Source organism: Vicia villosa, linkage group LG4 (assembly GCF_029867415.1).
Source record: "Vicia villosa cultivar HV-30 ecotype Madison, WI linkage group LG4, Vvil1.0, whole genome shotgun sequence".
Taxonomy (NCBI): domain Eukaryota; kingdom Viridiplantae; phylum Streptophyta; class Magnoliopsida; order Fabales; family Fabaceae; genus Vicia; species Vicia villosa.
Window position 1 is genome coordinate 8,681,937 of NC_081183.1, and position 71,889 is coordinate 8,753,825.

Consider the following 71,889-nt stretch of genomic DNA (forward strand, 5'->3'; position numbering starts at 1 on the left):
TTCATTTCATTTCATTCCATTCAAAAATAGACATATGTTTGTGGCATCCAAAAATAATCTTTACAAAATAATCCAAAAAAAAAAAATAGATGAATTATCCAAAATAATATTAATTTATCATTAAAATTAAGGCATTTAATATTTTTTAAGAACTGCACCTTACTCAAATAAAATAGGAGATAGAGGGTCAGACATGGCAATAAAATCCAGACCCACGGGTACCCACCCGAACCCGCCCAGAAGTTGACGGGGAAAACCCGCTTTGACTGGGTTTGGGTTCGGGTTTGGGTTTTCCCCGATTAGAAAACATGGGGATGGGTCGGGTAATGGGGACACTAGTACCCACCCCGAACCCGCCCCGTTTATTTCAATATGTACATTATAATTTATATTATTAAATATGTGGCTAATGTTTTAATAATTTGATTTGTATTTATTATTTTGAATATTTAAAATATATGTATGAAATTTTTTGAGATTGTTTTATTTTGTTATTTATAATGTAATTTGATTTTTGAAAAAGTAAATATTTTTATTAAAAAATTGATTTTACGAAATACATGGTGGCAGGGCGGGGATACCCGAACCCAACCCGAACCCGTTAAGGACGGGTTTGAGTTTTAATTCCCCATCCCCGTTTGGGTTTGAGGCGGGTAACGGGGATTGATTGAGGATTCGGGTTTGGGTTTGGGGGAGATAAAAACCGTCCCCAACCCGCCCCGTTGCCATGCCTATAGAGGGTGTAAAAATCATCAAAATAAGAGTTCAAAATGCATTTAAACCTGAGATAAATTATAAATTAATACTAACTTCGGTCTCATTTATAAAAAAAATTCCTTTTAAATACATTAAATAAATAATGTATTTAGATTTTGAACAATATATTATTCAGATACATTATTTATTCAATATATCTTAAAAAAAGAAAATTTTTTCTTATAAATGAAACCCGAGGGAGTAATAGAGAAAAATAAGAAATTAAGCGAATGTAACCATTGTCACTTTGGGTTTGTACCAGAAAAAAGCACCTTTGGTGCCTCACTGAACTCAACCGCCGATAAAAGAACCCAAACCCATCGGAAAGCCCTACCGGAGTCGGTCGCCGGTCGCCAGAAACGGTAACAATTTCCATTCACGTTTTCCTTTTTCTTCCAACTATCGATTCCATCTCAATTTTTACCCTAAAAATCGCCACATTCCGTTAATTTCAATTTCAATTTCCTCAATTCTAATTTCAGTTCCACTTCCTCAATGGAGAGTTCCGATGAAGAAAACGACGTCGTCACTGGTAATCACGCACCTAAGGAACTTACTCGTTTATCATCTACTGGTGCAAAATTCGTTGATGAAGTACTTAACGGTCCAAATCAACGTTGTTTGGATAATTTCCGAATGGATAAACAAGTGTTCTACAAGCTATGTGATATTCTAGAAACTAAGGGTTTATTGCGTGACACTAATAGGATCAAAATTGAAGAGCAATTAGCTATGTTTATGTTTATTATTGGTCATAATTTGAGAATTAGGGCTGTTCAGGAATTGTTTCATTATTCGGGCGAAACGATTAGTCGGCATTTTAATAATGTTTTGAATGCGGTTATGTCGATTTCGAAGGAGTATTTTCAGCCGCCGAGCTTGGATGTTCATGAATTAATCTCTGAAGATTGTAGATTCTTTCCGTATTTTAAAGTAAGGTTTTGATCAATTTGTTTGATATGCATGTTGTTTGGGATTGATTGTGTCTCACATTGTGTTGGAATTTGAATAAGTAGTTATTGTTCCATGATACGCTGTTTAGTACACATGAGTGCTGTTTAGTACACATGAGTATTGGATAGTAGAAAATAGTGGTTTGTTCAAATTTCGCTTTGCTAGAGTGTTACCGGGTTTCTATATTGCCTCTATTTGACAACCCTTTGTACTAAATATGTATCGTAGAACAATAGGTTTTTGTTAAAATTCCGAATTATTATAGTGCTATCAGAGGCGTCTCAAGTTCTCGGAGGTCATGTATAAGTTAGCCTCAGTTTAACGATGGTAAAATAAAAAGAGACTCTATTTAACTGTGATTTCCCTGTGAGAAATATTTTTTGAGACCCCTTTCTGCCACTGGTTAAGCGTAACTAATTTTGGGCTCTGTGCAGTGAAATTTGAACAAGCAAACTGATATTTTCCGCTATCCAGAATTAACAACACAGCATTGATCTTATTTATTATTCTTTTTATAGGATTGTGTGGGAGCAGTTGATGGTATATATGTACCTGTGACAGTTGGTGTAGATGAACAAGGACCTTTCCGCAATCCAGACGGGTTACTTTCACAAAATGTTCTGGCAGCATGCTCATTTGACCTCAAGTTTTGTTATGTTTTAGCTGGCTGGGAAGGGTCTGCTACAAACTTACAAGTTTTTAATTCAGCAATCACCAGGAGGAATAAATTGCAGGTCCCCGAAGGTAGTAACACTTATAACTTATCTGTATAACCCAATCATGATTTGGGTTGCAATTATATTGGAGTTCTTCCTCTTGACAAATGTTGGGTTACTTGATGTTATGTTCTCTCCACACATGTCCATTAACTTGGTTTGAAAAATGAAATAAATACGTCTGAATCAATTTTTATCACCTATCCTTTATCTGCAGTGACTTGAAGATAGTGACTTGAAGATATTTTAATTCTGTTGTTCTCAACTTTTATTTGGTTGTAGTTGTAATTTGGATTAAACATTTTTTATGACACAGGTAAATACTACCTGGTCGACAACAAGTATCCAAACGTGCCGGGTTTCATTGCTCCATATCCTCGTACTCCCTACCACTCCAAGGATTTTACCAGTGGTTACCACCCACAGGATGCATGTGAGCTGTTCAATCAACGACACTCATTATTACGAAATGTCACCGGCCGAACTTTTGGGGCTTTAAAGGAGCGATTTCCCATATTGATGGCAGCTCCTTCATACCCATTACAGACACAGGTAAAGTTAGTGGTGGCAGCTTGTGCATTACACAATTACATTCGTGGGGAAAAACCAGATGATTGGATTTTTAAGATGTATGATAAAGATGCGTCATTTACAATGGGAGAATCACTACCTCCACCAGAGGTTGAAACACATCCGAAAACAAATGTCGAGACCCAAAACCAGTATCAGGGTCTTAGTTTTAATCCTGATGAAATTGCACTTGCTTCACAGTTAAGGGTTTCTATTACAACTGAAATGTGGAACAAATATATCCAGGATATTCCCCTCATGTAAAATTTGTCCAATTAAGTTTATGTTCTCAGGCTAGGTTTGAATATTTCTGAGGATCTTCCTGATACAGTAGAAGAAAACTGTTGATTTCTACTATGATAGTGTATATTGGAATTTTGTTCATATAACACAAGCATGCTTGTTATCACATCTCATCATATAAACTTTGGTCTTCAACTTTAGGGGCAAATAAATTTTTCATTCCTCCCTAGGAATGAACATGATATTTAATCTTGTTTATTGAAGTAAAATTGTGGAGTCAAATCAATTCAGAGAGCTTATCACCATCACAAAGAGCATGTGGTAGACTATATAATATTCATTGTATGGTTCAGGCCCTGAAAATGTACACAGTTAGTGTATAGTATACTCAACCAATTTGTTCATGGGACCTTGTACAGAATTTGCTGTTATAGATAGCTTGCATATGTGACATAGGAAAACAGGGTACAAAGACAGGTAAATGACTTGGCTTGCAAGGTTAGACATGTTAAGTCATATTTTGGTGTTTGGTACTTTGGGTTCAGTGTTTTTGTGCTGCAACTTTGGATTCAATGTGAATAAGGTCACTGTGTCCCACAAACTTTTTACATAAAACTACTAAAACACAAACATATAATAAATAGGGATTTGCATTAATACTGTTACTAAATAATTTGAAATGACTATTGAAAGTAGTAATTAGAATTAATATAGGCGAAAGTTATATAATACAAATGTTGTGATTTTTTTATTTTAAATACAACATATTTTGTTGTAGACAAATTTTATCTTTGTTTGACAAGAATTAAGATTTTTAGTCTTTCTTTTGTTTTGACTCTAGATATTGCACTCTTATCTCTTGTTTTTTTTCTTCCTACATTCATTTCTCATTTTCCCATTTAATATGATACTTTTTTTACTCATTCAATATGATACTTATAATTCATATTTCACACATCAACATAATTATGGTGTAAACGCTATCAACATTGTGAATGCGTGTTCATTAGTCTCCTAATGTTAAATACTCTTACAAATTTGGACTTACGGATTAACTTCTAGATTACAAAGATTTTAATATAAAATAAGGGAATTATTTCTCCCAATGTGTATGATGCAGAATTCATTATAATTCGAAAATATTCTCATAAATTCAAAAGTATATTTTGAGACACATCCATTCCACACTAAAACACGTTAACTCTAATTGAGACACATCTTTATTTCTTTAAAAATTAGTCTAAAAGTGTATCTCGGGACTAGTCTCTTCAATAATATTGTTCATTTAATAACTCAGTGCATGTGTTTTTCAACTCAATGCCTATTTTGAAAATGTATTTTTCGAAAATATGAAGCTGGAAATTTAATAAAACAATACCTTGCACGTTTGTTTCACTCATTATCAAAAACACCTGTTTTTCTTCAAAGCCTGTAAAAACTTCCTTCTATAATCAACCAATTTTTCTATTTCAAAACAACATTTGTTTGTTTTTTCACATCAAAAAGAAAAAAGAAGCTAAAATTTAAGGTAATGTACAATTTTCTTCCTCATTATTTACATTAATTTGGTTTTCAACCAAAAAATACGAATGTTGTGTCCGAAAATACATTTATGGATTTTTGATGAATGTCATCTAGAATTGTATTTTCGGATTAGTATAGAGTTTAGTTTGGTCATTTTTTAAAAATTTTCTGTTATGATGGGCCTTAGATATGGTGCACTCTGATATTGTCCTACAACCAATTATGTCAATAAATGTCAAACCGGTTGATGTCAAGGTAGATGTTGAAAACTATACAAATAAACAAGAGTTTGTTCGTGATCATTTACTCTAATGGATCCGTACGAAGGTTGGAAAATTGTGGTTCGATATTATAATCGAAAGATCAGATGATGGTTCAGATATAAGACATGCACTCTTGACACTAAGATGTAAAAGAAGTGGAAAGTAAACAAGTCCTACCCAGAAATTGAAATGGATGACACCGAAATAAAGAAATAAGAGTGTCATTTTAAGTTGCGCGGCATGGATGTTTAATGTGATTTATGGTAAACATAATAATGACATGTGTCTCAAGTTAGTCAATCATCCCATTGCATGTCACCTTAAGAACGAAGATAAGGAAATCGTTTCAGACTTGACATTGAATATTGCAACTTTGAAACGGAAAAAAATGTCAAAATATCTCAAATATCAAGCAAGTATACAATATTCGTGTCTGAAACAACAAGGCGATAACAAAGGATAGAACTGAAATGCAATAATTATTGAAGCTTTTGGATGATGACCATTATATGTTTAGGTACAAAGTGTGTGAGGATGGAGAACCCGTTTGAGATATTTTTGGAGTCATCCTCATTTCATAAAGTTATTCAACAAATTACCCACTATACACATTATTGATTCAACATATATGAACAACAAATACACACTTTTACTATTGGAAAGTATTGGTGTTACTTCTACGGAAAAAACTTTTTTCGGTTGAGTTTACATTTTTGGAAAGTGAAAAAAGGACAATGTTACTTGGGCTTTAGAACGTGTTGACACACTTTTTCCAGATTCTCCAACTTCAAAATCTCAAAACGTGTTTTCAAAGGTGATCACATTAGAAAACAATCTCCTACACCACATTTACCAAAAACCAAACACATTGAAGAGATGTCGATTTTTAAGCACAAATACATTGAATGAATTATAAATGTTAAGGATGATGGTAAATGTGGTTATCGAGTTGTTTCAGCTTTGCTCGATAAAGGATAGGAGAATCACACACTTGTCCGCCAATAACTTATCATGGAATTGAAGGCGCATATAGAATCATATACAACACTGTATGAGAAAAAAAGAATATTTTGATGCAATTCATGAATCTCTTATTCCTTATGTTTGTGGTCCGACACTAGAGGAAAAATATATGCGCTTTCCACTTTGGAGTGTCCCACTTCAAAATCGAACTGTTCGCATTATGTGTATCGTGTGACTTTTAAAATCACTATATTTTGCTCAAGCTTAATTGAATCTAGGATGTCATATACCATAGACATCACCAGAGTGGTTAACTCATTCAACAAAAGAAGATGGGGCTTGATTGGATATTTTTTTGAATAGGATGGAAGAATTTACCAAGTTGAGCGAGATTGAAAGAGAATCAAATAAACAAAAGTCAAAGACAAAACCATCCATAGATATAGATTTAGGTGGTGACACATGTTTTGATTCATTTTAGATTTATATGTAATGTTGGATTGATATTAACAATGTAAATTGTATACATTTTGATACATTTTATTATATATTTCAGTTTCCTAAATTTTTTAATGTTTTTTGTGTTTCATAACAGACTCTATATCTATAATAGATTATGTGTGAATAGTTACGACTGAATTTGGAAATACATTTTCAAATGCACCCTAATTTCTTTAAAAAAAATACGAACATGAGTTTATTCAGAAATGCATTTTCGGACTCACCCCATATTCTTAAAAAAAATGCTATTATAGATTTATTCAGAAATATATTTCCGTAGACACCCTGATTTTACAAAACGAAATAAGGTGCATCTGAAAGTACATCTCTAGGATATCCTTTAAGGCAGGATTGAGTTTTTAAGGTCCACATTGATCTAAAACTTGTATAAATATAAGTATAACTATACTTGTTAGCATAAGCGCGCACACACAATACAAAATATCTCAATATGCATATCTCGCTTTTGTCTACTTCAACGGCGAGAAACTCCTTTTTTAATTTAGGTTAACAAAGATCACCCGTCTTGGATCTAAAATCAATACTAGAGAATTTGTACCCAGACAATTGAAGAGTTGTGAAGATTTATTATCGGTCGATCTCAATTGACAACGAAGGGAACATACAATTCAACAAGTTTGAATTAAATACGGACGGAGATTTATTGTTATATGGATTATATTTCATTGTTACGAAACTAAAGTTCGATTGAGGTGAATGTGAAAATTGCGAGATCGATCGAACATATTCTGAAAATGTTAAAATGTTCTCAACCATCACTTAATGATGAAACTTAATGATGAAATGTAAGGTTAGATTTACGTTAAATGAGATATAATTTTAGATTTTTTAAAAAAAGTGAAGAAAAAAAACACTTATTACAGGAAAAAAATAATCTCCTAAAATAATTACAATTTTCACTTGCCCAAAAGTCTTTATAAACTTAAAGATGCACATAGAGAAAAATGAAAAATATCATATCTAAGATAATAATAATAATTGACTAAATGAATGGTCTAATTGTGTGTTGCCAATTGTGACTTTTAGTTGGATGGTAGTGAAAGAAGTTTATCTAAAGTGAGCAATGCATTAAGCGTATATCAACCTTTTAGTTGAGTCATGTAGATAGATATGTACTAATACTATCAGTTGGGATATTACATCATGTGATAGTGCTCCTTTTCAACCTACCTTTGTCTTAAATTGAATATTTTCAACCTGTCTTTGTCGTTTAATTTACTTACATCGTGTAATAGGATTTTTTTTCTTGGTGATGGCTTGTTTAATAATCTCAGACATTAAAGTTTTTATTACTCTTACAAATTAAAGCAATTTTCCCCCTCAGTCAAACAGCTTATTTTTCACTTTTTTTTTTTCTTTTCTCCCACGTGCTCTAACAGTTAACCTTCAGATTTGTTGCAGCTTTCAAAAATCATTAATTTATCATCAATGCTTCCATTAAAATATTATCAACAATAGATCTTATAGGAGTATTTAATAATGCTATATTAGATCTGATTACTAAAAACAGTACAATTTGCTTACATTAATGTTTCAGATTTGAAAGTACTAGTATAGGATTTAAGCAACATATCTTTTTATTTTTATATTTTATATTTATAAATTAACAATAAAAAAATCATTTTTTTAGTTTCACAACATTAAATAATTAAATTTAGTGCATAACATTAATTGTTCACACTCGGCGGTTATCGGTCCGGTCTGGTCAGGATATTTGTTATTCTGAGAACCGGAGCAAAATAGTAATCGGATAAATTCAGACAGGACCGAAACAGATCATTTTTGAACCAAAATTGGACCGAAATACTGACAAAAGGATTCAATAAATATCCAATATAGTACTATCATTTTTGGTATCGAATAAAAAAAATATTCATTCCCAGACCGAGTAACATTTCAGCCGGTCCATTAGTCCGATTCTCGCATCCAGAGGTCCAAAAACACTCCTACTCATGACCTAAGCTGTGTAGCAACAATATTATATAATCATTTCAAACACAGTCCATTCCTTTTTTCATGGATCTCCCAATATTTCTTCTCTCATCCATTCATTCACTCACAAGTCACATACCATGATTGATTAACACATATAAAACCATAAACTCAACACTTTCACATTTCCACTAACTCCTCTCCCCTAAAACCTTCAAAATCCATCTCTCTCACACAACACAACAATGCTAGATCCAGCTAATGATTTGGTTCCACCACCATCTTCACCCTCCATCTCCTCCATTTCCTCATCTGATCTTGACACTGAGGTATCAATATTCATTATCCATTTTCCCTTAATCAACATCATCAATCTCAATTTCCTCTTATTTTTCAACAACCCAATATTCTAGAAAACTAAATTTTCACTCTTTTTACACCATACACTCAAATTTCTCTAAAAAAAACTATTTTTTTAATCAATGAACTTGTCATTTTTTCAACAACCCATGATTTGAAGAATCTAAATTTTCAATCTTTTTTGTTTTATTAGTGTAAAATTTTAATTTTTTTTCATTTGGGTTTGTGAATTTTTTAGTCTACAGGATCATTTTTTCATGATAGAAGCACAACATTGGGGACACTAATGGGAGTGAGTTTTCCGGCGATAACATTCAGAGTCCCGTCGCAGCACCGGGACACACATTCCGACGCCGGAGTTTGCGCCGTTGGAACCATTAGGAATGCGTCTAACAAAAAGAAGAAAAGGACCGCCGCCGCCGCGTCGGTGGCGGCGGAGCGGCGGCGAAAGTGGTGGCAGCTGTGTAGGGACAGTGACGCAAGACCGGCTTCGTTAGGGGATTTTTTGGAGGTGGAGCGGCGGTTTGGCGACGGCGGGTTTTACGAAACGGCGGCGGAGCTTGAGGGAATGGTGGCTGTGGCTGAGCAACCGCAGAGGAACGGCGGGAGAATGCTTTTTGCTGATGGGAGGGTTCTTCCACCGGCGGAAGATGGTGGCAACGGAGAATCGCCGGCGGAGAGTCTTTGTAATAGGTTTCCGGTGTCGCTCGCCGGAATATGCAGCGGCGGCGCTGGATAGGTGTAATTAAGAAATAAGAAATTGATTTTTTTTTGTTTTAATTTTTTTTCTTCCAGAGAGAAAGAGAGTAAAATTTAAAAAATTGTGGATTTATTTAATTTTATTTATTTATTTTTGTTAATTTTTGGAGTTTGTTTGATTGTTACTTAATTGGTAAATTAAGATTCTTTTTGTCTGTGGTTTATGTACAAAAAAGTAAGGTTTGGCTTTTACCTTTTGTTACCTTTTTGTTTTTCCTTTTTATTCTTTTGATGTAACCATATACTCCACTTTTATGATCAAAATGATGATTAATGAAATAGTATAATTATTCTTATGGATTAGCCAAAATAATCTCATGTTAATAAGACTAATCAAAGATTATAGTATAACACTAATGCATCTCAATTCAACATGACAATGATAGGCTTGATGGAAAATCTTAGACACCAATCCATGGCCTAAAATAATGAATGAAACTCAATATTGTCTTCTTGCATTTTTTGGATGCCATTTGTCTTCAATATTCTCATTAATTTTTGTATTTGTTTAGTGCCGACATCTGAATAAGTAAATCTAAAACTAACTAAAAATATAAAAATTTAGAGATGAATTATTGAGCAATTTTATTGTTAGGGAAAAGATATTAGATAGTTTTACACTAATAGACAATCTTAACCTCTCCTTTCTAGTATGTTTTAAAATATATTTATAGACACTCTATTTTATCTTTTCTATTTAATATAAGTTTCAATATCAATTTGATATTGCTTAATCATATGTTGCAATAAGTAGATAGTTTTTATGGTAGATTTTTCATACATAAATTAATAATATTATCTTTATGATAATTGAATAGTTCCAAACTTCTCTAGTTGACCATGATTCATATATTAAAGAGATAAGTAATCCAACATTCACTCTAATCTATCAGAGTCAGGCTGCACGCGGTAATAATTATAGGCAAAAAATTGACATCCCTAGCATATGGGTTAAGACTATAAATATATACATATCAGTAACTCAAAAATCTATTGTTTTACTCATCGCGGGTAGAGTCGTCTCTACCCTCGCATCCTTTTTTTCCTGATAAAGTCTATCCTCATTTTTTAAACAAAGGTTCTTTCTATAAACAAATGGTTTGTCTATCCCGAATCCTCAATTTTAAATCTTTCTTCAATAAAGCTAGTAAATTGAAAATGCCCTAACATAAGAAAATTCGATTTACATCCAATGTTGATTTTCATAGAAACTTTCAAAGTACTATTGAGCTTTAAAGATTTGAGATATCATGACGTTTGGATGAGACATAAGTTCCATCCTTGTGTTTGCAAGTATGACTGAATTGAAAGCATCCATATTTTAAAAACTCACCATCGTTTTTTAACTTGACATTGATAGCTATTTATGAGAACTTTTGATTCCTTGAGACTGCTCTTCTTGGGAGCCCTACCAAAAAAGCAAAAGGAACTAAGAAGATGTTCAAAGCATAACTGGAAATAGATTGAAGAACATATTTGTTAAATCATAATAGCTTTATTATTTCTCTTTTTAGGGCATTGTTAGATTATTATTTTAATTACCCTAACTACCACTATATTTGTGGTTATTAGTTATATTTTAACTTGTATAAATTACCTGTATTAATTTGGATAATGATAAGTTGAATTTTCAATATTATTCACCTTCCATTTTTTTTCTATCTCTGCAATTTTAATGCCTTTTTTCATGTCCAGTGGATAACTCTTGTCATGGTATCAGAGATAACATCTTTGATATTTTCTCTCCTTTCTATAGAGTATTCCACTAATCTCATATTTCACCAGACCACTTACTACTATCACCAAATTTGCCTTTACTTTTTTCTGATATATGCATCATCCTACACATGTCTCAGTACCATTTTTTCATCAAGATTTTTGGCAAACTCCTATCATCTTCCAATATCAACCTTCAATATTCGTTGCCACTCAATTCACATGTATTTTCATCTCACTGGCTTCCCCAGATTCACCTTATATCTTCGTTATTATCAACATGCAATCAAAGATTATTTCTTTATTTGCCAATTTTCTTTTTCTCTCTCTTCATCAACCAAACTCTCTCTTTGTTCCAGAATAAATTACCCTCACCATCATATTCATCTCAATTTTTCCCTTTTTCATTGAATATCACCATCATCATCCACTCATTTACTATTCCAATCAAGCAAAGTCTCTCTCTCTCTCTCTCTCTCTCTCTCTCTCTCTCTCTCTCTCTCTCTCTCTCAATCGTGTTTCTTTTTTCATCATTTCCTTTTCTTCATCCTACCCAAACAATTCTTCATCCCTTCTCCCCAGAAAACACTTTATTCACCCTACCCCAAAAACATGTTCTTCATCCTACCCAAAACAATATTTCTTCATTCCTACCCATAAACACTTTCTTCATCTTATCATAAAAACCTGACTTCAACCTACCCATAAAATCTATTTTCTCAAAACTCTAGGAAAAATTACCACCATCACATTCTTTACTTTACCTAGATAATCTCTCTATCAACCACATTTCTCCATTTTCTTCTCCACCCAAACATCCTTCTTTCTAGCATCTTACATTTTTTCCTCATAATCACAAATATTTTTGAACCTATCACTGAACCAATCATAACCACAATCATCCCTCTTGACACATTTAAGCCTTCACCACTATCTTCAATCTTCAAATCTTTTGACTTTGAAATTTCTTTGGATTTCACCGCCGTCTAGACTTCATCCAAAGTAATGATACCTTCCTTACCATAAAGAAGGACATCCTTAAAGTGCTCAAAGGATATGGGAAATGAACTCAACAAGAGCAAATTCTCGTCCTCATCATCAATCTTAACTTCAATATTTTTAAGATCATCGATAATCTTGTGAAATTTTGTAAGTTGCTCAACTATGGATTTGTTCTTCATCATTCAGAATGAATAGAGTTGTTGTTTCAGATATAACCTATGAGCCAAAGACTTTGTCATATACAATGATTCAAGTTTTGCCCATATAACAACCGCAGTTTGCCCCCTGGAGACTTCTCTTAGAATTTTATCTCCGAGGCACAAGATAATGGCTCTCATGGCCTTATCCAGCATCTCGGTCTTCTGTACCTGTGTAAGCCCTGCAGGTATCAATGATTCATGTAACACCCCTCTAATAACCCGCGGCAAATAAACAATTATTAAATCAGAGTAACATGTAGAGAGGTATCACAATTCACAAAAATAAAATAAAAAGCACACGTCAGTATAAGTCATGCATTCACTGAAACACCTGAGATCATAACTCATTAATCAAATTCATGTTTTACACAGCGGAAATACTTCATTAAGTCAACATTATATCACTAATGTATCAGACTTCAACCAAAACAAATAAATATAGAGTTACAATCAAAACTCCAAAACAAGCGTTCCCAGTGTTACAACTATCAGAGCATGACACCTGACGCTAACTAAAAACACTGACTCATGAGCTAATCCTCACCGAGTCGAACAGCCGCTATCCTCAATCTGAAAATGACAACATGTAAGGGTGAGTCTCGTCATAATTAACAAATGTTATAAGGTTATAAAGCAATAACACGTCACAGTTGCATCATTCACCCAATTGTTTCATAAACAGACATTCAAAACAAGTCAAGCAACAACCAACACATCATCAACATTTACAACATTGGAATACATCCAATCATGTTATAAATTATGCATATGAATGAACTGACACTATGCATGTGGTACCAACATCATCCAATGGGAATAACCCATGACCGATCCAACATCATCCAGATACGGCCCTGCCAGCACAGATTCCACACAATGGGAATCATGCCCTTTACTGATCCAACACACCCTTATGGATACAGTATCGTCAATGAATATGAATGAATGCAACATATATAACATACTTATACCATCATCACCATCATCATCATCAATATCATCATCATCATCAAGTATGTTCATATATATATTAACATCATTCAATCACAATTCTATCATCATCATATAGAAAACATACACGTATTTGCACCAATCATCATCATCAATAAGAAATAGCATACATGTATTCTCATCATTCTAAGATCAATCAATCATCATCATATAGATTATTCTATAAGGTTCGTTTAGCTCAAAACGGCACATTAAACGGACCAACGGTTAAAAAGTTATGCATCTTTGAACTTTTCAAATATCTCACAACAATCAACAGCACGCGGCGCCATCTCAGTTCGCGGCGCGAACTGAGCGTCCCAAAAAAATCCTTGGCTCTCTGCCAAGCTATTCGCGGCGCAAACATCTACACGCGGCGCGAAGCGAGGAAAAAGTTAGGCCTTCGCGGCGCCAACACGGGTACGCGGCGCGACCTGTGCGTATCACAAATTCCTGGCATTCTGTCCAACTGTTCGCGGCGCAACCTATGTACGCGGCGCGAACCGATAATTTCAGAAACCCCAACCTGCAGAAAACATCATTCTACACATTCCAAACTCACCCAATTCATACCAGTACGAACCTAGGGAAATAGAATGCACAAACAACACGAAAAACACCTCATAATACATCAATCACGCATCAATTGAGACCATAACAACATAGATATCATGGATTCAAATATAGGGATCAAACATCATACTATTTGTCTCAATCCCTAAACCTATCATATGACTCAATTGACCCGAATGCTACATCTATTCAGAATTATCAACCCCTAACCCGATAATAGATGATAATCAGACAAGTCCCCCCTTACCTTAGACAAATTTCTTGATTCTTGGTCTCTCCCTCTACCGTTCTCCTTCACGTTCCTCGTTCTTCAGACTTCTGTTCTTTCACGTTCTTTCTTTGTTTTCCCCAAAACCAAACGTTTTATGAAAACAAATGATAAAATTAGTAAAAAGGATTATTAAATCACCCCTCCTTCTTTTACTATTTCCTCATATGGCCCAAATGCCAAAACCATTATTTATTCATTATTTTCACAAAATCCTTAATAATTCTAATTATTAATTCAATATTCCGATTAAATTAATATTAAAATTATACGGGCGTTACAACTCACTCTTCAAAGCATCGATACACTTATCATGAATTAAAATTGTCAACAACCTGAAGTGGTATGCTTGCATCTTAATTTTTCACAACCTGAAGTCGTTGTTATCGGAAAATTTCTCGACCTCCCATCTACTAACCAAGATGTTCACTTGTCAACAATATCTCTTTGTTCCACGGTCACCATACCACTTGTTGTGAATTTTGTTGTTAATTACGAGAAAATTCAATATCAGTTTATGAGGAAAAGAATAGTAGCAACCAAAATAAATGGTCTACAGCAATAATAGTCTGTACACAAATAATATAATAGAATAAGGCAAGAAAAAGACGAAGGTTTGTTTATCTAGTTCGATCAAAAGATCTATTCTGGGGGAGAGACCAACTCTCCAATTCACTATACTCAGAAAGTTGTTACAAGAGATTACATATGAGTTACATGAAAATAGTCTCCGCAGTTCCCAAAGAACAAACCCTATTTTCTACCTCGTTGTTTCTCAACCTCTCCAACTCTCAATATAAGAATCACTCAAACCCAGAGCGTTTAGAAGTATTTCTCATTCCCTTTAGATAACTCCAAAGGTTTCCCAAAAATTGTTGTCTTTCTAAGTTTTCCCTTGGAATTTCCAAAACACTTATTTCTCCCCTTTTCTCTAAAGTTCTAAAATTGTCACATTATAATAATAGAAGAGATACGTATTTATAATAGCCAAAATCGAACAAATGCATAACAAATCCTAAAATATATCTCCTTAATTGTTAGAATAAAAGATATTATTATAATCTTATAATATCTCTCAAATATTATACATATCTTATAATATCTCTTAGACTATTATAAATATATATCTTATAATATCTTTTAGAATATTATAAATATTTTATAATATTTTTTATACTAATTTTTATGATCTTTAAATTAATATAAAATATTCTAACATTAATGAATGGATCAATGAATCAAACTGACAGAGTTCGATACCCGTGAACCGCTTAGACCAAACTACTTTTTGACTTTCTAATTTCTGACAATCTCAAAACATGTTTTCTTTCTCTTCATCAACAAAGGTTTTAAGACATACTTTAACACACACGAATTAAGAATTAAAAAATATAAATATAACTTTATAGAAAAGTAAAATGATATATGATTTTACAAAAATACTCTTCAATAATTATATTGGAAAGATAAATTAAAATAATTGAAAAAAATATAAATAGTAGAGGATATATTAGGTAAAAAGTCATTAATGATGTATTAGAATTGTAAAGTGACTTATAATTTAGAACAAATATTTTTGACAAAGTGACTTAAAATTTGGGACATGATGTATAAATCTGAAAACTATTAAATTAAAGGGAATAAGCAAAATAGAAAAGCACACTTATAAGTGATACTACTCTCGTTCCTGAATATAAGACCCCGTAGATAAACTTACGCTAATTAAGAAGGTTGGTTAGAGTATTAAATTTATGGACTATTTGTACAATTTTACAAAATTATCTTTAAGGAAGATAATTCATTTTCATACATGTGTATTTATTATTAATTGCAGAAAAAATGTCATATAATTAAGGTGTATTCAAAAGAAAAAAAAATAATTAATACACTTTAAACGTTGAAGAGGATCTTATAAAAAGGAGAAGAAAAAAAAAACTCAATAAAATATTATAATTAGGATCTTATCAACAACAAACTTTTATGACCTAATTGGTCTTAATCATATGCTTCATTTGCGCAAAAAGAGAATGAATAGTGAAACAATAATTAGCAAAGGTGATGAAATGATAATTAGAAACAGATTTCTTACTATTGAACACAATCAATGTCCAAGTTAGTAGTTTGCAAATAAAATATTGGAATTGCTTACAATCCAAGTAATATATTACTCTAAGCACTTTCTTGTTTGAGTTTGATTTAGTAGTTAAATCTTTTCAAACTTCATTGTGTCAAATTTGTAGTTTACTTGTTTCTTAAGGAAGAAAAATATCAAATACAAATTTACATATATGTTGCTATATTTAAGTATCTTAAATCCAAAATCAAATGAGATGATGTTAGTTAGAATTTGACCGAGTAATCTCTAGAGTGAGTTCAAATAATATAATTTTTTTATAAAATAATTATTGGTGTCAATGCTATTGATAATAACTTTTTTTTTGTATTGTTCAAGAGAAAACAAACATCATAAAAATATTAATCTATATTTTTTAAACTAAACAATTTTGAAATCTAAAATGTTAGACAAAGTAGTATTAAATAGAAAAATTACTAATTGTAAAAAAGAGCACACATACTATAAATCTTTAAAGTACACACATACTATACAAGCACACACACACTATACAAATTATTTCTAAGGAACTTACATCGCTAACCATTTAGACATACTGTCATAAGCATAAATTTGGATGCAGCAAAAGTATCTAATTAGGTTATACCATTTGTACACATCTTCAGCAATCATTTCTTGATGCAGTTCCTTTACCTCTACCTTAAGAAAGTCCGCTGGTTATGGTGTTCTATGTGATGTTTATCAGACAAATCAAAAGATGCAGAACAATCTCTTATGCAATCATCGATCTTTGACCTCTGCATAAAGTTTATAAACCAAAGTATCTCACTAGGTTTTACCATTTGTACAGACCTCCAGCAATCATTTCTTGATGCAGTTCCTCGACCTCTAACTTAGGAAAGGACATTGGTTATGGTGTCATATGTGATGTTTATCAGACAAATCAAAAGATGCTGAACAATCTTATATGAAATTGTCGCTCTTTAACCTCTGTATAAACCATCAATTAAAGAATAGGCCATGATTATAAACTTAAGAAGTAAATCCTCTTTCCAACATTAGGTTGAATAATGCAGTATCCTAGGCTACATGTTGTATTTTGCAAAAAGCATCTAATAATGTATTGTAAGTAACAACATCAACCGGTGGTCCACCAACATGCATCAATTTGAAAAGCTCCCATGCATCGGAGAGTCTCCCAGATTTACATAAGCCATTAATAAGAGAATTATAAGTTACAGAATCAGGAACCAAATGTTTGCTATGCGTTTCATTCAGGAGGTTCATGGCTTCATCAATCCTCTTACTCTTACAATACCCATTAATCAAGATGTTATAAGTCGAAACATTAGGAGTCAATCCCCTTTTGAACATTAGGTCAAATAAGGCAATTCCCGTGTCAATATCTTGGATTTTGCAAAAAGCATCTATCAAGATATTGTAAGTGATGACATTAGGTAGTGGACCGTCATCATTGATTGTACTAAAAAGTTCCCACGCATAAGAGAATCTTCCAGATTTGCACAAACCATCAATAAGAGAACTGTAAGTTATAATATTAGGAACCATATTTTTGCAATGCATTTCATTGAAGAGACTCACAGCTTCATCAATCCATTTGCACTTGCAATACCCAATAATCAGGATGTTATAACTCCAAACATCATGCAGAATTCCCCATTCAATAACTGTATCAAATAATTTTCTTGCCTCGAGCATATTACCATGTAAGCAATGTCCATTCATTAAAGTGTTGAATGTAACAATGTCTGGTTGCTGACCTCTTTCAATCATCAAATTAAACATACCTTGAGCTTCTATCATCTTTCCTTTTTTACAAATTGCATCAATTAATATATTGAAGGTATAAACATTCGGCTTGATGTTTCTATTAACCATTTCACACATCAATAGATTAACTTCTCCCCATTGACCCGTACTACAAAAACCACGAATTAGAGAAGTGTAAGTTAAAATATCAGGATTTATTCCCAGGACAAGAATCTTCAAATATAAATCCCGAGCCTCAGTTACAAGCCCGACTTTGCATAAATTATCGATGATCATGTTGTAGATTACTACGTTAGGCTTAACCACTTGTTCTTCCATCTTTTGCAGCAACTGAAAGGCATCTACTGTATGTCCTATTTTACACAAACCATTGACCAAGGTCCCATAACTAACTTCATCCAACAAAATTCCTTCTGCTGCCACATTGTCTTGAAAGTCCATTGCTTTCTTAACCTCGCCGTTAATACACAACCCTTTCATGATCGTCGTCAAGGTTATGTTATTGGGTTGATATCCCCTCTTAAAAACTATGCCGAGTACGGAAAAAGCAAAACCCATCTCACCCAAATGGCAGTAACAATTGATCCAAATACTCAAAGTGACTATAGAAGGAGTAACTCCTTTCAACGCCATTTGTTTCAAAAGAGAGATAGCTGTAGGGCAATGTTTCATCTTCACTACAGACCCTAAAATCATGTTGAATTGTACAACAGATGGAAGTGGCTGTATATTAATCAAGCGATTGAATAAGGTAACAGCATCCTCAATGCCATTAAAGGATGATAATATTTTTGCATTTTCTTTTGGGTAATGAGAAAAGAACCTCAGAAATTTGTGGAAGGCATACCTTAACCGTGTTGTAGCAGTACACAACATCACAACCTTCTCCCCTAAGTTGAAGAAGATTGCATTTCTTGGATAATTCCATTCAACACTTCTTCTCAAAACACTATCTCACAATCTTCTTTTTTCAGACTACTTTTCTCATTTCATTGTATTGAAACAACCAGATAAACAATCTGCACATAAAACAAGCAAAGTGAATAATCAATCAATAAGAGAAAATAAACATGTTTAGGTGGATCACAAAGATAATATTCAAAAATTATAAAAGAGAACATGTTTATGTCAATAGCATTTGGCTCCTCTAAATTGAACAATTTAATTAAGAGTGTAGAGTAAGAAATCTCCAATGATGATTATAAAACCAACCGTTGATATTCCAACAAATCCACTATTTGTTTATTGACATGGAAGTAACATTAACAGTTGATTTTCCCATCAATAGTCGAGATTACTTCCATTACAATCTAATTTTGAACAAATTAATTTTTGTAAGATTCGTGTTTGGTTTTGCAGTGACAAAAGTTGATTTTGAATGAATTGATTTTGTAAAATTGATTTCGGCTAAAAGTGAATTGAATGTAAAGTTAGTTTAAGTTTTGATACATATATGTAAAAGTGAATCGACCAATAAATTTGAGGGGATAAAGAGTCAAAAGCTACAAATCCTAGGTTCATGTTAGAATCAATTTTGAAGGTAAAATCAATTATAGTAAGAAAGTATTTAAACATGTCAAAATCAATTCTATATCTCTAAAATCAATTATGTATGACATCTCCAAAAATGGAACCAAACATATCACAAATTAGATACTAGAGACAAGCTTAGCATCATGCTGGAAAAAAATAAAGGATTTGATAGATAGATGAATTGGCTTGTTTTACCATATAAACAGTGAGAGCAAAATTTAAATGAGCTACATTGTATGTTGTTAATGGAAATTGTGGATTTGTAGCGCAGAGTAGAGCTGTACTATGCTCCGACGCAATTCCAGGACACGCAAATCTAGCTGGAATTGCATCCTCGCACACTATAGAAGAAGCCTAAAAGGGAAGGAAAATCTGAAAAATAAACAGAAAAAAGAAATTATGGATGGAATTTCTCACCGTTTCAGGAGGCCGCCAAAAAAAACCATAATTTATAAACTACATAGATTCAAACAACATTTCTATATTAAAAAAAAAACTATAAATTGCCAATCATACAATTAATTTTCTGTTTGAAGAACACCCAAAAGACCGCCATTCTTTTTATTGCCAATTATACATTGCTATAGCCATAGTCACTGACTCACTAATATATCTAAATAAAAGGAAAAATCTGCCACCGTAACAAGAAAACCACAAAATTCACATCTAATTGTGCCAAACCAACTATAACCTTTGCTTTTTATTTCTACTCTCTTTTTTTTCAATAGTTTTTGAAGATCGGGAGAGGATGAATTTGAAACTTAAAGTTGTGAATCTAGTGCACAAGTGACACTATTACATGCTGCTAGTGCTATGCTTGCAACTTCAATAGGACTTTTAAGAAAAGCTTGTCTTTAATGTCACTCTCACCCTCTTTAATGCAAAGCTCGTGAGCTTTGTTTCAATTGCACTCAACCGTTTACCAGAATCAACACAAAGTCCACTTTAAGGTCCTCAATATCCATCCTCTCCTTAATTCTCAAATGCACGGGTTGCTGCCTTCCTATAGATTGTGTTAACAATGATGATATAACAAGCAAGCTTTTAAAAAACAGTCCGTTACCGCAAAAACGGCAGCGACAAAACGGTATCGGAAGATGCCGATTCATTGTTTATTGTAATAAAAACAAATTGTGATTAATTCACACGCAGATGACCACAACCAGTGTCACAGTACATGTAAATGTAATACATGTACATTTAATATGCTGAGTGCTGAGTGAAATAGTGATGATGGAAAATCTTTATCCGATTGCAACGCAACTGTTATCTAAGACATTGGTAACAAGTATGCTGAGTGAAATAGTGATGATGGAAAATCAAGCTAACCTAACATTCAACATTTAATATTCAACAACAACAACAACAAGAAATCAACCTTCAACAATAACAGAAATTCATGAGAAAATCAGAAAACAATCTAGCAATGGGGAAATCTGAAAACAAATAGAAAACCCTAAGTTACCTAACAGATGAGAGATATGCGCCGGAGAGGGAAGGGCAGGGAGGCCGACGGCTGCGCTGTCGCAAGGAGATGCGTCGAAGTCGGAGAGGGTAAAGCACTGAGGAGGGAGTCGCTCCTGTCTACACAAAGCTACGCCACTGTGACCAACTCCGCCGCGTTTTGTGGCGAGATTTTAGTTTTTACCGCCGACTTGTTCAGTTAGACTTGTTTCTGATACAAGGCCGCAGCGCCGGATTTTTTTTAAAGAATTTTGAATTAAGATTGTTAGGATCTTAATTAATTATTAAAGTAAAATGTGCTATCAAGGATAATGCTAAGTGTGTCCTAGGTAGGGGTGGAAATAGGCCAGGCTGATAACAGGGGCCTACAGGCTAGCCTATATAGGCTCAGGCTAAGCCACACATTATTTTTAAATAGAAGAGGCCTGGGCTTTTTTATAAGCCTATTTAGTTAAAAAGGCTAGGCCTCAGGCCCTAAAAGAAGCCTTTTAAGCCTATCAGGCCGGCCTATTTAAATAAATATGAATACTTTTTTTATCATCATTATGTTATGTTTTATACTTTGAATTAAAATACATAAATAAAATTTGGTTATCTTGAAGAACTTGTAAAAATAAGATGAAAACATTTGATGAACATTGTTTTCATAAACAAATAGTCTTGTAAAAATTATGCTAAGAGGTAAGTTAAAATAAGTCAATGCAAACAAATTTTTAGTCTCTTAATCTTTTAGTTAGTTAGTCTATTTAAACATTATTTTAATTGTTTATATACATATGTCTAAAACAAATAGGCTTTTATATAGGCTAACAGGCTAACCAGGCCTTTGAAAAGGCCAGGCTCAGGCCTAAAAAATAAGCCTACGACAGGCCACAGGCCAGGCTTAGGCTTCAGTTTTTTTGACAGGCCAGGCTTAGGATTGGCAAAGCCTAGCTCGGCCCAGCCTATTTCCACCCCTAGTCCTAGGGTGGGAATAGGCTGGGCCGAGCTAGGCTTTGCCAAGCCTGAGCCTGACCTGCTAAATATTTCAAAGCTTAAGTCTGGCCTGTTGCCTATTATAGGCTTAATTTTAGACCTAAGCCTGGCCTTTTCGAATGACTGTTTGACCTATTAGCCTATATAAAAGTCTGTTTTATTTAAACATTTGTGAATAAGAAATTTAACTAATGTTTAAATAGATTAGCAAACTACAAGATCAACGAGACTAAATGCTTATTTTATTGACTTATTCAAATTTACCTATTAACATAAGTTATGTGATACTATTTGTTTGAGAGAACTTATGAAAACGACTTATGACATTGTTCATAATTTTTTTTCAACTTATTTTCACAAGTTCTTCTAGATAAATAAACTTATTTTTTGTATTTTAATTCAAAGTACAAATTAAAATATAATAATAATATTAAATTTATTCATATTTATTTAAAGAGGTCGGTCTGGTAGGCTTAAAAGGCTTTTTTCATGGTCTGAGACCTAGCCTTTTTAACTAAGTGCATGTTTGGATTAGCTTTTGAAATGGTCAAAAGCAATTCTAGAGGTGTAGAATTGATTTTGGGTGATTTTGATATGTTTGGTTAGACAAAAGTAGAACTGATTCTGCCTCTAGAATTGATTCTACTTGAAGCTACAATTTGTAGCTTCTGCCTCCAGAATTGATTCTGGATGATTTTTACACTGAAATTTATTGTTCAACTCACTTTTATATAAATGTATCCAAACATAAATCAATTCTGCTAGAATCAATTCTATCAAACTCAATTCCGCTATAATCAATTCTCTCCACCGCCAATTCAAACACACCCTAAATAGGCTTATAAAAAAGCCTAGGCCTTTTCTATTTATAAAAAAAGCCTGACCTGACATGGGCCTATGTAGGCTAGGCCGTAGGCCCCTGTTAGATGGCCTGACCTATTCCCACCCCTAGTGTGTCCTAAGGCACAAGTTAACAATTATATATAAAAATGTTTTTTTTTAATTGTGTATTAAAAAAAAAGTTAAATATGTTTTTTGTCCCTATAAATATTTTAATTTTGGCTTTTACTTTTTATAAAAAATATATTGACTTTTAGTCTTTATAAAATTACTTCTGCACTCAGATTTAGTCCCTGTAGAGGGACCAAAAGTGAGTACAAAAGTAATTTTATAGGGATTTAAAGTCAATATTTTTTTTATAAGAACTAAAAGTCATTTTGAATAATTTTATAAGGACTAAACACATATTTAACCCAAAAAAGAATTATTGTTTTTTTTTAACACAAATTTTTTATTTATAAGTTTTTTAACATGTGCTCTTTAAAACACTTGTTTAAAACACTTGTAAGTATTACTATTTATTAAGATGTATTTCTTATAAGATGATGATAAGCCATTTACTACCAATAAGTCATTACTATACCTGAATCTAAGAAGGAATCAAGGCTATAGAATATAAAATGAATTTTAATGTACATTAATCAATTATGGATTTTGATTTGGTTAATCACATAGGGTGCAAGTTGAAGGATAGAAAAACACTTAGAAAGGGGGGGTTTGAATAAGTGTAGCTTTAAAAACTTGACAGATAAAAATAAATTGCACAGTTATTTTTATCCTGGTTCGTTGTTAACTAAACTACTCCAGTCCACCCCCGCAGAGATGATTTACCTCAACTGAGGATTTAATCCACTAATCGCACGGATTACAATGGTTTTCCACTTAGTCAGCAACTAAGTCTTCCAGAGTCTTCTGATCACACACTGATCACTCCAGGAACAACTGCTTAGATACCCTCTAAGACTTCTCTAGAGTATACTGATCCACACGATCACTCTAGTTACAACCTGCTTAGATAACCTCTAAGACTTCCTAGAGTATTCTGATCCACACGATCACTCTAGTTCCTTACAACTTAATGTAATCAATTCTAAGAGTATTACAATTGCTTCTTAAAAGCTATAATCACAAACTGTGATATTTCTCTTAATCGTTTAAGCTTAATCTCACTAATATATTACAACAGCAATGTAGTGAGCTTTGATGAAGATGAAGATTCTGAGCTTTGAGTTTGAACAGCGTTTCAGCAAGTTTAATACGAGTTGTTTTGGTGCAGAATCGTTAACCTTGCTTCTCATCAGAACTTCATATTTATAGGCGTTGGAGAAGATGACCGTTGAGTGCATTTAATGCTTTGCGTGTTCCGTACAGCATCGCATTTAATGTTATACGCTTTTGTCAACTACCTCGAGCCTTGTTCACGCTGTGTCTACTGACGTAGCCTTTAATAGCTTTTAACGTTCCTTTTGTCAGTCAGCGTAGCTTGCCACTTGTACTTTCTTCTGATCTGATGTTTGTGAATACAGCGTTTGAATATCATCAGAGTCAAACAGCTTGGTGCATAGCATCTTCTGATCTTCTGACCTTGAAGTGCTTCTGAGCGTGATACCATCAGAACTTCAGTGCTTCTGTTCTCTTGTTCTTCTGATGCTTCCATAGACCCATGTTCTGATTCTGCTTCGACCATCTTCTCATGTCTTGCCAGACCATGTTCTGATGTTGCATGCTGAACCATTTGAGACAAAGCTTCTGAGCGCTGAATTATGCATACTCTTTATATATTTCCTGGAAAGGAAATTGCATTGGATTAGAGTACCATATTATCTTAAGCAAAATTCATATTATTGTTATCATCAAAACTAAGATAATTGATCAGAACAAATCTTGTTCTAACAATCTCCCCCTTTTTGATGATGACAAAAACATATATAAATGATATGAATTTGCGATCAGAAAGAACAGACGGCAAAAGACAAATTACACAGCTATAGCATAAGCATATGAATATGTCTCCCCCTGAGATTAACAATCTCCCCCTGAGATAAATAATCTCCCCCTGAAATAAATACTCGAAGAACTTTAATAAAAGACTTCCCTGATTATTTCGGTAGAGACGATCATATAAGCTTCTGTCTTTAGAGAATTCATAGCTTCTGACTTCTGCTTTCATAGGACAGCTTCAGAACTAGAATTTCTTTAGATCCCTAGAACACTCACAGCTTCTGATTCCTGCTTCCATCTAGGACAGCTTCAGAACTTGAATTTCTTTGATCTTCTGAACATTCACAGCTTCTGATTTCTGCTTCCATCTAGGACAGCTTCAGAACTTGAGTTTTCTGGATCTTTAGAGCATTCACAGCTTCTGATTTCTGCTTCCCTCGGATAGCTTCAGAGCTTGAATTTCTACCAACCTCACTTCATGCTAGATTTGTATCAGAACATTGTTGAATGTACCAGAGCATCATCAGAGCATCTCTACATCCTGAAATGTTACAGAACAAAAACTAAACGACAAAAGTCAGCATGAACGAGTCAGAACATAAAATGTATATGAGAACACATTATATGTATCAGAGCCATATAGGCTGAAATAATGTATCAGAGCAAATAGAATTTTGTCAGAACAAATAGACAAATATGGAAATATGGATCAAATTCTATTATCAGTGCTTCTGATTCATTCTTCTTTCTTGCTTCTGATCTCTGAAGCTTGACAGCACTCAGCTTGCTTCAGTTTCCATGGTTTTGCTTCTTGTGTTTGCTTTGAAGATTCTCTTCACTTCTTTATACCTGCAAAACACTTAAACCATATAGAACTTGCAGTTCTTGTTAGAGAATGTGTGGGAGCTTTACCCAGCAACTGATAGATTAATCAAATCATTTATCATTTATCTTCTCCCCCTTTTTTGTCATAACATCAAAAAGAATATTTTAAACGATTCAGATGATGAAAACGACAAATAAAATCACTGGAATGTGAAACAAGGAAACTTTTTTCATTTATAATCAAAAAGGATTACAAGAAAGGAATGCAGGAAAACAGATGCAACAAGGAGAGGAAACTACAAAGACCAAAAGACTAAGATCCTAGCCTACGCAAAATCCGTGCCAGAACATCATGAATCCCGTTAGTGCTTGTAGCTTGCCTTGCCATGAAGGAGCGAAACTCAGCATTGGCTGCTTCTTGCGCGTCCAAACGAGAAGCCAGCATAGCTTGATTCTGATGAAGAGTTTCCAAAGTCTCCATCAGAGCTGAGGTTTCACCAGAAGAAGAGGCACCTGAATTTCTGCCAAAGGGGACAGCAATCTCAGCAGGGTGATCTTCTAGGAGATCTTCAGCTTGTGCATCTTCCATTTCCTCATCTGAGTCTGACTCAGAAGTAGCCTTAGCATATTCTGGTTCAGGCAGCTCAGAAGTTCCAGCTTCCAACGCTTGAAGAATAGCTGCTAGGTTTGTTGGAGGAGTAGGACCAGCAACTTCAGCAGGATAAACCACTACTGGAAAGACCATGAGAGGTGCTTTTGCAGAAGGGTTCATTCTGAACCAGTTGAACAGCCACTGAAAATCTCCAGTCAGCACAGGAAACCATGGTCTCCACACCACGATGTCTCTGCAGAGATTTTCTTCTTCCAACTCATCTGCTGGTATCTTCCCTTCAAGAACACTTCTGTTCCTGATGAGATGGTGATGGCTGCTTTCACCAACTTCCAACCGAAGACCACGAACACCAGGAGCTTCAGACATAATCCTTCTCTGAGTGTCTGTAGCCTTAGCCAGAAAATCCTGACGAAAGGTATTCCATAGGTTGCTTGTAGCATACTCATCCAGATGGTTAAGGTGAGCAGCACCTAGAATCTCCAACCAGCCATTTACATCAGAATGTAAAAGCTCCAGATATGATTGAGTGGTAGGGGTTGGAGGGTTGACAGTGAACCTGGAGTCGGGAAGAACAACGCTATAGGGATTAGGTGTTCTGGTGGGAAAAGGGTGTGAGAGAGATGAAGAAATATCTGATGAAAGGGTTGAAGGAGAGGAGATATCAGATGGTGAAGAAGGTGGTTCCGAGAGGATGAATGAGGAGGAAGAGGTGGTGGAGGTCTTTGAAGAGGGAGGTGATTGAGGGGAACCGTCAAGGGGTTGATACACTTTGAGAGGGTCATAGGAGATCCTTACTCTTTTTGGTTTGGTTTCTGGTTCAGCAGTTGCCTTTCTCTTTTGTTTCCGATCATTATCTTGATTCCCAGAGCTTGACGATGGATTCATGATGAATTTGCAGATATTGGAAACTGCTAGGGTTTATGATATGAATGCAAGGAGAGAGAACGAAAAAGAAACTGAATGCAAAGTGAGAGAAATATGAGAGGGAAAAGAAACGTTTGAAGAATATAAAAAGAAAACTGAAAGAGAGTAAATGATGAAAAGCATTTAATTTTACGTGACATGAGGAGAGATAATAATGACAAAAGACGTGATTTGCACAGTTACCTAAGTAGACGTCCCCTCAACTGCACGCACGCTTGTCCAGGAATAGTGAACACGTGTTTACCATCTGGATAGCCAGTTACAGCTGTTTTGCTTTTATAGAGATTCTGAATCAACTTAGACAATGAAACGTTAGTAATAACTGAATCACAATTTCTAATTGATTTCTATCAGAACTTCTTTAAAAAAAATTTCATTTCAGAAGATACTCATACATAAGAACTTCTCATCTTCTCATTCTGAGCTTGTTTCTGAAGACCCATTTTGTACCGATTATATTGAATCCATCTGGTCTAGGAACAAGATCCCAAACATCATTCCTTGTAAACTGATTCAGTTCTTCTTGCATAGCAATTATCCAGTCTGGATCTTCTAGAGCATGATCAACAGAAGTTGGCTCGATCAAAGATACAAGACCTAATTGACAGTCTGCATTGTTCTTAAGGAATGCTCTTGTTCTGATTGGATCATCCTTCTTTCCAAGAATGACATCTTCTGAATGACCAGAGATGAGTCTGGATGATCTTCTGACAGATGGTTCTTCAGAAATGCTTAGATTCTCCAGAGAAGCTGATACTTGATCTTCCGATTCTTTGCTTCTGAGAAGCTCTGCTTCTGATGCGTTGCTTCTTGGCTCAACAACTCCTGATATATCAATATCACAATCTGCAAAATTATCAAACTGCTTTGGTTTTTCAGAACCAAGCTTATCATCAAACCTGATATTGATTGATTCTTCTACAATCAATGTTTCAGTATTGTATACTCTGTAGCCTTTTGAGCGTTCAGAATATCCAAGAAAGAAACATTTTTGTGCTTTGGAATCAAACTTACCAAGATGATCTTTAGTGTTCAGAATAAAGCATACACATCCAAAAGGATGAAAATATGAAATGTTGGGCTTTCTATTCTTCCACAGTTCATAGGGAGTCTTATTTAGAATAGGTCTGATAGAGATTCTATTCTGAATATAGCATGCAGTGTTTATTGCTTCTGCCCAGAAATGCTTAGCCATATTGGTTTCATTGATCATGGTTCTGGCCATTTCTTGCAGAGTCCTATTCTTTCGTTCTACAACCCCATTTTGCTGTGGAGTTCTAGGACAAGAGAAATCATGGGCAATACCATTTTATTTGAAGAATTCTTCAAAGGATCTGTTCTCAAATTCACCACCATGATCACTTCTAACCTTTATGATTTTACACTCTTTTTCAGATTGAATCTGAATGCAGAAATCAAAGAACACTGAATGAGTCTCATCCTTGTGTTTCAAGAATTTTACCCATGTCCAGCGGCTATAATCATCTACGATGACTAATCCATATTTCTTCCCTCTGACAGATGCTGTTTTGACTGGGCCAAACAGATCAATGTGCAAGAGTTCTAATGGCCTTGAGGTAGAAACAACATTCTTGGACTTGAATGCAGGTTTGGAGAACTTGCCCTTCTGACATGCTTCACAAAGAGCATCCGATTTGAATTTCAGATTAGGGAGTCCTCTGACCAGATTCAGTTTGTTAATCTGAGAAATCTTTCTCAAACTAGCATGACCTAATCTTCTGTGCCAGACCCACTGCTCTTCAGAAACAGACATAAGACAAGTCACCTTCTGACTCATAAGATCTTGCAGATCTGTCTTATAAATGTTGTTCTTCCTCTTGCCTGTAAATAGGATTGAGCCATCCTTCTGATTTACAGCCTTGCAAGACTCTTGATTAAAGATTATATCATAACCATTGTCACTCAATTGACTGATAGATAAGAGGTTATGTGTTAATCCTTCTACAAGAAGTACATTAGAAATGGAAGGAGAGTTACCAGACTTTATAGTTCCAGAGCCAATTATCTTGCCCTTCTGATCTCCTCCAAACTTGACTTCTCCTCCAGACTTAAGCACCAGGTCTTGGAACATAGACCTTCTTCCTGTCATGTGTCGTGAGCATCCAGAGTCCAGGTACCATGACATGTTGTGCTTTGTCCTTTTTGCAGTCAAGGATATCTGCAATAGGAATAATCTTATCCTTAGGTACCCACATCTTTTTGGGTCCTTTCTTGTTAGATTTTCTCAAGTTCTGATTGAACTTGGGTTTAACATTGTAAGCAATAGGAGGAACAGCATGATAATTTTTAATGTGAGTTTCATGATATTTCCTAGGTTGTGTCACATGCTTTTTGGTGTGTGCAATGTGAAAACTTTGAGCATGTGAAGTGTGCCTAATATCATGGGAGTGGCCATACTTGAACTGATCATACAATGGCTTGTATGTGAATTTCATTTCATCAACAGGTTCAAGTTTGTATGGGGTTTCACCCTCAAAACCAATGCCGACTCTTTTGTTTCCAGACACAGCATATATCATAGAAGCTAGCTGACTTCTGCCAATACTTTTAGATAAGAACTTCCTGAAACTTAAATCATATTCTTTCAGAATATGGTTTAGACTAGGAGTGGATTTTTCTGAATCAGAAGGAGATCCAACATTATTGGATAATTTTAAAAGTTTTTCTTTTAATTCAGAATTCTCCAACTCAAGCTTCTTTGTTTCAAATTCAAATAGCTTTTTCAGCTTTTTGTATTTGAGACTGATCTGAGACTTGAGTTCCAGAAGTTCAGTTAGACCGGAAACTAACTCATCTCTAGTAAGTTCAGAAAATACCTCTTCAGAATCTGATTCTGATGTAGATTCTGATCCGTCATCTTCTGTCGCCATCAGCGCACAGTTAGCCTGCTCATCTTCAGAGTCTGAATCATCTTCTGACTCATCCCAGGTTGCCATAAGACCTTTCTTCTTATGAAACTTCTTCTTGGGATTTTCCTTCTGAAGATTCGGACATTCATTCTTGAAGTGTCCAGGCTCATTGCATTCATAGCACATGACCTTCTTCTTGTCAAATCTTCTGTCATCAGAAGATTCTCCATGTTCAAATTTCTTTGAACTTCTGAAGCCTCTGAACTTCCTTTGCTTGGTCTTCCAGAGTTGATTTAGCCTTCTGGAGATCAAGGACAGTTCATCTTCTTCTTCAGATTCTGATTCTTCAGGATCTTCTTCTCTAGCCTGAAAAGCGTTAGTGCATTTCTTGATATTGGATTTTAATGCAATAGACTTACCTTTCTTTTGAGGCTCATTTGCGTCCAGCTCTATTTCATGACTTCTCAAGGCACTGATGAGCTCTTCCAGAGAAACTTCATTCAGATTCTTTGCAATCTTGAATGCAGTCACCATAGGACCCCATCTTCTGGGTAAGCTTCTGATGATCTTCTTTACGTGATCAGCCTTGGTGTATCCCTTGTCAAGAACTCTCAATCCAGCAGTAAGAGTTTGAAATCTTGAAAACATCTTTTCAATGTCTTCATCATCCTCCATCTTGGAGGCTTCATACTTCTGGATTAAAGCTAGAGCTTTAGTCTCCTTGACTTGAGCATTTCCTTCATGAGTCATTTTCAAGGACTCATATATGTCATAGGCCGTTTCCCTGTTAGATATCTTCTCATACTCAGCATGAGAGATAGCATTCAGCAAAACAGTTCTGCATTTATGATGATTCCTGAAAAGCTTTTTCTGATCATCATTCATTTCTTGCCTTGTCAGCTTTACGCCTCTGGCATTTACTGGATGTTTGTAACCATCCATCAGAAGATCCCATAGATCACCATCTAGACCAAGAAAGTAACTTTCCAGTTTATCTTTCCAGTATTCAAAGTTTTCACCATCAAATACCGACGGTCTAGTATAACCATTGTTACCGTTGTATTGCTCAGCAGAGCCAGATGTAGATGCAGGTGTAGACTTTTCACTTTCATCACCCATCTTTTACTGAAGCGTTTTTCTCTTCCTGAATCTTTTCTAAACACGGTTAAGTGCTTGCACCTTAGAACCGGCGCTCTGATGCCAATTGAAGGATAGAAAAACACTTAGAAAGGGGGGGTTTGAATAAGTGTAGCTTTAAAAACTTGACAGATAAAAATAAATTGCACAGTTATTTTTATCCTGGTTCGTTGTTAACTAAACTACTCCAGTCCACCCCCGCAGAGATGATTTACCTCAACCGAGGATTTAATCCACTAATCGCACGAATTACAATGGTTTTCCACTTAGTCAGCAACTAAGTCTTCCAGAGTCTTCTGATCACACACTGATCACTCCAGGAACAACTGCTTAGATACCCTCTAAGACTTCTCTAGAGTATACTGATCCACACGATCACTCTAGTTACAACCTGCTTAGATAACCTCTAAGACTTCCTAGAGTATTCTGATCCACACGATCACTCTAGTTCCTTACAACTTAATGTAATCAATTCTAAGAGTATTACAATTGCTTCTTAAAAGCTATAATCACAAACTGTGATATTTCTCTTAATCGTTTAAGCTTAATCTCACTAATATATTACAACAGCAATGTAGTGAGCTTTGATGAAGATGAAGATTCTGAGCTTTGAGTTTGAACAGCGTTTCAGCAAGTTTAATACGAGTTGTTTTGGTGCAGAATCGTTAACCTTGCTTCTCATCAGAACTTCATATTTATAGGCGTTGGAGAAGATGACCGTTGAGTGCATTTAATGCTTTGCGTGTTCCGTACAGCATCGCATTTAATGTTATACGCTTTTGTCAACTACCTCGAGCCTTGTTCACGCTGTGTCTACTGACGTAGCCTTTAATAGCTTTTAACGTTCCTTTTGTCAGTCAGCGTAGCTTGCCACTTGTACTTTCTTCTGATCTGATGTTTGTGAATACAGCGTTTGAATATCATCAGAGTCAAACAGCTTGGTGCATAGCATCTTCTGATCTTCTGACCTTGAAGTGCTTCTGAGCGTGATACCATCAGAACTTTAGTGCTTCTGTTCTCTTGTTCTTCTGATGCTTCCATAGACCCATGTTCTGATTCTGCTTCGACCATCTTCTGATGTCTTGCCAGACCATGTTCTGATGTTGCATGCTGAACCATTTGAGACAAAGCTTCTGAGCGCTGAATTATGCATACTCTTTATATATTTCCTGGAAAGGAAATTGCATTGGATTAGAGTACCATATTATCTTAAGCAAAATTCATATTATTGTTATCATCAAAACTAAGATAATTGATCAGAACAAATCTTGTTCTAACACAAGTAGACTTTAGAAAGAAGATAAACATGGATGATAATGTACATATTTAATGTTTGGCCTATTGACACTTATGTGTCTTGTTTTTTGGACTTCCCAACAAGTAGTACCAAAGTTTTGGTTGGCCGGGTGAAAGAGCGAAAGTGGATCCAAGTGTGGATCAATGCTAGTGGTGTGGGTGACCCACATATGTAGAGGAGATTGTTAGGTTTCTAGTGTTAAAGTCCCACATTGACTGAGAATAAAGAATATGTTGGGTTTATAAAAGAGGTGGCTCACGCCCTCCCCCCATTATCTTAAGGTTTTTGGGTGGATATGTGGCATCAAGGTCTCTTGGATCCCCTAACGTTTACCCCATTGACACTTTCGGGTCTCGCTCCTCAGACTCTCCAACAGATGTTAAGAATACACGTTGGAAATTTCCTTGGGATGTGTACATGATATAATATGAGGTTTTGACAAATCGAACTATGCCAAAAAGGTATGCAAGTTGCAGGTATTAATCTATGGATTAAAGCAAGCTTATAGAAGTTGGAACCTTCATTTTGATGAGAATGTAAGATAATTTGGATTCGATAAAAATGAATATGGACCTTGTGTTTACGAGCTGTTTAGTGAAAGCATAGTTGTATTTTTGGTGTTACATATGAATGACATATTACTCAACTGAAATGACATCCCTAACTTACAATGAGTTAAACTTTGATTGAGAAGTTGTTTTTTCATGAAAGACTTGAGATAAGCTACCTATATATCAGGAATATAGATATGTATATATAGATCTCAAAATTTGATTGACCTATGTTAAAGTACATACATAGACATGATGTAGTTAAGCATTTGTGGGATAAGTATTACTATGAAAGGTGATAACTAAAGTTATTTGTTTAGTCTCAAATTATTGTAGTGATTGAATTTTAATCTTAAATTGTCTCCAGTCGATACTAAGTTGTGAAACTAACCTACCTTTTTTACTATCATGACGAATTTGTCATGGTAAGATAAACTAATTAATTTTTTTCAAGAGCTTTCCTTCATCCTAAATATTTTGTTTAGTAATCTTTTAAAGTACCTATATTTTATTCTTCATCATCTTTTCACTCACTCATTCTCTTATGTAGAACAAAAGAAGCATAGAATCAATGTGAAATGAAAGTCCCCTCTTACCAATTTTTAAGCTCAATATCGATGTCTTATACTACAGTAGTACAAGACTTTTAACTTGTGGAGATATCATTAGAGACTTTTTAGGCAATTGATTTTAGTATTTTTCTTGTAATATTAATCATCAGTCTTTATTTCAGTCGAGCTCTAAGGACTAGTCCATGACTTGAAAATGACAAATTGTTTGAGTTTCTTTTCATTGGTCGTCAAGATAAATTCTCTTGTTGTAGTTAATGTGATCATCACTCATAAGACTCATAATATTCATTTGTTTCCACATCTTCTTGAAGCATTGTCTCTAACAAATCAAACAAATTAAAGTGAGATAAAATATATCTATCAAAAAATTAATCGTTGTACAAATTACCAATATAAATATTAATTACAATAACGAGTTTGATCCGATAAAATTTCTAACCCTTCATCATTCTTTTAATTTGATTGTTGTCTAATAAAAAAAGAACTTTATACAAATGTATTGTCAAATTGGACAAATTTCAATTAATCTAACATGACATGTGAATGGAGGGAGACATTATTCAATTTGAAATCATTAAAAAAATTAAAATAATTACTTATTTTTTTCCTACCGCAGTTCCACCGAAGCTATAGGTGCTCTCGCACACAGCAGGTTTCATTCCCATAAACCCTCTCTCAGCGATTCTTCATTTCTCGTTGTTCCATTCTCCCAATGCCATCATCGACTTCCGCCGCGAGAACCCTCGCGGAGCTCCGTCGTATTTCCACCCTCATCCGCGGTGGCGCAAATTCCAATCACATCTTCACCGCCAGGCCGTTCAGCTCCGATGTAGCAATTTCACCCGTATCTGTTTCCGACCCAACGTTTTCTTCTCCCTCTGATTCAAATGGTATGCACTCATTCAATGTTGTTCCCTCTACCTAAAAGTTCATTTTTTGAAATAATTGATTTTTAATTTTTTGGATTTATGATAGGAAAAGCTTCAAAGTGGTGGCTGTATCTACCTGGAGCAATCGCATTTGGTCTTGGAAGTTGGCAAATTGTTAGAAGAGAAGAAAAGGTGTGTGCGTCTTTTTTCCATTCAATTCAATTCATTTCAATTTTTATAAAATAGAAAAATTAGTGGCAGAATGTATGAAATTTTGAATCATTAGTTTTGAAAAAAGTGTATTATGTTGACACTTGATTTATATTTATGTGAGTTATCATGATGTGGTGAAAACTGGATCATTTTTTATGCAGCCATTTAGTAGTATTGTTAAATAGAGAGTTAAGTGGCTCTATAGCGCTACAGCGTAGCAGAGTTTGGACAAACCGCTACTGTTTTAAGTGAAACGGTTTAGTGCTAAGTGTTGTTAGAATGCGACTAAAGTAGCACTAGAGTAATGCAGCAAACCATAATTTGAACAAACCACAATTTTCTGTGATGTGTTATTCGATTGACAATACTGCTACTTAGTAGATCTGGATATCTCTCATTTTAGATTTTGTTATGAATCCATATTGACGAAGTTAGAATTGAACCCGGGATATTCATCTGATAGCTTTGATTCACATTCACTGAGACACAGGCCAAAGCAACTCCAATATTTCTGACTCCGGCAAAATTGGAATTAGCGGAAATTTTTAAAAGTGTGATGATTTTAATGAATTTATTTATACTGTTTTTTGCAATAGAGTTTCAGCTTGTGAATTGGATTAAAAGTAGTGCTTTGTGTTTCAAGTCAGGATCAAGAAAATGATTTAGTTTACACGCTTGATCTGTGAGGGTGTTAAAATATAATGTGCTGTGATGTTGAGTGTGGTGATTAATCCTTTGACATTTGTGCCAATTCGTGAAATATCTTCTGCTACTGTAGACTGTAGTAGAATATGTGTGTTGTTTATTTGTGACTGTCAGGATTGTGTAGCATTGTTCCATTGATGTTAGTGATTTAGATAAGTTCCATAGGTTCGATGCATTAAGGTATTGCAATATTTGAGTATTATGCTTTTGATTTGTTGAATTTATTATTCGGTAACATATATTGGACTGTAGAGATTCTAGGTAGCAGGTGGTGTTGATTCAATTCATGTTCAACCAATTTTGATGAAACATGTCTTGAGGATTGATTGAGTTTTATTTTATATGGATTTTTTAGTTTCCAAATTTAGGCATTAACTATGCAGATTATCTCAATGATAATACTTTCCTTCTTACAACATTATAGATTAAAATGCTGGAGTATCGAGGGAAGAGGTTGCAAATGGAACCATTGAAATTCAACGGTGCTTATCCGTCGGGTGAAGAGTTAGATTCTCTGGAATTTAGAAAGGTGGTGTGCAAGGGAGTTTTTGATGATAAAAAATCAATCTATGTGGGGCCACGTTCAAGAAGCATTTCAGGAGTTACTGAAAATGGTTACTTTGTTATAACACCTCTTATGCCAGTTCATAATCATCCTGACAGGTAAACTGTAATTATTAAGAGCTTAATTAAAAGTAATGCATATGCATCAAGTCATTTAGAAATTTTAATATTTTACACTTTACATATGATGAATGTTTTAAACACGTGAGTCGATTGCGGAGATATGCTCTGGTCTAGTCTACATATTATGTTGCATACTACGATGGATGTTTCAAAATGTTGCTTTAGCTCGACTTACGGAAATTTCATGAGTTCACGTATACTCTTAAGTTTGAAAACCTTGTATATACCAACTTTGTATGTTTATTGCTTTGAAACCGCTTAATATCAGTCTTCATTTGTCCTGAATGAACTTTAAACATTTCCTTTTGGTTAATGAGTAAAGACTATTCACTTCTTGTGGCTCAATATGTATGTATGCTTCATTGTCACCGAACTCTTGCATATATTTTCATCTCTTTATAATCTCTAAATCTTAATTTTTTTGAGATAACATATCTGAATTATGTTATAAACAATAAAATTTTATGATCATCAGCAACAAATTGCTTATTTTGCAGGCTTCGCTGCCATATTTTCAAGTTGGTTGTATTATTTTATCCGAATTTCTTCAGTTTTTTTATCGTGTATTACTTCTTACTTCTTGCAGCGTGAGCTCTCCAATTCTAGTTAACCGAGGATGGGTTCCCCGCAGTTGGAAAGAAAAGTTTTTAGAGGCTTCACACAACGAACAGTTTGCAGATCCACTTCCTTCCCCTTCACAATCAGATGGAACCAGATCTTGGTGGAGATTCTGGTCCAAAGAGCCTGTTAGCACCGAGGTTGTCTCTACCTCTTGTCATGTTCCCAGAATATTATTTCCTTGTTTAATGCAGACAATTGTAGATTAAAACTTATTTCCAATTTTCAATGTTTTAAAATCCAAACCCGAGCATCAAATCAGCTAGACCTCCGAGTCACAGCTCTACTGCTTTAAACTGGAAGGAAACCGCGGTTGAACCGATCAAATAATTGAACCAAAGATAATGTTCGATCACGGTTCAACTGATAGAACCATCCTGTTCGGTTTTAGAGCATTTTTTTAAACATTGCTCATTTACAGGATCAGGATCAGGTCCCATCTGTAACACCTAACGAAGTGGTTGGGGTAGTTCGCGGAAGTGAGAAACCAAGCATATTTGTTCCTGCAAACGATCCCGAGTCTTCCCAGTGGTTCTATATTGATGTTCCTAGCATTGCCCGAGAGTGCGGCCTTCCAGAAAATACTATCTATGTTGAAGATGTTAATGAGAATGTCAATCCAAGTAATCCTTATCCTCTTCCTAAGGATGTCAATACCTTGATTCGAAGTTCGGTGATGCCTCAGGACCACCTAAACTACATATTGACATGGTGTGCAACTCTCTGTTCTCCTCTTGCATATTAAATATTGCGCTTTTTTTTTGGTCAGATTAAAATTTATTTTTTAGAGACTAAGTATATTTTAGCCAAAAATAAAAGATTTAATATTCATTGTATTTTTTTCGGTTTTTGGGACAGGTACTCTCTTTCCGCAGCAGTTACATTTATGGCTTTCAAGAGACTAAGACAGAAAAATAAGAGGAGATAGCAAATTTGTGACTGTTGAATTTTGCAGACACATAACACCTTCATTTAGCATATGATATAAGTTATATAACAATCTCTTAGGAGTATTGGCTTGTCAATCTTCCAGTTTCAATTGCTAAGGATCATTTTCAAGCAACTTGTGATATTCAAGTGAAGTTTTCTCAGAAGGTTACTTCTCACCTCAAAAACACTTGTAGAATGAAAGTGAGGTGATATTTGTTGAACAAAATAATGTTTAAAAATTCTGATGCAAGGTAATAAATATGTGGATATTTATTATCTTTTAATCGATTTTTTTAATTTGAAAAAGTTAATACTATTCTGTAAAATGGATGTTGTATTAGAGGTAGCAATGAGGTTTGTTTTGGTTTATTTAACTTTGTTTGATCTTTTAATATAAAAACCGCTTATACATAACTGCGTAACCGCATATTATGATAAGTATTTGTGCTATAAGCTGTAAATAAATTGTTTATTCAAACAATGAGATAGTATAATTTTTTTTTTAAAACTTTCTTCCTTATTTTCTTATCTACTTCTCTTAGTTCAACATTAATGAATGTTGAAAATTAGAATAATAACATTAATAAATCACCAATCAACTCATATAGAGGTCAGAAGTTAACAGAATGAGTATGTACAGACTTAAGAATGAAAGATCATCCAAAACCCAAAAAAAAGAAGTAATAAAAATTGTATTTGATCCATCATCAGTTAATGGCATTGGATCACACTACCACTGCAACATTAAAAATTAAAAATGCATGTTGCACTATTTGATAGATATTTTTTTACACAACTATTTGATAAGTTCTAAATTCATATTCTTAACTCCTTTTTTAGTCATGACAGAGAGAAATTTTAACAGTGAACAAACTCATACATAAGACATGTTTTTTTTCTTCTTAGTATGCAGAAAATACTAGAGCAGTCAACAATGTAACAAAGCCAGATACACCAAAATAAGTGATTCCATATGGAGTAATCATTTTTGTTGCGCTAGTGGTGGCTTCAGAACCCTCTTCGGCTGCTGCTTCATCTGGAAGCAAAAAATACAGTATTAGTCGACTTTATATTGATAAGCATCTTACGATCGATTTGGCAGAATTATAATAGTGTTATCTGATTTTCATCCAACGATTGAGAATTCTTAAGAAATGACTTTAGTCCAAATTTTGTTGAATAAAATTCTAACTTTCGAAGGTTAAAAAAGTTTTCTAATTTATAGACCTAAGTATGTATGTCTGATGATTTACCTTCTGATGTTGAGGTTGATGTTGATGATGCTGATGTTGCTGGTGTGGTCCCTTCTGCTGTGAAAGAAACAAAAACAAGTTGAAAGTTAGAACTATACCTTCAAAGCAATGCAATTGAAAAATTAAGGACAGATATAGGATTTAAGAACATTAATAAAATAGATTTCATCTAATACATATGAAATTCCAAGACAACACAACAAACATTCAAAGAATACAAAGATACAATGAAGAAACTTTTAAAAAATCTCATTAATAAACCATTAAAAAATTTCAAGACAACACAACAAACATTCAAGAATACACAGATACAATGAAGAAACATTTAAAAAAATCTCATTAATAAACCATTACACATGCAATATATTTTTACAATATAAAAAAAAGAAAACTCAAAATTTCAATCAAACAAATTAGGTATATCAGACGGCAGGTGGCGAACATGTATGTCTGTCCCGCAAAATCTGCTAAAATTAGGGCGGAGCAGACATAATAGAAGGCGAGACAAAAATGTTGGCTCATCCTACCAAAAGAGGGGCGGGAAGGGTCTAAGTCTAAAAGTGACAGAAAATCATGTCTGTCACGTTAATGCCCACACCAACAAAAGCCCGTCAAAAAACAGGGCAAAACGGACATAATAAAAAAGATGCGATCCCAAAATTTTGACTCAGACCATAAAAAATTACTGCTAAAAAATGGGGCAGGAACGGTTTGGCAGGACCTGCATCCCTTAAATCTAAAAATGACAAAAGTCATGCCCATTCCGTTAATGTCCGTACAAACAAAAGTCTGCCAAAAACAGGGTGAAGCAAACATAATAGAGGATAAAGGATGCAAGCCTAAAATTTGGCTTGGCCATCAAAAATTGCTGCCAAAAAACAAGGCAGGGCGCGTCTGACAAGACCTGCACCCCTTAAATTTAAAGATGACAAAAAGTCATTTTTCGTCCCGTTAATGCCTGCGCTAGCAAAAGTCTGCCGAAAAATTGAACAAAACATTAATAATAGAGGGTGCGAGTCTGACTCGGTCCTGTCAAAAATTGCAAATAAAACAGACAATGCCCGGTAAGACGGAACCGTTTTGCCATATCTAAATACGATTGTTCGTCGTTAGCAATGACAGACATATTTTTGTCTAGTTGTTCGTCGTTAGCAATGGCAGACATATTTTTGTCTAGTTGCATAATTTAAATTATGTTTCTTCTTCTTGAATTGCTTAATTAGGCTATTGCCATTGAAATGAATCAAACTTTTAAAATAAAACAAAAAAATTCATGAAATGAATTACCTGCAGTGGTGGTGGCATTGCACTTAGAGGCATCAACATCAACACCACAAGCCTTAGGAAGCTTCAACAATTGTTCCTTAGTAACTTCAAGGGACACAAAAAGCTTAGGATTGCTAAGAACACTGCAAAGACAATCAGATCCAGTTGTTGCCATTTCCTTCAAAGGTGTACAACATGCTGGTGGAGGAATGTTTGGAGAATTCAAATATGGTTGACATGGAAGCAGTTTTTGCATGCATTGTGCATTTTGCAAAACTGCAGATTGTCCTAAACCAGGAAGAAGCTGATCGAGATCGCTCATGTTGGTTCCGTCGCATAAACAAAGGTTGACAAATGAAGATAAATTTATCAAGAGGAATGAGAGGAAGATCTTAGAAGTTTTAGCCATGATTGAGAGAAAGAAGAAAAGAGAGATTTTTTTAAGAAAAAACCAAAGGAAGAAAATGGTGTTTTTTTTTTGTTCTTCCTCTATTCCCCTAGTGGTTTATTGTGGTGGAAAGTTTGTTATATAAAATTGAGGGAAGTTCTATTTTTGAAAGGTTGTTTTTTTAGATGAAATTGAGCCAACCATCTTTCATCATATCAAACTTAATTTAATCGACAATTATGGAATTTAGGAAATCCAAGTGTAAAAAAATTTTAAAAAAAAGTTGTCTATTTTTTCAATATTATTTTTTGCTATTTTTACATTGTAAATTGGAAACTTGAAATTGTTTAGTAATACAAATTTACATTAAGAGAGATGCGACTAGGTAAAATCATAGATAACTATTAAATCACAACAAGTGTTAGGAAAAGATGTAATTATCTTTGTCAAATTAATTATAAATATAAAAGAGTAAAAAATCCTACCATGTCAACATCTTCGTCGTATTATCATATCACACGGCGTGTCATGTCATTCTCAATCAACAAATGTTAGTCGGAAGGTCCATTAGTGTGGATGGAAAATTTTACGATAACTATTATTAAAAAGAAAATAAAAGACTAAAAAAATATTAATATATTTAGAAAGTCTACAAACTTATTTAACCCTTAACAAAACCTATTGACCTTTGTTTAAATATATAAAAGAGCTAACCTACTTCATTTAAAAAAAATATTATTATAGATTACGTCTCTCAGCAAAAATATGATGTTGTTGCACAATACATAATATTCACAATCTACAACCCAAACAAGACAGTGAACTTATTATCCATGGGGTAATTGATATATAGTTTGAAACTTGTTCTTAGAGTAATAGTTATATGAGTTTGGGTGACATGGTTGTTAGAGTAATAGTTATATGAGTTTGGGTGACATGGTTGTTCTTTATCGGTTTTTAACTTCATCCATATTTTCTAATTTTCCTTTTAAAAAAAATACTGATTAAGGTTTGAAAAATGTTAATTATGTTTTAAAGAAATTTTCTATGAGATGATGCGAAAGGAGTCGTCAGAGATTTTTTGAGATAGTTAGCCTAATGTGCAAACCAAATATAAATGGAGGGTTGGGCGTTAGAGACATGTGAATGGTTAATCACTTAATCAAACATAATTATGGAAATGGTGTCGGAAGATGCTCCATGAATATAGTATTTGGATGAATTATCCTTTGTGTGAGGTATAAGGCTCATGTGATTTGTGTTAGAATAATAATGCAAGTTTGAGTAAATGAAGAAATAGTTTCAATTAGATAGGAATATAGTGAGTTGAATATTTATAACGGAAGAACCCACTCACATATTTTCTTAAAAATTTAGGTGAATAAGTAGTGTGTTTCTAAAAAAATACCTTGACACTTGTTAGGATTCTACCTTTGATTGATTTGTGATTGGTTTGGCTAGGAAGATGTGTAATGGTCACTTTGGAATCTATGGGTTTCTGAAAGGCAATGTATTGATCTATCTTAAATGAATGAGTGGGATTTTTGTTTGGCAGAATGGCTTGGTGAGTACTCTTATTTCGGTATTATATGGAGTCATTATAAGATGAATTTATTGCTTTTCTGTTATCTCATATTCATATCGAGAAGAATGAGGTGAATTCAGATAGATTTATCCTTATTAGGCGAATATACTCTTAAAAATAATGTTTATATACATATCATATTTGTTCAAACAGTTTATTAATTTGCAAATTCAATTATTAATATTACAATTTTTACATTAGAATTGTTATAATCGCACTTGAGAATTTTCCTAATTTTTATGATTCCAGGTAAATTCACTCTCTTAAACTTTTTATAAGCATAATAACAATAATAATTTGAAAACTAGAATCATAATGAATCTAAAGATTGTTCAATGCTGTAATTATAAAGGAAACAATATACAACTTAGATGACAAATTAAAAAAAAAAAAATCACATGAAAACATATGATATAATTAAGAAAAATACTAAAAAAAAAAAGTGATAATAATGAAAAGCTTGGGAAACAAAAGACATATAAGTAAGAAGACCAAAATGGCTATGAAAATTCTCTGCCAATGATCAAATTAAAGAATTAATCTTACAATTAAAAAAACATATATATTATATTATTATCTAAACTTCCATACATGATGTTCTTAAGTTTGTAGTTGCTTGAGAACTTGAACCAGAAAAGTCAATGGAGAAACTTGCACTATCTGATCCAGGAGTGCTGCTTTCATGTGATTTCTTGTTCATATAGTATGGTGATGTGCTCATTGCCCTAAATATTTACAAAGAAAATACATTAGCTTAAGAAAATCAAAATCACAAAAATTATTTAAGTAATATAATTATATCATGTTAGCCTATTTGATTATTGAGTTCAATTAAATTTTAAAATGTTCCCTAAAATGGAAAATTGAAATATCATATAAATTTTTTTAATCGACTAGGTTTTCACAATGACGAGTCTCTACCGCATTAAAAAACACAAAATTTTCAAAAACACTTAGGTTTAGAACATTACCTTTCCTTTCGTTTCTCCAAAAACCGAGTCAAAGATGCTTTTCGCGCTTGAGGCAAGCATACTTGAAACACAACAAAAATTTGTTAATTATTATCGCGCTTTACAAAAATTAGAAAAATGCTAATAGCACACTCTTTTATTGGTTCATCGGATTTCTCTATTGGTAGATCCGGCAAATATATAAAATTTCAAACATTAATATAAAAAATGTTTAAAATAGTGTTAAAAATTTGTTGCTGGCAAAATAAATAAATCATATAGGTAAAATATACCTGATTGAATCATTTCTTTAGGTGCAGATCCTATAGAAGTAGCAACAATAGAAGATTCTAAATGGTTATTAGGGACACTTGAAGGTCTTAAAGATCTTAGAATTGTGATATCATTGTTGCTACTTGATCCTCCTCTTTGTTGAGAATTTGCATGAGAGGTCATTGGAAGAGGACTTGGCAATGGTGATGCATAGGATTGACTTATAATGAAACCATCTTTTTTAGAAGGAATAGAAATTTCTGGCTGCTTTTTAGTTCCATTTCCAGCTAGTAACATGATAGCCTTAGCCTAATCACAAAAATTATAAATAAAAATATTTAACAAAAATAAATAAATAAATACATATTGCAGAAAATAGCAATTAGTTCGAATTTCTTAACGCTACAATGCTATAGCAACACCGCTATTCGACAACAATTTGCAATATTTACAAAATTAAGGGACTAATTTGAAATTAAAATAAATTTAGGGTGAAATTATTTACCTTTTCAGGAGATATATCATCATAAACACATACTGATCCACCATAAAAAATGGTTAATTGAGCAGGTATAGTACCATTGGATTTGGAACAATTCCTATTCCTATAAAAAATAAACAAAAATATTCTTAATGTTCCATAAAAAATATTTTCTGTAAATTAAAAATAAATAAATTTTTTGAAAATTTGAAATTTATGATATACCTTAGGTCAGTAGAGCCAACAATGGAACCTATTGAAGGAAGAACAGATAGAGGTGTAGCAGAGGATTTAGAACCAAAAGATTGCGATCTTGTAACCGAATTAACGATGTTGATTCCGGTAGTAGCAAGATTTGGTGGAAGAACAGAACACATTTGATTATTAGATTGGTTTGATACTGAAAATATTCTTGTTTCTTGATTGCATATTGTTTGTGCTTCAGAACATTGCATAGGATAAACTCCATGCTTATTTCCTATGGTAACATTTTCCTAGAAAATAAAATACCATAAAATAAAAAAAATATCAGTTATAGTAAAAATTACAAATTCACCAAAAAAATTTACAAAATGCATAATATAAAAAATTTCTTTATAATTTTGTTAATTCAACTGAGTTGATAATTATACAGAAAGATCCGATTACATAAACCTGAGTTCAAACTCTCGATGTTAATATATTTTTTATATTACTAGACAAAAAATAAAAACAAACAAACCTGTGTAGTCATATATCCAGAAGAACCTATTGGATCCATAACAATGTTTCTTGACCTATCTTCATGAGTGTTCTTAAAGGACAAGAATTGAGGAAGATTTGAAGCATTATTTGAGAATGACCACTGCATTGCTGAACTCCTAACTGCATTCAATTCAACCACAAAATTTTTATTAACACCAAAATCGTCATATAAATGAAAAATCATCTTTAAAATAATGAGTCTGAAATCGATTTAAAAATAACCTTTTTAACCGATTTAAAAAGTCTTTTACGCCTTAGCGAAAATGTAATATAATAGATTATTATTTCCTTTTCAAAACTAAGAAAAAGCACAATGAAGATATTGATAGTGATCTAGAAAAACTACTAAGAAAAATTTGTTCTTCTCATTGCAAATCATAACCAATACATATAGGCACATATATCTCACACAACCTAAATTTCATCTACCCCACCAAAATAAATAAATAAATAAATAAACTTTATCAGCAGCAATGTGATTATTATTAAAAAACCTTACCTTAAAATTGTTTAGAAGATGCTCTGGCAAAACTTTCATCACAAGAATCCAAGGTTTTTGTTTTATTTTATTTTATTTCATATTGTATAATTATATTACATGTGACCTTGTTACTTTGTTATTTTAGTTTATTGTTACCTAGGTAGTATCTGGCCAGGTACAGCTTAGAAATTTAAAATTCAATAATAAAAGTAACAAGAAAAAATAATATTGTAGTTCCTTATGAAGCATGGCATTATTTAATCATAGTCCACCATATAATATAATTATATAATGTACTAAATTGTACTATATTATATTACCTTGCAATATTTTATTCTATATGACTTTAGTTTATGTAAACTTCTTCACAGCCAGCTTGACACTATTATAAAAAAATAATTATTTATTCTCAAAGCTTTGCATGCATCATCAATTCCCATGTTAGACTTTATTTTAATTTTTTAAATATATTTATAAATATACATATTTTATATTCTTTTAATACAATCATTCACACGTTATGATCCAAGACATTTATATTAAAAAAACATATGATACTAATATTTAAATATTTTACATCAATATTTTAATACTGCATCAAAATCAAGAAAAAGATGGACTGCATTTTTCAATTAAATATAGGAATAAAGAGCACTAGACAACCAAGAGCACGTTTTCTAACATAAGTTGTGTAACCAACCATCTAAAATAAAATATATGTACTATATATAATTTATTATTTATAAAAAAAACAAGAGAGGTGCCCCATACATTAATAATAATTTAACAACTTTTAAATTAAATATAACTATGTCTCCTCGTCGAATTTTCTTTAAAAAAATCATAATCATTATGAATTTTTATGAATTATTAATCTTACAATTTTACATAATAATATATTTTAATTTACTAATTTAAAAAATCGTAAAACTATTGATTTATGGTTCAATTTCTGTCAATAATATTTATTTATATTTATGAAGCATTAATATAAAGAAGTTATTAATATAAATTAATGTTTTTTTTGAAAAAATAAATTAAATTCACTTATTTTATAATCACTTTAAAATAAATAGATTTTTATTATAAAGTATAATTTTTTATGTATAAGCTAAGAATACATAAAAAGTTCCAAAAATATAAAGACATAAACCTTATTCAAAATAATTATTAAAAAAAATTTAACATCAAAACTATTTATTCAAAATTTGAAATAAAATATAACTAGTGACCTACATGTTTTTCTTTTTGACCCTATATCACACCACACTTTTTGTTTTGATAGAATGGATGGCAATTAAATTCAAACTTATTATCCTCATGGCCTATATATCAACCAGCTTAATGATTGTGGCTTCTTACAACAAGTTGCTATACCCTACCACCACACATACATATCAAACATCAACTTTCAACCATTAATATCATATGGACCCAACCACATGTGCTAAATAAGATTTTTCTTGCATACATAAGTAGCTGTAAGATAGATACCTTACCTTACACAACATACAAATACATTTATTTATTTGATAAAACAAAAACTTGAATTAAAATTATATATTAAATAATATTTTGTATACGATTAAAATTCATTTTTTTAAATAGTTAATTTATAATTATCAACAATTTTTTATATTAATTCTAAATATAAATAAATATTAATATAAGATATTTAACTTTAGATCAAAAATTTATATTGATTTAATTCAACTAAGTCATAACAATTGAGATACCTCATTCACACAATTCAAAAATCTATTTGTTGTACAACTATTTTAAAAAGAATTGTTATATATTTTTTAAATTAAATTTATGAAAATTTATTCAAAAATAATAGAAATTATTTCAAAACTATTTTTTTATAAACTATAAACATATTTTTATATTCAATAAATAAGATAATGATTGTTAGATATTTTAATATGATAAAAACTATAAAATTTTACAAAACATTATATATCTTAAAAAATATTGTGTATGAGAAATAAACTTTCATTTTAAATCTTTTTTTAAAATTTTATCATATAAAAAAGATAAAGTCCTAAAATTATTTTTTTAATAAAAAATTATTTAAACCACTTTTCATTTAATTCTTTAAAAAAAAAACTATAAGAAACCGACACTTTATATTGCATGGGAGGGTCCAAATTGTAGCTAAAATGTCTTTTTACTAGATAATCTTAACCAAGCTCATCCTAGAAAACTCGAACAATCTTGAACATAATCTTATCCATTTAAGGGAAAAATTTAATAGAAAAAATTAATAGAAAAAAAATAATAGAAAAAAATTAATAGAAAGTAAATAAATTAATGGAAAATTGTTACCTGGTTCTTTTGGTTTGTTGGAAGCATCTTCTTTGATTGTAATCCATGGACTATTTTTGGAAGTGAAGCCAAGAAATTCTCTCTCCATGTGGTGAACAAAATTACAAGTTGCAGAGAGAAAAGTGAAGGGTTTGATTGAAGTGAATATTGGAGAGAAGAGAAGAGAGAGTAGAAGAATGAAAGATATAAGAGAGAGAAGAAAAGAGAAATATATAAAGAGAAAAATAGTTGAATACTAGGTTGGAAATAAAAATAAATAAATAAAGGCTCGTGTTGTGTTGGTGTTTAGAAACGTGAAATGCATGTGAACCGTTGGATGAAAATATATTCGATTCTATGAAAGATGATGGTTATCGGTTGACAGGACCACCACCACCCAAGTTGGTCCTTTTTCTAAGTGCTTTTGCTTTTCTTTTTACTTTTTATGGTAAAAACTAAACATCAAGTAGAATACGGGTATCTATTTTATTTTATTTTAAGTAAGGATTATATAAAAGTAAAACGGAATATTAGGAGGATTCAAACCCGATTTTAAAATTCAGAAATGAGTTCGGAGAAAAGAAAAATTACATATCAATTGAGGCTTAAACTAAAAGATCCAATGAAACTTTGCAAAAGTCGTAAAAATTACATTTGGTAGAAGTAATATCACTTATAAAAAACTATTTCTAAGCCAACAATTTGATGTTTCAAACAATATCAGATACAGTGCAAATGTCTGTCTCAAAAAAAATCACATTCTTCGATCTCTAAAGATTCCAACAAACCGCCATCTAAATAGTTCCTTCGTTACCTTTCTTGACATTTTTCCGTTTAAAAAAAAAACTATTTCAACTCATAAAGCTATTCCACCCGTGGACCTCATTACGAATATCCATTCCGCACCAATTGACTATCACATCCCAAACCCACTTCGCTACTAAACAGTTATACAAAAGATGAACTAAGGTTTTCTTTTTCTCACTACAATGCACACAATTTGAATCGGAGTTGAGAATCATTCTTTCCGAATTAATTGATCCTTCATAGCTACCTGATTCTAAAAACATCTTCAACCAAAAACCTTAACTCTGAACAATATGTTTACTTTCCACAACAGCCTAAATGCTATCTCTCTTAAAGGTTCTGCCACCTCAACCGACGAGAATTTAATTAGTGAACCTTAACTAGTTTTTTCCGAATAACCGTGATCCGCATCAAGAAGCTAGCAAACCGAGTTAGCTACCTCCATAACCACAGAGACTTTGGCCAGAAGGTTTTGGAACAACTCCTCTTTCATCATTCTGCTTTTCGAAGCAGCAGTTCCACCAGCCCCCTCACTATTGTTTCCCCACTCCCAAATCCCTCCTTCCATTACCCCATATCTGCCACCATTTTCTTTTTACTATAAACCGCTTCGAAAATAGCCGAAAACTCTTCCTTCATAGGCCCTCTTCCTACCTAATTCACTTGCCAAAAAGGTATGACAGTACCTTTTCCCAAAGAGAATCTACAGCAGCTAGCAAATAAGTCAATCTGAGATCTCGTTCCCAAAGTGCAAATGTCTTTCCACCAAGAAGATTTAGAAGTGGAACTACTTGAACTACAACTAGACATAATTGAGTAATTTAAATTACCATACCTTTCCTTCAAATATATTGAACCACAAAGAATTCTCCCCTGCAGAATTTTCCACCTCCACTCCGACAACAATGCAACATTGAATTCGTCAATTCTTTTCAAGCCTAAACCTTCTCTCTCAATCGGCCGACAAATCGAACTCCAACCTACCCAATGTATCCTCCTTTTGCCCTCTGTTCCGCCCCACAAAAAATTATTTGAATCTTAATTATCTCTTTACAAATAGCTACCGAAGCTCTATAGAACGAAAGCTGAAAAACAGAAAGATTGCACAAAACCAATTTAAGAAGAGTGATCCCACCTCCTAAATTCAGAGATTTACATGTCCAATTGGAAAACCACTTTTTCAACTTGGTAATCAACTGGCTCCACGAATAAATTCGCCTCGGGTTAGATCGTACCATAATACCAAGGAATGAGAACATTTTCTCTTCGATCCTGCACCGTAAAAAATTAGTTGCGGCAAGGAGGAAGTGAGAATTTTGATTTATACCGATGAGTTTGCTCTTATAGAAGTTTACTCCTAAACCCGAAACAATTTTGAATCCTCGAAGAATAGACTTAAGGGCCTAAACATGTTTCCACGTACACTGCCCTACTAAAAGCGTATCATCGGCAAATTGAAGTATATCCACCAAACACATATCCTTCACATTGAAACCAGAAAATTCTCCTAATTTCATAGCCTTCCTAACCAAACTCAATAAAGCTTCAGCCACAATGGCAAATAGAAAGGGAGAGAGCGGATCTCACTACCTCAACCCCTCTCGACTCCAAACTTCTTCTTTGGACTGCCGTTCACCAAAACAGACATGTTACTAGAGAAAACAGTTGCATTCATCCAATTAATCCAAATCTCGTCGAATTTCATCCTTCTCAAAATATATTTCAGGAATTTCCAATTAACTTTATCGTAAGCCTTCTCGTAATCCACCTCGAAAAGTCAACAATTCTTCTTGTCCTTTATTGCATAATCTACAACTTCGTTGCAACTAAAACACCCTCCAACATTTGTCTCCCCAGAACGAAAGCACTTTGACTTGAAGAGATAAGAGACCCTGGGATGTTCTTCAACCTCGCCGCCAAAAGCTTTGCTAAAGCCTTATACAAACATCCTACCAAACATATCAATTGTAATTATTCAATCCTGACAGAACTCTTTCCCTAAAAATAAGAGTAAGAAAAGACGAAGTGATAGCCTTAGAAAGAAGCGCCTTACTATGAACATCGTTGAAGAATCTCAGAAAATCCTCCTTCAAAAAAATTTATTATTATCCTTTTCACTTATACTACATAACTCTGTTCTCCACTCTTCACTACTCGTTTCAATTCCTAATGTCCACTTAAATCTAATTTAAAACACAACTAATTACATATTTGCTAAGAATTGAATACATTTTATTATTATTAATTATGTTACCTTTTAGTCATTTTAAACACTTTAATATATATATATATATATATATATATATATATATATATATATATATATATATATATATATATATATATATATATATATATATATATAATTTTGACCCATAATTTATACTTTCAATTACACAATTGTTTTTATATTTACATTAATTAATGAAAGGAGACTAGATTAGTGAGTGAATCAATGATAAGTAAGTGCACATTTAAAAACATAATTAAAAACAAAATGGAATCAACTAGATGGTTTATCTTTTGTCAAACAAAAAGAAAAACCAATGGTTTATTTCATGTCTTGTGAGCGAATAATAAAATCAGTAAAGTGATTCTCCATTCGACACGTGTAATATAAAATACTTACATGTTGTATTATTTTATTTTTTGACTTAGGTTATGCACATGTTGGCTATTGATATTTTAATATATCCTTTGTATTTAACTAACTTATTTTCTATTTTAAATTAATGCGTAAACCTTTCACAAGACAAAAGTTGATAGATTCGACTTAAACCTGTGGGCTGTGCCATACCACGTATACATACCACTCTTGACAATCATATATATAATAATGGAAATATTAATCAGTATTTATCTTAATAATGTATTTAATGTCTTAAAAATTGAAATATTAAATTTTTTATAATTTTTTTTTTTAAAATGCTTAACCATTGTCCTGAGGACACTCATTAACTAGACTCGATAATAATTTATTTATTAAAAACTTTAAATTTAAATATATATATATATATATATATATATATATATATATATATATATATATATATATATATATATATATATATATATATATAGTTTAGTTGGTGGAGGTTTTTTTTTTTAACAAATCTTACAATTTACAACGTTTTAGAATCTAATTATGCATATTTAAGTTTTATACTTTAATCATTACATTAAATTTAAGTACTGTTTGTGTCATCAATGAAGAGACAAAAACAATTAAGTTTTATTTACTAATTAAAATACCATATTATAGTTTTTTATTCTTTGAATATTGTATCATAGACAAAGAGTTGAATTTGCGGAGCTTTTAAAGTTAACAAATATAATTATATAGGCCGAATGAAAGATATTAGGAGTAAAAGTAAGATTGACTTTAAGAAGATATATTGAAAAAAAAATAGTTGTTTTTTGTGGTGATTTCAAACATATTCTTTCAATTATATTCTTTATTAAAAAAAAATACTCGATCCGGTCTGAAATATAAGTAAATATTTTCTTTTTAGATTCATTGAGTAATGAATGTATTTGGTCTAAGACCAGAAACATTCATTACTCAATGAACCTAAAAAAAGAATATTTGCTTATAATTATAGTCAGAGGGAGTATTTATAATTACGGTTGTAAAAGTTCTATAAACTTAGTTGAGCAACTGTAGTAAGGTAGTGTGTGCTTGTAAGTAAGTTATTTACAACCGCGGTCATTAGCGGTGGTAATAAATTGGAAAGTTCGCTGCATTTAACTACAGTTGTAAATTGTAATAACCAACGGTGATAAAAAGGTCAGTCAACATTTTTCATTTGTACTTCATGTTTTTTTTTACTATATTGATAACTTTCATCACAGTATATAATATTAAATATTTTTAACACAACAGCAACAAGAACAAGAAGAACAATAACAAGAACAACGCAACAACAAGAATAAAAAAAGCAACAACAAAAACAACAAGAATAACAATAAAAACAACAACAACAAAATAAATAAATTGAATAGCTAAACAAGAATATTTTACCTGACACAACAACAACAACTAACATTGCTAAGTTGAATTCATGTTTTCCTTGCCTCGTTCAATTTGGAGAAAAGATTATGGAGTTCTAAAATTCGTTAATTGAAGAATGATGTTTTCAAGTTTGGTTTAGTGGAGGAATAATGTTTCGGAAATAGAAGAAGATTGGAGGCAGTAAATGAAGTTGGTCTAAGTACGTCTAGGAAAAAAGTGAATGAACTAATAGAATTATATATCTTTTAAAAAAAAAAATAGAAGGCACCACTTTTCACCACAGTTGAAATTCTAAATGTGGTGAAAAGTGGTTTGAAAATAAGTAAAAAAAAAAATGTTGGTGCTGAGATTAGAACCAATTGATGACCAGACGCCACTTTTCACCACGGTTGAAATTCCAACCGTGATTAAAAGTGACACCTTCTTACTTTTTACCACAGTTGTTATTAAGGATCGTAGTGATAAGTCTTTTAATAAAATAAAATAAATGCAGGCCCCTAAAAATCTCTTATTACTTCAATTGATTGAATAGTTGATGTAATAACATGTTACGAAAGGTATATTTTATAGTAGCGACTAAGAGGTAGTAGATACAATATTGTTCATGCAACATTAAATGCTTCATATATTTGAGAAAATTGTAAAGTTTTAAGGCTTACAAAGAATATGCTCTTACAGTGTGGTTCAACAACATCCACTGCATAAGATATCTGAAATTTTTTAGAGTAGATATCTAAATGTTAGATACATTAACATTATCATTCTAGAATAATTTTTGTTAACTAATTTTAAGGGCATAATTAAAGTCATTGTTACAAGTCCATATCATGATCTAATCAATAATTACAAAATGTTAATGGAGAGATGTACACAAAATTTATAGTGGTTTGACTCATTCATCCCCACTAGCGGTTAATCTACTCTTTAATATTGAAAATTTGTAAGGTCTTCCACTATTATGAATTATGAAAAGTTAATACAAAAGTAATTTGTGTACAATGGAGAATCAACAAAGTTGAACTTTATAAGCAAACAAATTGCTTTAGCCAAACACATATCTAAATTGATTTTCCCTTTTGTTCTAGTAGAATACTTAAATTGCCAAATTTCAAGACTTTTACATAGCAAAGTAGAAACTAAGCCAGATTTGATAACAAGACTCCTCATTAGAGGACTGAAATCAACAATATTTTATCTCTTGTGTCAATCTCTAGAAACTCTTCTAAATGCACTTCCTTGGTCTCAATGGAATATTTTTGAATATTAAAAGCGTTTAATGTGATTATTCATCCTCCAAACGCCCCTAAAACCATTGAAGTGTTTTGGATTCCCCTATAATCCCTTGGATTAAATGTAACTGCAATGGAGTTGCGTTAGGTGCTCTAGGCCCTGCTCCGAGTTGAGGTATTTTCAGAAATCATGAGTCTAAGTTTCTTGGCTGCTTTGTTAGTAACGCATGTATTTCTTTTGCGTTTAATGTCGAACTCATTGGTGCTATGAAAGCGATCAAAATCTCCGTTCAAATGGAGTGGACTTTTCTTATGTTAGAAACAGACTCTAAATTGGTTTGCAAACTTTTTCAAACCCCCTAATGGTTCCTTGGATCTTAAGTAATAGGTGGTTAAACTATATTCAATTAGCTTTCAATATGACGTTCACAGTCACCCACATATTCAGAGAAGGCAACCACTGTACTGATAAGTTAGCTAACTTGATATTAGATATTCAAGGAGATCATTGGTGGAACTATATCCCGGACTCGATTAAATCTGACTTTGTCCGTAATCGTTTAGGTTTATCTTATTATCGTTTTTGTTAATGTGAGAGGGTTTCGGTTTTTTGTCTCCCTACTTTTTTGTGTATCTCTTTTTATTATTAATTATATCCATTGGTGTTCCTCCTTGAACACCTTTATTCAAAAAATATATATAAAAAAGTATGTACAATTTTTCTTTCGAAATAAATGGAGAAATGTTTTAATTTAGGAGATAAGAACAAAGTGAATGAAGAAAGGGTTGTTGCTGAATTAAAGTAAGAAAATTAAAGAAGGTGGAAGTTGGTGAGTGATGAGTTGGTCCCAAAGAGATAGATTTATAAATAAAGATTATCTTTGGCATGAAACACTACTTTATGTGATATATATGTTATCATGAAATAAATTTATGAATAAACTATAGTATTAACTATATAGTTACATATTTTTTATGAACTAATTATTATTTAATTCTTGTTACGCAATAGATATTAGTATAAAGTGATGGTTTATATTAGAAGAATCTAGTGTTGAAAAAATGAGTGGAAATAAAGAAATGGCACATGGATAAGAAAAAGAGAGAGAAATGAAAGCATGTGCAAGAGAGGAAGTATAATGTGCATGTGATTGGTGAGTTTAATCAGATTTGTCCCCACGAGTCAATTTAATTAATAACAACAACAACCTCGTGGTGTGTCCCTCTATTATTTATTACTCCATTTTTTATGTCAACTTCACCTATTTCTATTACTACCATCTTTTAAAAATATCGGAAGTCGTGATATCAACATTTTGATTAGGTTGAAAGAAATATTTTTTTTCAAATGAAGATTCTATAGTAGTTGAGTTGGGAGACGACTCTTCCTAGTGACTTTAGCCTTCTTTAACTCTTTTCTTTTTATAAGTAGTAGAGTTAAGTCTATAGATTATTTTGCTATGAGGTATTCTATAATCTAAATTATTTGAAGAGTATGTAATGATGGGATTTTTAATCGTATTATAAAAATTGAGAAAGAGGTGGAGGAAAAGAGTGTTTTTTTTTTTAATTTGGAAATACTTTTTAGGTTAATAAGGGATGAATTTATGTTTATACTAGGGCGGAAAAACGGGCGGTGGTCCGTCGAGTCGGTCCGCGCACCCGCGTAAAAATGATGAGTTGGATTGAGATTTTGGGTCCGTCGTCTACACAAGTTCGTCCCGCCAAAATCCGTTGTCTGCCTAAGCTCGCCCTGCCAAAGTTCGCCGTCTGCTAAAGTCTGCCTCGCATATTTGTTAAGTTTGTCTCACCTTAAGCCAACGTTTTTTTAGTTAATTTTAATAATTTAAATTCTTGATGGTTTTATTTTATACATTTATTTATAAATATATGTAATTTTTTTTAGGTAAAATTTAAAAAATATTTATAAAAAATTATTTTAAAAAATAAGTGAAAAATTTAATTGAAAGGTAAAAAAAAGACTATTAATTTATTAAAAAATTGAAGAAAAAAATAAATAAATAATTAAGCGGGCAAGTCCGCCAATCCGCCACCTTGACGGGGCAAGCATGCCTTTTATGTCCATTTTATTTGGCGGACCTGTCCACCTCACTTGCTTTTTGACGGACTTTAGACAGGAAGACCCGTTTTGCCACCTCTAAAATTCTATTTTTTTTTTAATAAACAACAAATCAAATGTTTGTCTAAATTATGCGGTAGGGACTAGTATGTGATTTTGTTAGTTGGTTTTAATCTATAGATAGTGGTTTTGGTGGTATGAACTATATTTCGATCATAAAGAAGTTGATTTTTATCTGTTTGGGCATTTCTCTTGTCTGTAATATTTGAATTGTTGTTCTGTTGATGGTGTATTATTTTAAATATTTTATATGTCTTTGACAATCCTCTAGGGATTCAGGTCTTCTTCTGCCTTTTCACTCTGCCATGCCTTCTGCTTCATTTGTGGTCATTGGATTCAATTTAAGGATTTGATTTATCATGTTTTATTTCATTTTATTTTCTTATTTCTTTTTTTCTCCACTATTAGATTAAAGTAGAATGGGGTAGCATGAGACAATAAATTGGAGAGAATTTAATTTCGTCCCCTAGACATTTTCTATAGTTTAAAATTATTTACAATTGGATAGTTTTTAATTTTTTTATCAATATATATTTTCTATTAAAAAAAGTCTGAAGATTTTTAATCTACACAAATAAATGCATAAAGTAAATTAGAAAATATAAATTGATAAATAAATGGAAAAACAAATTTGATTTGATTTACTTTTTATCTAAAATATTTATAAATTGTGGTATTTATAAAAAAAAAATTATTAGCATTATATCCATAGAACTCTAGCTTACAGAAATAATGTCTCTTTTAAATGTTTTTTTTTTTTAAATAACGTGTGAGGGCTCTTCGTCTTGGGATACATGGTGTTTTAGTATTGGTTGGTTTTTTTATTTGCGTGATACTAGTTGTTGCCATATTATGTGCATGTTTTTACTGTTCAAATTGAATTTTTTTTATTGTCCAACAATTGTAATTAATGGCACCAAAAATTATGGAATAAGATCTTAATCGTCTGATTGTCAAACTTTATTAGACTTTGATTCTTTTTTGTGTCTCGTGACATTCGTGAGCCCTAATCTATAATATAAGAAAGGAAATTGTTCTGAAAAACACCCAAATACCCTTCCTTCTAATTTTGCCACCTCTCCAAAATAGGGGCAATTTTGGTCATAAATTTACTTTTTTCAATTAATGATGTCATATAATTGACTTTCAATTGTATAGTTGTTGTTTTGTGCCTTTGCTCTTTAGGGAATGAATGAATTGATGATGTCATATGGAGGAACTACAACTTAATGGTTACTGAAAAAGTATATCTTTTTGAATTGCCAAATAGCTGTATCTCACTATCTTAAATTCAAAATTTCAATTTCTTCTCTCTCTCTCAGTCCTTTCTCTCATTCTTTCTCTCTTCCTTTCTCACTTTCTCTCTCACGTTTCTTCTCTTCCCTTTCCTTTTTCTTTCTTTCTTCTTTACAAACCGGATGGTACTCTATGATACTCTTGGAGCGTTTCTGGTATGTCCACGGAAACTTACGGAGCTTCGAAACTACTGAAGATGTTGTAGTTATTGTATGTCACTCTTCATGTTAGGGTTTGTGGTGAATTTTGTGCAGGGAGGATTTGGAGTATATAAAGGTATGTTTTGAGTATCGGTTATGAAATTTCTTCGATTTGTGTCGGTTATGAAATTTCTTCGATTTGTATCTGTTTCTGAATTGTTTGGTTTTGTGTTTAAAATTAGGGTTTTGGTTTTGTGGCTAGGGTTCAATAACGGGAAAATTACGGTTTTAAGTTTATAGATTTATCATCGGTGTTCGGTCGAAGAGGTTGCCGGTGAGTATTCTGAAAAAAGTTTGATTTCAACCTTTATTTTCGATTTGCCAACGAAGTGACATTTTTTTTGTTTGCTTACAATGTTTTGTTAATTATTTTTTGATGAAGGTTTGAACATTGTTGCTGTTTTATTGTTATAGTGCCCACAAAATCAATGTTTTGTTGTTGTTGGTCGTAAACAAGGTTGGTCCTTCGGTTTGTTGATTCAAACAAATCATATATTGATTGCATTAATTGTTGTTGAGGTACAACTTTGAAACTGTCTTTGCAGCATCTTTGAAATTGCCTTTAATGGTGGGAACATATTCGGTGTCGGCTTTGCTTCGTCAAGTGCAGGTTGGGAATTTTCGTAAGCTTGCTATCTTGATATGAAACATGACTAACTTTCCAATAACAGTTCCAAGTTCCAAAAGAATTTTGTTTATATATGATCCTTCTTTTCTTCTTCTAAATTTTATGTCATTAGAATCTTTCAGGCAAGTAGAATTGATTTGTTTGATATAGTACTTATTTCTTAAAGGTTTCAGTAATTATTTATTAATTGCGGCAGGCCGACACGTACTTGATGTTGCTAACCACTAATTTAGATGCATTTTATCATCTTAAAGACTGTTGGTAAATGATGATTCAATCTTACTATTGTTACTGGTGATGCATACTTTAACTATATTTTCTTCCACATGATACTTTGCAAAGGTACTGGTTCAAATGTATAACTTGGAGGTACTGAATAGTTGAATGAAATATATATAAGTTTTGATCTAAAATTATTTAGTAAGTTATTGTGGATTTTCTTGGGTTGGTTTATAATTTGGCATGGGAGTAAGTCATTTCATTTGAGAATTTCAAGCTTAAAACAGATTCAAAGTGATTTAATTTGAGTTACTGGTTTCAAGGTTTTGAGAGTTAAACTAATTGCAAAATGTTGTTGTATGTTTTAACATAATGAGTTAAAATATAAATGATTACCTTAGAAATCACAAGGTCATGTTCACGTACAATGAATGTCTAATTTCAAGGAAGCTTACTGCAGAAGGTAATCCTTAGATTCATGTGGAAAGGTAGTTTTACTATACAAGTTCCCTCCATGTGTTGCTAACTGGACTAATAATATTCAATTGCAATTCTATTTGTTTGAACTAAGACTTTTATCATAGCTCTGTACTCATTGAATTTTTTGAGTTCTGATTTTCTATTTCCATCAGGGTTCGGGGTGATCCGCTTGCTATGTCGACTATGGTGAGACTGAGATTAATTGTAAGTTGAAATTCCACCTTAATTGATTCTGGTTTGAATACCATTGGAATTTTTTCGTTTTCTATGGTTGTTGCTTGGAGCAAAGGGGTGTCAATCGAAATCGGGGAGACGGCGGTGGCTAAAGCATTTCCTGCGGTTTTACAATGGTCTGTGATGGTAGAACTACTTGTGGGATGTGTTGATATCTACACCATTTCACCATGCCTATGTTACCGCCGAAAGAATTAAGAAAGCCAAGAATTTAGAGTTACTTCTGACTGCCGAAGGAACAATTGGTGCTAGACGAATCGGGAAACTTTTACTCCAAAGGCTGAAACCTTTTAACTATAACCTTTTATATCATGATAGACTCAAAATGGAGCCTGAATTGGAGAAAGAAATTGAAGCTAAGTTTGAAGAGGACGTTGATAAAATGCTTCCAAAGTGCGATGTAATTGTTATCAACATGCCTCTCCTTGATAAGTTAAAGTATGAGGTGGTGTTATAATGTTAGAGTAGTCATTTATGGGGCCACTTATGATATTCCATCAGTATATGATGGTTTAATTCCTCACATGAATGTGTTTTAGTATCATTAATTCTTTTAGAAGTTATGTAACTTTTTGTTGTCTTAGTAAATAATAAACATACAAATTGTGTTTATATCAGTAGATAGGATGGAAAGAGCATAATGGTGTTTCATGTGTGGTCTTTTGTTGGTCTGTCAAACCGTCTCTAAAATGCTTATGTCAGTAGATAGACTTAAATAAGTCAATCTTAAGAGGCATTTCATTGCTAATAATAGGATGGAAAGAGCATAGTGATGTTTCATGTGTGGTATTTTGGTGAAATGTTTTATGTCCCTGTATATTGATGTAATACATCCATTAGACTTTCTAAACCAGTTTTACTTTATTTTGTAATTTTCTTTAACCTTGTCAAATCATAAATAGTTTTACTTTATTTCCAAATGGAGCATGCACCAGTTGATACAAATCAATTATATTGGCCTTCTAAATGTTTTGTTCTTATGTTGCAGGAGTATTGTTGGATGACATGTTGCTGATCTTGGTGTTCCTGAAACAACATATGTTGCTACTACAGCGGCTAATGGAACATTCTCCAAAGTTTATTACGTGAAGAATCTCAAAACTGGCGAAGGCGTAGCTATAAAAGTAATGGACAAGGAGATCGTTTTCATGCCGAAGTCTTAGTTTCATAAAGTCTTCTACTTTTATGACATAGGGTTTAAAGTTTCATAACTACTTTCAAACACACTCAAATTTGTTTCCTCTTTCATGCATCCCTTTAAAATCTATTTGAAACTTTGCACACCACATGTTTGGGATTGTTACAATTTAAAACCTTCACTTATATAGCAGATTGAAGTAAAGATTTGCAATGCAGTTAACTTCAACAAAAAGAAATCAAGGTCACGTTATGACTTTTGATAGAGATGCAAATTCTGATAGTAATGAAGTGCTTGTTCTGATAGTAATGAAATGCCTCTTAACATCAGCAACATTTGTATCTGCTATCTATAATCTCACTCATGCCATCACCTTTATCATGGCCATTTCATGTGGGTAATAATAATTAATCATCACCATTTTAATACAATTACTACTAACTAATTACTTCATTTTAATATCGACCAAAGAATACCAATATTATTACTCAAGTACAAGCTTAATGTCTACAATGGCAATACAACTTTAATGTCTCAGCTTGAGCTTTAATGTCTCAGCTTGAGTGGTAAAGATATATTGGATGTACATTGAAGTCTTGAAGAGAAAGCTTTTACGTAACAAGTTGAGGTAATTTTAGCTGATGGATAATTAACAAAAGCTAAGGTGGAGCAACTTAATAATCTGCAAAAGTAAGTAGTCAAATGATGTCAAAATATTTTTATAAATGATGACAAAATACAAAAATTTATTCTTGTATACTTAAACATAAATAATATTTGTATACGATAAAAAAATTTATTCTTGATCTAAATATTTTTATATACAAAAGATGGTATTTATGATCAATGGTAAAAAATATATTATTGATCTAAATATTTTTTTCTTTTTTAATGTTATATTTAAAATAAATATATCATGTAAACAAATGCGCGTACCAGACCAGAACCTGTGCGTATGCACGGGTTTGTTACTAGTAGATTTAAGAAAGATTTGACTCTGTCTTGTTCAGCCGCAGTTTCACTTGTCTAATTCTGGTTGGATCAAAAAATGACAAGTTAATCCTAAATTAATTTGTTTTTTTGATTTCGACAGACACTTAAATTAAATTTACATTTTAAAAAATGGACCTCTATACTATTTGGTCGAATAGTTGTTATGCAACATAAACATGACAGTATATGTTTAAATAATTTCATTAAACTATAAAAATAGAAAACTAATCGATGTAAGTCCTATCTCGACTTATGAAAGAATAAAGACTAAATACACTTGGCTTTTCAACGGTCACCCAATTCTTTTGAACTCTTTAGATGATTAAATTTCCTAAATCTTTGACACTCATTATAAATAACTTTAATTGATATCACTTTTCCTTAGTGTGCTATTTACATTGAGTTTCCTTGCTTCATTAAGCAACAAAATTCCTTTTGTTTTTCATTCCTCACGTAATTTCCCTCTCCATAAAAAAAATTTTACTTTCAAAACAGCTTCATGTGATTTCCAAAATTGTGAACGCAATTATGGCGGAGATGACACATTTTACCTTATTTCATCAACTTCATATATTCTAGGGGTTTGTTTACCCCCTAAACAAGAAGTATATGATCACCCCAATATTCCTATCCAAATTTAGGATCATATTTCACTTTGTGACCTTCCAATTCCTTAATAACTTGAAAATGAAAAAGAGTAAGCTAAAGTTAAAGTACCTCTAATTAGGAAGTTTTTAAGACCAAATGGTGTTTACATCAAAGAACCCCCTCAAATTGTTGGAGTAAAGGTAACCAATATAACCACCTTATCAAATAAGGAAGGATAGAGATCAAAAGTATTCTTACTTGAAAATGGACAATGATAGTAGTTGGAATTAGATATTTTAATTAGTAATATAATTATAGTAGTTATTATTTTATTTTGAATGTTTTGTTGAATTGGGCTTTTCATTTGGGCCTTGTAGTTTAGTATCACTATGAGTACTATATATGTAGTTCTTTGAGACTTTGAAGAGTATGAATCAAAGAAATCAAAGTTATCTTTTATTTTAATTTCCTTTACTTTTAGTGTTCTTCCCCCTTTTAGTTAGAAAACCCTAATTTTATAGTCTTGATAGGAATCTTCCTATCAAACAAAGTGTCTTTTTCTTAACTAGTGTTTATGTTTCTAACCTTCATTTAGTTTTTATAGAAGCATGAGTCTTCTCAACAAACTCCTCTAAATAAATTTACCTTAAAGTTCATGTTATCACCTCAATCTTTTAAGCATATAAATAATTTTCTTAATCAAATTGTTTAAATTTCATTCTTAATTGGTTAATGATTAACTCTTCAATATTTTATGTCTAGGTTAATTATTTCCCAACTTTTGCGCAATTTTTTCCTATTAATAATCAAGCTTCAATCTCTCAAGCTCAGGTGCTTTAATAAATTTCATTTTTTTTTTGGAATAATGGAGGGCCTAAGCCCAAAAGAAAAAACGCAAACTACAAAGAAAACTCAATAGAGCCTAAAAAACCTAAAACATCATCCTCCAGAAAGGATTTCAAAAACTGCGGCGGTTGATCAAATGTAGCTGAAATCTTCGTCACACACCCATGATTAGCTAGCATATCTGCGCTTCTATTCGAATCTCTATAGGAATGAGAGATTATTACCACTTCATGATCTTCAATAAGATGTTTAATATTTCTCAAAATGGTGACACACTCCAGATGTCGAATCACCCCTTCCTCAATGGCCTTAACAACAGTTGTCGAATCCACATTAACTTCAACTCTTTTCAAGCCAAGCATTCTAATAAATTTCATTTTTGATATCAAATAATTTCATTGTTAGTATGTATTCCTAAGGTTTGAAGTGATAGTCATTTTAGTGTTGGTGATTTAAAGTCAGTACAACGTTAATGAAATAATTTGATTTACTTTAAGTATTTCTCTTTAGATTGCCCTTATTAAAGAAAATCGAGTTATTTGTCAAACAATTTATTATGTCAACAATTTTTTTTAAGTTAATATCATTTTATTGATTAAGTAGAAATTTACTGAATTTCTTTCTCAAAATAAAATAGATAACTCAATTATTAACTTCTAAATTGGTTATACTAACTTAAAATTTTACTAGCGGAGTCTCTATTTTCTCTATAGATAGACATATGTAGGGGTGTTCACGGTGCGGTTTGGGCGGTTTTGACGAAAAAAATCATCCGAACCGCAAGAGAAAAAATAGTGCGGTTTGGTTTGGTTCGGTTGGCTTTTAAAAAATATCCGAACCAAACCAAACCAAACTAATGCGGTTTGGTTCGGTTCGGTTGGTTCGGTTTTTTACAAATATTTTATTGAGCCATACATACATATATAGATGATAACATAATTTTGTATTTATACATTCATACACTATCAAATAACAACAAAACTTGTCATATTTTGACAACAATTTTCTATTTAATATGCAAAAATTAAATTAGACAAAAGTGGAATATTAAACATAAAATAATAGCATAAAACAATATAAAAATTATTATAACGAAACAAAAAAATAGAAGAGACGAAAGATTAGTGAAAGTGAAAAAGAAAAAAAGTGTTGAGAGATTAGAGAAGAAGATATGCGATAAAAACGAAACTGAAATACGAAATATTTACATAAAAATGAGAAGGTGAAAAAGAAAGAATATAAGAGAGTAGAGATTATAGAAGAAGAGGGAAGATGTATGTGGCAAAGAAGGTGCGATAATGTTATTATAGATTTTAGAAGATCGGGACTGAAATTATATGTGTAAGGATGAGAAAATTGTTCGTAATCATAATGCTAATGTATAAGTTTAAGTTTTGGTTGGATGTGAGTTAAATAAAATTTAGGTTGTAACATAATGCGGTTTGATTCGGTTTGGTTCGGTTTACAAAATACAAACCGCAAATCGAACCGAACCGTGCGGTTTTGTAAAAACTGACCCAAACTAATCCGAACCAAATGCGGTTTTTTGCGGTTTCGTTTTGGTTTGGTTTGATTTGCGGTTTTCTATTGGGTTAGTTTGGTTTTGATCACCCCTAGACATATGAATATCTACTACTCTTGAATCTTCATTAGGATCCTACCACTTCATTATTATAACATTTATAATTTGGTGGGTTTTGGCATTTGGTTCACATGGTTTTACACGACACGAATGACATCACTATAAAATAAGAAAATGATAAACAAAAAAGCTCATTGGTACAAGTGCTTTAACCTTCTCTCATTAAATATTTTAATAATAACATACATGCCTTCAACTAGTTTTCTACATATAAAAAAATATTTAGATAAGTTGAGTCCCATGATCTGTTTAGAGGATTAAGAAAAAGTTGAATACTAAAATAACAAAATAAAAGATGTTTATCTATTATTCATCAAACAATCCAAATTCAAGTTCTTGATAGATATAAGTTGAATCTTTACCAAAAAGATATATATTGTTAGTTTTTATTTTAATCTCCATAAAAAATTATTTATATTCCTGCAATTTCCAAAAAAGGAAAAGAAATTATTAATAATGATTTAATTGAAAAAAGGTCGTTTAAGAAAATGTTGATGCCATTAATTTTGTATGACTCGATAGTTGTATATTGTATTATTTTTTTTAATGTATAATTGTTATTATTAGCATTTTAATGAAAATGTAACTATTATTTAATTAAAATATTTTTTATTGAATTAAAACAAAAAAGATTATGATTCAATTTATAGAAAACGGTGATAAGAAGAGACAAAAATGTAGAATACTCCCATTCTAAATACCCTCTATTAGAAACCATGTGAAAAATCAAGTTATGTTGGATTTTTATTGGTTAGAATAATACCTAACTCACAGTTAGTTATGAATCAATTAGTTAGTTGGATACAGATGTTGTTTGTTATACAAGTAACTCATGAATTGTATATAAACCTTTGTAGTAGTAATACAAAACAATGCTTTTTCATTTACAACAAAGTGGTATTTAGAGCACTGGCTACCGATCTTTGTGTATACTCAATCTCAATCAAGAAACATATTTAATGATTTGTGGCGAATAAAACACTAAAGTTAATCATCATTTTCTCTAATCATCTTCTTCATCTTTGAGTCGTGTCCAACTTTTTCTCTTTCCATCTCCTTCCATGACAGATTCATCAAAGTTCTCGATCCTTGCAATTTCAAAATTCGATGGCTTTTATGATCTTTGGGCCATGCTGATGGAGAATCTCCTCCGATCCAAAAAGTATTGGGAGTTAATCGAGCACGGTGTGGCGCTTGCACCACCAAAAGCAACGCAAGAGTAGAAAAACTCGCGGATGAAAGCAGACTTAAGGATCTCAAGGCCAAGAATTATTTGTTTCAAGCAATTGATCGAACAATACTTGAAACAATTCTGATATGAGACACGACAGAAGATATTTAAGATTCCATGCGCAGAAAATATCAAGGCTTTACAAAGGTGAAAAAGGCTCAGTTGTAGGTTCTACGTTGCAAATTTGAGGTCCCATGCATGAAGCACAATGAAACGCTTGATAAATACTTCGTAAGAACCCTAGTTGTTACTAACAAGATGATTGCTCGAGGTGAAAAACTGACACATACCACAATTGTTAAGAAATTTTTTAGATCAATGACCATAAAATTCAACTATGTGGTGTGCTTTATAGAGGAATCAAATGATGTTACAAATGTCTCCATTTTTTGAGCTTCATAGTAGCCTTCTTGTTCATGAACAAAGGATGAAGATCAATCAAGAAAAGGAAGAAGAACAAGCTCTAAAAATTGCAAACTATGGGCGAGGAAGCAATAGTAATAGAGCAAGGGGTATGGTGGTTATCGTGGTCAGGGCAGAGGAAGACTCAATAGAGATTATATATGTTTCAAATGTCATAAGATAGGACACTACCAAAGTGAGTGCCAACTTGGCAAGAAAGTGATGCCAATTTTTCTGGATTTGATGATAGTGAAGAATTGATTCTCATGGCACAACAAGGAGGCACATAGACTAAATACCAAGTTTGGTTTCTCGATTCAGGTTGTAGCAATCACATGGTGGGAACAAAGGAATGGTTTTTCAACTTTAATGAAGGATTTAGATAATCTATCAAGCTGGGAATGACTCCAAGATGCATGTGATGGTGAAAGGTAACTTGAAACTTCAATTAAATGGCATCACCCAAGTTATCACCGAAGTATACTACTTCCTAGGATTGAAAAACAACCTCTTGAGTGTTGGACAATTGATTCAAAAGAACCTGAAAATATTATTCAAGAATGGAGGTTGTAGAGTGTATCTTGATGACAAGGGGGTGATCATGACCACAATAATTTCATCCAACAAAATGTTTATAGTTTTTGCACCAGTGGTCCTTCCATTGTGCATGAATTTCACCATAAACAAATATTACACAACTGTGGCATTGTAAATAGGGTTAAATATATAACACCCCCTGTAATGTTAGTGAGTTTTGTTTTTAGCCCCTGGTAAAGTTTTTTTTTGCAATCCCCCCTTGTAATTTCTAGATTCCCTCAAAGGACCCCCTGACTGCCATATTGCAGCAAAGATTCTCTCTTGCTGCCTATGTGGCAGTCCACGTGGATTTTTTAAAATTATTTTATAATTCCACGTGGAATAAATATTTTTTTTATAATTTTTTTAAACAAAATTCATTTTTTTAAATAATTTTGTTACTGCTTTTATTATGAGGGGGTAAATAAAAATTCGTTAATATTACAGGGGGTGTTCATAGTAAAAACTGCTACTACTTTTATTATGAGGGGGTAAATAAAAATTCGCTAATATTACAGGGGGTGTTCATAATAAAAACAGTAATAAAATTATTAAAAATATAATTTTTTAAAAATATGTTTAAAACAAAATTTTAAAAAAAAAATTATTCCACATGGAATTTAAAAATAATTTAAAATTAAAATGAAAAATTCACGTGGACTGCCACGTAGGCAGCAAGAAAGAATCTTTTCTGCTATGTGGCAGTCTGGGGGGTCCTTGAGGGAATCTAGAAATTACAAGGGGGTGATTGCAAAAAAAAAATTTACAGGGGCTAAAATCAAAACTCGCTAACATTACAAAGGGGTTTTATATATTTAACCCTTGTAAATATGATTATTTGAGCTTCAAAGGCCTTGACACACTTATACGAAAGGATATGGTTAAAGGGGTGCCCAATTTGAAGAATCAAGATGAAACTTGCTCAGGTTGTTTGATGGGAAAGTAATAAAGACAAGTCATACCTAAACAGGCCACATGGAGATCTAAGGAGAAACTTGAGCCAGATCATTCATATGTTTATGGTCCTATCGATCCTACATCAAATGGTGGAAGCAAGTACTTCATAACTTTAACAGATGACTTTAGTAGGAAAACTTGGATTTATTTTCTTCATGAGAAAATTGGTGTCTTTGATATCTTCAAACAATTCAAAGCACTAGTTGAAAAGGAGCCAGGTTAATAGATCGAGTATCGTAGAATATATAGAGGGGTGAGTTTACATCCAATGTTTTTTCTGTTTTTTGCAGTCTCCACGACATTAAAAGACAACTAACTACTGCATATAGTCCACAACAAAATGAAGTATTTGAGAGAAAGAATATAACTTTGATGAATGTGATAAGAAGCATGATGTCAAGCAGAAATGTACCTAGGAGATTTTGACCTGAAGCAGTTAAATAGGCAGCATACATAATCAATAGAAGTCATATCCTATCTGTTAAGAACATGACCCCATAAGAAGCAAGGGGTGGTGTGAAGCCCTCAATCCATCATTTCAAGATATTTGGTTGTGTAGCTTTTGTGCACATCCTTGATATGCATAGAAAAAAGCTAGATGTGAAAAGTAAAAAGTGTGTTCACCTAGGATTAAGTGAAGAATCCAAATTGTACAAGCTCTATGATCCCATCAACAATAAGATCTTGATAAACAGGGAGGTGGTCTTTGAAGAGACTAAAGATTAGGAGTGGAAGCATGACAAAAAGGAAAAGGACCAATCAATTAGTAATGTTGATGTTGATGAAAATGGCATTGATGGTGATGAAGCCAAAGCACTTGAAGATGAAGTACATGTTAAGAACAACAATCACTTTCAAAGGGAAGGAAACAATTTAGAAAGAACCATATTAGGTTTATGTTTGGTTGTACTATTTTGTATTTTTGGAACAACTTATTTATTGTATGACTTTTTTTCATAATTGAGTACTATGATTTATTTCATAGTTAACTAATATGTTTGAATCAACGTAATGTATGTGTTTTCCTTTTAAGTCATGGCCTAAAATGACCATAAATATATTAATTTAGTAAATAAAAATACCACAACTGAGAACAGGGGATATTTCAGAGACGCGTCTCCGGATACATCCAAATAACATACGAAGATGTATCTCCGAAGTATATGTTATTTAAAATGGAGTGAATACGAGAAAGACAAAAATTTATGTGATTTTGAATGCGAACGGAGATGCATCTTCGAACGCGTTAGAGAAAATTTTGAATTTCCGAATATGTGAAAGACACATATAAGGATGGAAAGAGCAACCTGTAGCAACCTGCCTAAAATTTTACTTAGAGAGTCGCCACCTATTCTACCAAGGCGAATAGGAAACCTTACGCAGACGCGAGATTCGAGGTAAGTTATTATAATCAGGCTGAGGGAAGGTGTTAGGCACCCCCAGCCCTTTCCTAAAGGCTAATAATTCAAAGATCAGGGTTTCATGGCAGGGTTCATAAAGAAATATGGCAAACAGAATTATAATGACATGATTAGAATTTTGAAGAGGGGGACTCGCCTTGTTGCCAAGTGCCTACGTACCTCCTTAGGGAGGATCAGAGTCTACGTAGTTCGGGCACAGGATTGTACGCCTTTAGAATTAGAGTTTGAATGGTTTGAAGGCTTTTTGAATGGCCTATCGTAGTTTTGCATAAGGATGAAAATCCGTAGTTTGATTTGAAGTGTTTTGAATGGATTTAAGAAATATTTTAAGATTCGGGCGTACAACCCTGATTTGGCACAATTAACCGCACTGATCAATAGATTTGATCACCATAGTTAAGAGATTAGGGGTTTTGCACCATTACCAATTCAAATCGATTGATTCGATTATCACTAATAATGAATTAATGTGTTTTATTATTTTTGTGAATTTTATTTTGTATTGTTACCCCTCATAACCGATTAATACGATTACAAATAATAACAAATTAAATTTAGAACAAGGGAGGATTAATCATCACAATTAATAAGATAATTGCAACCATTTAATCGAATATAATTGAATTGCATTTTAATTAAATAGAATTTTAATTAAAATTATTGTTGACCATAGCGATTAATCCATTTAATCGGCACGAACAACAAATTAAACATTTTAATATAAATATCACATAATAATTTATTTATAAAAATAATTATTATATAATTAATGTATATTAAAAGGTATTTTAATTAAAACAAAATAGATAATTAAAATTTATTTAAGTTTTATTAAGGTTGTAATCCTGCGTGATAATGATGAGGGTGTATGATATGGGGGATCAAGGCTGGGGCGTCAGATCTAGGAGATTGAGGATCCTAGGGTTAGATCTGTGGGGCTTATGGTAGGCTACAGGACTGACAACGCATGTGATCAGGGAGGAAAATCCAAGAAAAATATTATGAAAGGGCCAGGGATCGAACCCTGGACCCTTGGGGTGAACTATACCCACGCACGCCAACTCAGCTATGGCGCTGATGTGTTAAGAGAATGCCCTGGATCCATAAAATAACGAAACTAAACAGTTATATCTAAAACGCGCGCGCGATTCAAAGTTGACCAACCAGAAGATGACAACACATCATCTTCTACCCCAGACCTGGTTATTTTCTGGGGTTTAGCTACGGTTTTGCTAGGGTTTGGTTTCGTAGCAAGCTCAACTGAAAAATAACGATTAGCTTATGGATGCAAATAAATCTTTCGCGACCATGTCCTTCTCTTCGTCTCAACCATGCGAACCTACAGGTGCCTCTAATTTGACCTAATTTCTCTTCTATAAGAAATCCCCAATTCGAAACCCTAAAGCTTAAAACGGCCTCTAATGGCTAATCACGATGAAACCACACAAACAATAAATTTCTTGCCCAGAAACGATCACAGCATTGAGACCAATCAGAATATATAATTAATTTGCAATAAGCACGCATGGATTACTCTAACCGATCAAAAATTTAAAACCTCATACCTTGGCTCGTGTGGAGAAATTCTGGGGGTGTTGTTGAAGCGTATTAATCCAGACACGTTCTAAATCTCCTGAGGAAGCTATTGGAACCTCCAAATCTTGTTGAAACACCTTGATTTATCGAAACCGAATTCAGGCTTCTTAGAGATTTTTGTTGTTCTTGAATGTGTGCCTCTGCCCAGAAAAATCCTCCCCTATTCGTATGCCCCTCTTCACCTACTTATAGTGAATGAATTTAGGTTAAAAAAACTCCACCAATATTCACTTGAATCAAATCTTGCCTCCTTTGAAAATTGGATTTAATTTCTTGAATCTTAAGCTACTATATTTGGCCTGTTCTGTATCAATTTCCTCCAATCCACTTATGCACGAAAATTGAATATATTTTGCCATTTAATGTTGGTTGGAATTTGCCCATGTGGATATTTTAACATAATATTTGATTTTTTATTTAATTACATCATAAAAATGAAATAAAAATATATATTAAATCAAATAAAAGGCTAAAATTTGTGGCATGTGGTTTGGATAACATAGATATCTTGTGGGCCAAGGTTGAGTCATAGAAAGACAGGCCCATTTGCAAGAAATCCAACTTAGGCCTCCTTTATTTCACATTTGGTCCTCCAAAATTACCCAACTTTGATCGATCATATCTCACTCAATTTTTAAGCTATGAGGGATTTCTAATACTTTTTGGAAACCTCAAGAGGTCCTCTATAAGCCACTTTGGAATATATTTTTCATTTGGAGCTTTTATCTTGACCATATCCTCTTTGCGAAAAAACTGCTTTTGAAGGATGCTTGAAAATGACCTGTAATCCTTTGCACTGTATCTCTCAAATGAATCATTTCTAGCCCTGGCTTGTGAGAGACAAAGTTGTAGAGAATCCAATTTCCTTCAAAATAGGCTTTGAGTGGGGAATTTTTGATGTTCCATGTGAAAGTTATGCCCAGTCAAAGTTGGGTTGACTTTCTCCTAAGAAACCCTAATTTGAACTTTTTTTGTATTTGTTCATCTCTGAGTTTCTATTAATGGAATCATGATCAATCTTTGATCAAATGATGGTTATGCTTCACATACTTGATGTTGACCAAAATTGGGAGGCTTTGACTATGCTCTGATTATGGTTGACTTTTAGGTCAAACCAGTTGACTGTGGATCATCTGAACTTCTGAATGAGTAACCTTTGGGATTCGAATCTTGAACTTTAAATCATTGTGAATGGAATATGGAAGGCAAATTTTGGGGTATGACACAACCCTATAGATTGACATTTATAAATAAACTATTTATATTTATTTATAAACAAATTTTTGACAATAATATTTATTTATAAATTATTGACATTTATAAATTAATAAGTTAAATGAAATGGAATACTTATTTTTAAAATTTATGTAGGTCTTTTTTTTTATAATGTTAGAACTTAATTTTTCTCAATACACTTCTTCATATTTAATACAAATGAATTTGATGCATGCGTGAATAATATGTTAGATGACTCAATTGATAAAAGATGATAATTAATATTTCTTTTTGTCAAACCTGTGTTTTAAAAACTTTATTTAGTAAAACAAATTGCCATTGTAACAATAATTCAATAATTAGATAAAAAAATGGGTAGTGTTAACTTTATTTTTTATAGGCCTAATTGATATGAATTATTGAATTTTCAAAAATTCGGTAAAAATATATAATATATTCAAAATTTCGATAAAAACTTATACCGAATTTTTAAAATGTATTATCGATTTTTTTTAATGTACTATCAGATTTTTAAAATCTACTATCAAATTTTTTTGAATGTATTATATGG

General features: G+C 32.6%; 6 protein-coding genes and 1 long non-coding RNA gene across 15 annotated transcripts; 4 read left to right on the top strand and 3 right to left on the bottom strand.

Annotated features, from left to right (window-relative positions):
- Positions 1-961: 961 nt before the first annotated feature.
- LOC131598774 (uncharacterized) lies at positions 962-3,943 on the top strand. The gene is made up of 4 exons (XM_058871345.1): positions 962-1,118; positions 1,239-1,689; positions 2,229-2,454; positions 2,743-3,943. The coding sequence occupies exons 2-4, from the start codon at positions 1,252-1,254 to the stop codon at positions 3,258-3,260; spliced, it is 1,182 nt and encodes a 393-aa protein (XP_058727328.1). The 5' UTR covers positions 962-1,118; positions 1,239-1,251; the 3' UTR covers positions 3,261-3,943.
- A 4,567-nt stretch (positions 3,944-8,510) lies between these two features.
- LOC131598775 (uncharacterized protein At3g17950-like) lies at positions 8,511-10,154 on the top strand. Its single transcript, XM_058871346.1, has 2 exons — positions 8,511-8,772; positions 9,042-10,154. Exons 1-2 carry the CDS (start codon positions 8,689-8,691, stop codon positions 9,540-9,542), a joined length of 585 nt encoding a protein of 194 aa, XP_058727329.1. The 5' UTR covers positions 8,511-8,688; the 3' UTR covers positions 9,543-10,154.
- Positions 10,155-16,682: 6,528 nt separating this feature from the next.
- Positions 16,683-21,427, bottom strand: LOC131594442 (pentatricopeptide repeat-containing protein At3g22470, mitochondrial-like). Of its 6 annotated transcripts, none has more exons than XM_058866577.1 (4): positions 21,175-21,427; positions 19,905-20,081; positions 19,024-19,195; positions 16,683-18,899 (listed from the first exon to the last, which is right to left on the bottom strand). In XM_058866577.1, the coding sequence occupies exons 3-4, from the start codon at positions 19,102-19,104 to the stop codon at positions 17,466-17,468; spliced, it is 1,515 nt and encodes a 504-aa protein (XP_058722560.1). In that variant the 5' UTR covers positions 19,105-19,195; positions 19,905-20,081; positions 21,175-21,427; the 3' UTR covers positions 16,683-17,465. The 6 variants fall into 6 exon arrangements, with proteins under 6 accessions (XP_058722560.1, XP_058722561.1, XP_058722562.1 ...); XM_058866579.1 differs by having other exon boundaries at positions 16,685-18,862; XM_058866578.1 differs by lacking the exon at positions 19,905-20,081.
- A 12,932-nt stretch (positions 21,428-34,359) lies between these two features.
- On the top strand, positions 34,360-38,114 carry LOC131594444 (surfeit locus protein 1-like). The gene is made up of 6 exons (XM_058866581.1): positions 34,360-34,608; positions 34,694-34,779; positions 35,930-36,168; positions 36,779-36,950; positions 37,232-37,521; positions 37,669-38,114. Exons 1-6 carry the CDS (start codon positions 34,431-34,433, stop codon positions 37,736-37,738), a joined length of 1,035 nt encoding a protein of 344 aa, XP_058722564.1. The 5' UTR covers positions 34,360-34,430; the 3' UTR covers positions 37,739-38,114.
- A 302-nt stretch (positions 38,115-38,416) lies between these two features.
- LOC131594445 (non-specific lipid transfer protein GPI-anchored 9-like) lies at positions 38,417-40,766 on the bottom strand. Of its 2 annotated transcripts, none has more exons than XM_058866583.1 (3): positions 40,281-40,766; positions 38,994-39,047; positions 38,417-38,776 (listed from the first exon to the last, which is right to left on the bottom strand). In XM_058866583.1, the coding sequence occupies exons 1-3, from the start codon at positions 40,666-40,668 to the stop codon at positions 38,643-38,645; spliced, it is 576 nt and encodes a 191-aa protein (XP_058722566.1). In that variant the 5' UTR covers positions 40,669-40,766; the 3' UTR covers positions 38,417-38,642. The 2 variants fall into 2 exon arrangements, with proteins under 2 accessions (XP_058722566.1, XP_058722565.1); XM_058866582.1 differs by having other exon boundaries at positions 38,994-39,050; positions 40,281-40,765.
- A 1,898-nt stretch (positions 40,767-42,664) lies between these two features.
- On the bottom strand, positions 42,665-47,715 carry LOC131594446 (protein TIFY 6B-like). Its single transcript, XM_058866584.1, has 7 exons — positions 47,490-47,715; positions 44,658-44,800; positions 44,162-44,430; positions 43,961-44,060; positions 43,476-43,764; positions 43,204-43,264; positions 42,665-42,957 (listed from the first exon to the last, which is right to left on the bottom strand). The coding sequence occupies exons 1-7, from the start codon at positions 47,575-47,577 to the stop codon at positions 42,810-42,812; spliced, it is 1,098 nt and encodes a 365-aa protein (XP_058722567.1). The 5' UTR covers positions 47,578-47,715; the 3' UTR covers positions 42,665-42,809.
- A 9,132-nt stretch (positions 47,716-56,847) lies between these two features.
- LOC131594447 (uncharacterized) lies at positions 56,848-60,055 on the top strand. Of its 3 annotated transcripts, XR_009281381.1 has the most exons (6): positions 56,862-57,228; positions 57,335-57,426; positions 57,535-57,609; positions 57,698-57,762; positions 58,632-58,683; positions 59,702-60,055. It is a non-coding gene; the product is annotated as an uncharacterized LOC131594447 (long non-coding RNA). The 3 variants fall into 3 exon arrangements; XR_009281382.1 differs by having other exon boundaries at positions 56,848-57,228; positions 57,698-59,151; XR_009281380.1 differs by having other exon boundaries at positions 56,865-57,228; positions 57,698-60,055.
- The last annotated feature ends 11,834 nt before the right edge of the window (positions 60,056-71,889 follow it).

What these genes read in the sequence shown, in the direction of transcription:
- LOC131598774 (XM_058871345.1), top strand. Translation starts at nt 1,252, where the DNA reads ATGGAGAGTTCCGATGAAGAAAACGACGTCGTCACTGGTAATCACGCA. An exon ending in GATTCTTTCCGTATTTTAAA is followed by an intron (nt 1,690 to 2,228) that starts GTAAGGTTTTGA and finishes TTCTTTTTATAG; the next exon opens with GATTGTGTGGGAGCAGTTGA. An exon ending in TAAATTGCAGGTCCCCGAAG is followed by an intron (nt 2,455 to 2,742) that starts GTAGTAACACTT and finishes TTTATGACACAG; the next exon opens with GTAAATACTACCTGGTCGAC.
- LOC131598775 (XM_058871346.1), top strand. Translation starts at nt 8,689, where the DNA reads ATGCTAGATCCAGCTAATGATTTGGTTCCACCACCATCTTCACCCTCC. An exon ending in CATCTGATCTTGACACTGAG is followed by an intron (nt 8,773 to 9,041) that starts GTATCAATATTC and finishes TGAATTTTTTAG; the next exon opens with TCTACAGGATCATTTTTTCA.
- LOC131594442 (XM_058866575.1), bottom strand. Translation starts at nt 19,052, where the DNA reads ATGTTGTGTACTGCTACAACACGGTTAAGGTATGCCTTCCACAAATTT.
- LOC131594444 (XM_058866581.1), top strand. Translation starts at nt 34,431, where the DNA reads ATGCCATCATCGACTTCCGCCGCGAGAACCCTCGCGGAGCTCCGTCGT. An exon ending in TTGTTAGAAGAGAAGAAAAG is followed by an intron (nt 34,780 to 35,929) that starts GTGTGTGCGTCT and finishes ACAACATTATAG; the next exon opens with ATTAAAATGCTGGAGTATCG. An exon ending in AAGAGCCTGTTAGCACCGAG is followed by an intron (nt 36,951 to 37,231) that starts GTTGTCTCTACC and finishes GCTCATTTACAG; the next exon opens with GATCAGGATCAGGTCCCATC.
- LOC131594445 (XM_058866582.1), bottom strand. Translation starts at nt 40,668, where the DNA reads ATGGCTAAAACTTCTAAGATCTTCCTCTCATTCCTCTTGATAAATTTA. An exon ending in CAATGCCACCACCACTGCAG is followed by an intron (nt 39,051 to 40,280) that starts GTAATTCATTTC and finishes TTTCTTTCACAG; the next exon opens with CAGAAGGGACCACACCAGCA. An exon ending in ATCAACCTCAACATCAGAAG is followed by an intron (nt 38,777 to 38,993) that starts GTAAATCATCAG and finishes TTTTGCTTCCAG; the next exon opens with ATGAAGCAGCAGCCGAAGAG.
- LOC131594446 (XM_058866584.1), bottom strand. Translation starts at nt 47,577, where the DNA reads ATGGAGAGAGAATTTCTTGGCTTCACTTCCAAAAATAGTCCATGGATT. An exon ending in CAACAAACCAAAAGAACCAG is followed by an intron (nt 44,801 to 47,489) that starts GTAACAATTTTC and finishes AATTGAATGCAG; the next exon opens with TTAGGAGTTCAGCAATGCAG. An exon ending in TAAAGAAATGATTCAATCAG is followed by an intron (nt 43,265 to 43,475) that starts GTATATTTTACC and finishes TTGTGTTTCAAG; the next exon opens with TATGCTTGCCTCAAGCGCGA.